The sequence below is a fragment of the Podarcis raffonei genome, chromosome 8, assembly GCF_027172205.1.
Source record: "Podarcis raffonei isolate rPodRaf1 chromosome 8, rPodRaf1.pri, whole genome shotgun sequence".
Taxonomy (NCBI): domain Eukaryota; kingdom Metazoa; phylum Chordata; class Lepidosauria; order Squamata; family Lacertidae; genus Podarcis; species Podarcis raffonei.
Window position 1 is genome coordinate 54,489,539 of NC_070609.1, and position 71,073 is coordinate 54,560,611.

Sequence of the window (71,073 nt, forward strand, 5' to 3'; positions counted from 1 at the left end):
GATATCAGCTTTTCAAAGTGTGATAGTCAGTTACACCTTCAGAGTCCACCTGCTGTCCCCTTGCCTCTCTGCACCTGCCTAGTTATCCCATTGCCCCCAGGGGGCAATACCGCCCAGCTGGGGAACCACTGTACTACAATAAGCATCTAAATGCAGCCCTCAGGTGGATAACGGTCTTCTGCCCGACATGAGCCCTGATTGGGCATTTAAGAACACGTTTACTGTAACTGGGTAAGGCAAGAAAGTGGGGTCACCCATATTTACACACAGGTGTGCGGTCCAACAGTGGGGTAGGTCACATGACTCCCCCACCCCCCAATGTCTCACATTACAGTCACACATTGCCAAATGACTCAACAGGACTGTTGCCAAAAACTGCACCACACGCTGATCCTATAAAAGCCGAAGGGGATGAAGGCCTTTGCTGACCAATTTGCTTTAAAAAATAAAAATACCCATTTACCTCCTATCTGAAATATAATCCTCCATTAAAAACTTTTGGGGCTTAGCGAGAAACAAGCAGAGACTTCAGCTGGCTTCAGATTCCGAAACGCAGAAGTAATTTAAGAGGCTGCAAGCCTGGGATTTAACGTTATCAATAGGGAGGCTCACTCCAAATGTAAAAATGGCAGCTCCCTAGATTATAAATTTAAAGTCTGCTTGATATTTCCGCTCGGTGCTATAACAGGCAGAAGACGGAAAACAGCAGCCTCGTAACTGCCGTTCCAACATCACTCATCTCCATGTTCGACCGAAGTCCCTTTTGGCTTACACGGTTTAAGTTAAGGCTTTTATTTATTTATTTTTCTGTTTCCAGAAAGAACATTGCAAGCAAGGGAACATGAAACAAGCATAAAAGGAGAAGTACTTACAACAAGGGCGCTAGGAAGAAACTTTGAAGCTGTGAGTTTGCTGGAAGAGCGATTAGAATACCCCCTGTAGGCATCAGCCAGCAAGCAGGTGTGTTTATAATTAAACATCAGCAACAAACCCGTAAACCTCAAGTTTTGCCAAGTGTGAGGCTCCGGCAGTTATTAGATATAACACCTTTTACAAGAACTCCAAGAGGCAAAATATTACAGACACAACAGAAAAAGGGGTTCCCAAATGATGGACAGCGAGCTTCATTCAGGTGGCCTGTGAATTTACAATCAAGGATGGGAGATAAAACAACCACTGCATTCCTACTGATGTTTAATTGTACTTTATCGTCTATTTCTGATACGGCATTTTATTTTGAGACAAGTTGCATTGTTTGGAATTCAAACCGTAATTCAATTAAATGTGATAGGTAAAAAAAATTACAATATCATACAGTGTCCTGCACAGCCCATTACAATTGCTACAAAAGGCCGGGGGGGGGGGAATCATGAAGTACTGCTCTAAAACCCACAGCAGTTTTCAGGTGGTCCATGGAGGAGAAAGGGTGGTGCAATGTGCTTAAATGTGGTTCGAGCCCACCCAGGGATGGCTTAAGGTCCCTTCCAACTCTACAATTCTATAATAAAACATAATGTAGGAACAGGGATCAGATCATTGGGCCATCTAGCTCAGCACTGTCTGCACCAGGCGTGGGGAATCTCAGGCCCAGGGTCTGAACGTGGCCCTCCAAACCTCTCTATTTGGCCCTCAAGACTTTCCTGGAGCTGTACTTCTGCTCCTGCTCTGCCTCCACTTCAAGTGGTTTTGCTTGGCTGGAATGCATATTTGCTTGCCTGGGTAGGGGGCAACAACCCCAAAGAATCCTGGGAACTGAAGTCTCCCTTCCACAGAACTACACTACTCAGAACCCTTAGCAAACTACAGTTCCCAGGATTCTTGGGGGGGGGGGAGTCATGTGCTTTAAATGTATGGTGTGGATCTGCCTTAAGATGTTCCCACATCCAGGTTAGCAAAGAAGGGTTGATTCCCAACACGTTATTTTACCAGGGTTAAAAGAAGTACAGTGGTACCTCGGGTTACATACGCTTCAGGTTACAGACTCCGCTAACCCAGAAATAGTGCTTCAGGTTAAGAACTTTGCTTCAGGATGAGAACAGAAATCGTGCTCCGGCGGCACGGCAGCAGCAGGAGGTCCCATTAGCTAAAGTGGTGCTTCAGGTTAAGAACAGTTTCAGGTTAAGTACAGACCTCCGGAACGAATTAAGTACTTAACCTGAGGTACCACTGTACAAAGAAGCTTGTCTCCTCGCTAGTATCCCCCCCCCCCCAGAAGAACAGAAATCGTGCTCCGGCAGCACGGCAGCAGCAGGAGGTCCCATTAGCTAAAGTGGTGCTTCAGGTTAAGAACAGTTTCAGGTTAAGTACAGACCTCCGGAACGAATTAAGTAATTTACCTGAGGTACCATTGTACAAAGAAGCTTGTCTCCTCGCTAATATCTCCCATCAGAAGACTCTGGGGAACCAGGAAAGGATCACCACTGCAAACAGGAGGACAAGTACCATGTCCCTAAATAAATGTTTTGCAGTGTACCTCCTGGACTTATGGACATAGCCATGAGATTTAAACCACTCGACTGATTCTTTAATGCTGTGTGGACATGGTGTGTACCCCAGCTCCCTCTTGGCCTTTTCCAGGCTGAAATAATTAGAGACACCACTTTTGTAAACTTCTGTGCGAGTGAGGAAGGGCTGGAAGTTATATAGGCGCCCAACCACGGAATGTACCATCTCAGTGAGAAATGCGAAGTAGTAAACAACAGACAGAGGGAGGCGGTAAGTCGGAAAGGGGTAGCCTAAGCCTTCTACGAAAGGCCGGAAAAAATCAAAGTTGTTGATTGGTCTGCCATCTGAAATGAAGTAAGCTTGACCAGCTGACCTGTGACCCTTACTAACTCCCAGAGCTTCGGAAGCTAAGATGTGAGCTTCCACCAAGTTGTCCACATGTACAAAGTCCATTAGGTCTCTGGGATCCCCAAACAGGAACTGAAACAAGCCCTGTTCAAGGTAGCCAAGGATCCTCGGCAGATGTCTCTGCTCTCCAGGCCCATAGATGGCGGCAGGTCTCAAGGCACAGGTCCTCAGCAACACTTGCCCTCCCTCAAGGGAGCTTCCATTTGCTTCCAGAACCTTCATCTCAGCTAAGGCTTTGGTCCTCGAGTAATGGTCAGGGTGGAGATGAAGAGGGAAATAAGGCAGAGACTCATCCCCGTTTTCGATCGCTTGGCCCCCAAACACCACATTGTAGGTGCTCGTGTAAACCAGCCTTGAGACGCCCACTTTCTTGCAAGCTTCAATTATGTTTTCTGTCCCCTTGAGGTTGACGTCTTCTATAAGTTTTCGGTTCAGCTGCTCCCGGCCAGACATCCCATAGGAAGCAATATGGAAGACGCAGGTTGCACCTCGGAGTGCCCTTTCCACTTCAGAGACCACACGGACATCACCCTGCACAAATTTCACTCCTTGTGGCATCGGTTGGATGGGCTCGGTGACATCAAAGAGGATGACATCTACTCCCTTCTTGGAAAGGGCACCACCTAGGCTGGAATGTGACAGGCAATCCAATCCAAATAATAAAATATATGACTTTGAAACAAACACCTTACATCAAATAAGGTAATATTCAATACCAGTTAGAATATATTATTGCGCAATCAAAGGAACTCTCAAAACATCAGCAAATAATAATAATTAAACAGAAATCTACCTAACACCCCCCTGTTTTCACTCTAAGGGGCTTTTCACGGTTTTACTGATAATAACTACGTGGTCTGCAGACTTTCATCAGTAGACCAACCCAACCTAAGCCTCCATTGATGGAACTGGTGGGAATCAAAATTATGAAATTACTAGGTAGCACATCTGCTTTACATGCAGAAGGTCCCAGAGTTCAAACCCTGGCATCTACAGGTAGGGCTGGGAGAGGCTCCTGCCTGAAGCCCTGGAGAGTTGCTGCCAGCCAGTGCAGACAATACAGAGCTAGATTTTGAAGATTGAAGTGGGACCTTCTTCATGCATCTATCACTGAGCTACGGCCTTTCCCCATAGCTGTATAGTGTATGTGTGTACAAAGAAATGTGTGTGTGTGTGTTGGTGAGGGGAGAAAGAAAATAATAAATTATTTAAAACAGACATATTGCTTCATTGCTAAATATGATTGCTCCATGTGTCCTAAAATAAAAGTATACTAACCGGAAACCAAAATAACCACCTCCTCCTGTAATAAGGACTGTTTCCTTGACGGGGTTTTCTACATCCATGCTGTGCTTTTTGCTGCTACTTCCAGTCATTCTCTATAAATAGATAAAGATAACACATCATAGCTGTTATTCTAATAATACAAAAAATAAAAAGATGCTGTGGCTCTTAATAGCTCATGAATTGCAAAACCTGCACATTACAGGATTTTGTTCCGAGCTCCCTCCAGATTTTCCCAATGCCATTTTAGATTTGTGCATATATATATTTGTGCCCCCCCACACCGACCATATTTTTCCGTGTATAAGATGCCCCCATGTATAAGACGACCCCTATTTTTTTGAACCTAAAATTAAGAAATTAAGTTGTTTAGCTTTTTTTTGGGGGGGGTGGAGGTCACTTTCGCCAATCACTCACCTGCCTGCCCGCCACTGCCAATCGCTTGCCACAGCCACTGCCAATCGCACACCTCGCCGTAGACAATTGTCTGCCCACTCGCCGCCACCAACAGCCCACCCGCCCACTTGCCGCAGCCACAGCCAATCACCAGCAGGCCTTGCCACAGCCACCAATCAACCGCCCAATCGCCGCTGCCAATCTCCTGCTTGCTGCTGCCATTAATCAAACGTTCCCCCTCTACATTCACTATCCATGTATAAGACGACACCCAATTTTTGCCTAATTCTTTTTAGCAAAAAGCATCGTCTTATACACGGAAAAATACGGTACATCACAACTGACCTGCTGCTTTGGTGCAAAGTGCACTTAGTCCATTTTGTAACCAGAGGAAGCTAGCCAGGTGCAAACAGAGTATGAGGGGAGGTTGCCAGCACCTGTGAGGCAATCGTAATTTTCTCGAACGTTCTGGAGCTGAGTGGCACTCTATAGGTTGCCAAAATGGAACCAGCCATGCAGAAGAGGTTGGAAGAAACATTCTTAAAATATAGGGAGGAAATAAGGACTTAGCATGCTCTGTGGGCACACGATGCTGAGCATCTACTGGGGTGAAAAATGGGGGAGGAGAAAATGAAATGGCATGTTTTGGAAAAGGGTGTTGCTCTGTTGCCTCAAATAGGAGCCTTCCACACTGAAAGATTATGTTGCATCACCAGTTAAAGATTATGTTGCATCACCAAAGTTATCTTTTCCCAGCAACTAGTGCTCAGGAGTATACTGCTTAGCCACACAGAAGTTGCCGCCCCTGCACAAAGGCTAAGTGATTTGAGCGAAGTGTCAAATAGGTCATTTGAGGTTCAGGTCTGCACTAGGTCTGCAATCCTCTGCATGCTTATTTGGCAGTGGCTCCCATTACTATCCATAAAAAATGCAGTCAAGTGAACATGAATAGAACTGGGTTGTGGGTAGCCTTAGACAAAACACTATTCTCTTGGCTTCAGTTTCCCCCCTCAACATCTGTAAAATGGGAACAATAGTACTTATTAGATATCCATCCATTAGATACCACATCTCATAAATAGCTAAAATTGTGTTTATTAGTTAGGTGTCCCTTTATAATATTTCCAGGGGAGTTCACAATAAAACAGTAACAACAATTTAATAATATAGGGTTGCCATATTTCAAAAAGTGAAAATCTGGACACAAAAGTTTTGCCCAGAAATCAGCAGTAAAGAGTACATATTGTGCTATCTCTCTCAATGTTTTAAAAAGACATCTTGCAAAAACAGATCAGTTGCTATCACTCAGCCTAGTGGACCTCACAAGATTGTTGTGAAGGTAAAATTAGGTGGGGGAGGGAATGCAATATTGGTCAAACTGGGTCTACCACTTCTCTGCTTAGCACAGAAAGCACCTCACAGGAAAAAAAAAATCCACACTAAACTGCTAAATCTCACAAGCCCTTTCACCCATCACTATCATACCAATTTGTCCATCATTATCAATCTGATATTTGAAGAATCCAGGATAAGCCATGAATTGCAATAGCACTCCAGCCATAAATGGAAAACTTTAGATATAGATGAGAATTGGTGGTTTATCAGGCATATCATGAGGTCCTTGAACATGAAGCAAGGTTGATTATTGGAGTCTACGGTCGCTGCTAGACTGTTGCTATCTTAGGGTGGACTACAATCAAATACCAGCAAGTTCAGATTGTTTTCTTTCTTTCTTTTTCTTTCTTTCTTTTATTTTTACATTTATATCCCACCTGCCCTCCAAGGAACTCAATGTGTATTACAAAGTTCTCCTCTCTATTTAGCCCCACAACAACCCTTTAAAGCAGTATCATAACACTCTGAAAGAGGAGGGAAGCAGAACTTCTTCTGTAGCGTGTAAGACCTCTGGGTGGGATCGTAGCAGATCAGTCCAATTAATACAATAGGATTACACTTGACTGCATCATCTGAATGGGACTGATGGAGATACATTTCTAAAGCCACACTTTTTCTACCCACCCACTGACCGTTTAGTATCAGGTGTTTATTAAGAGAACGGTTGCACTTAAGGCCATAATTGAGGTACTCTGCACAGTATCAATTCAACGGAGGGTTGAGCCCTGGCATCAAAAACAAATCCTAGGGCCAAATCCAAGCTCCCTTCACAATGATTATAGTTCATGGCTGGGTAGAGCCATGACATGAAAAAATTTTTTTAGCACTGGTGCCAAATTCAAGCTCTGTAGTAATTCCCAATCGTCTCTTCACCCCACCCCCTGCAGTGGAACCCTAACCTTTTGCAACACCACCCCCTTGGTTCCATGAACACATCTCCAGTGCTCCCCATCCTATGGAAAGTATTTGTTTAGGATACAGTGGTACCTCGGGTTACGGACGCTTCAGGTTACAGACGCTTCAGGTTACAGACTCCGCTAACCCAGAAATAGTACCTCGGGTTAAGAACGCTGCTTCAGGAGACCACAGATTCACTGAAGACTGGAGTAAATTTGTAGACTATTTGAAAAGTATTTGCGATGAACAATTAACATTTGTAGGTTTGCAAGAGGCTCTGTGAAAATAATATTAGAAATATTGTAAAAAAGGGAATAAGAGGGAGGAGGTTTTTAATAAAAGGCAATATTAGATTAAGAAATGCGGAAGAAGGATTAAAACGGAGGATTTGCAGAAGAGCTGAGGGAAGTCCAAAAAAATGTATCTGTGAAAAATTGTGTTATGTGTTTTTATATTTTTGTATTGCAAAATGAATAAAAATAATTTTTTTAAAAAAAAAGAAGAACGTTGCTTCAGGATGAGAACAGAAATTGTGAGGCGGCAGCGGGAAGCCCCATTAGTTAAAGTGGTGCTTCAGATTAAGAACAGTTTCAGGTTAAGAACGGACCTCCGGAACGAATTAAGTTCTTAATCCGAGGTACCACTGTACTGGTTTGCACAGCCCACTATAGAAGATGATTAACACAATAGAATTCAAAACAGTAACAGTTACCGGTAATTGCACATTAAGTCACTACCCAAGTAAAACTATTTTATTAATTCCACGGAATGGATGGACTTGATCTAGTGATGGCAGCTTTCCCTGCATCTCCCTTGCCTCTTGGCGCCCCCCATGCCCAAAGCCCCGCAGAAGGCGGAGCCGCCCACTTAGGAAACTACAGTACTATACAGTACTTCTCTACAGGCTTGCTCCAGATAGGCAAGAGGGAGCACCATAACGCCACCTTCTGCAAAGCAGCCACAGACAAGCCTGAACGAGGAACTTCCCAATGCAAGCCCACTCCCCAATTCCGAGGAGCCTGCATACCCCCTTCTCAGTAATTTAGCCCTCATTACAATCTGTGCAATACGAGCTTGGATTTGTGGGGAGGAGCTATGAACGAAACGGACCGCGCTGAAGACTGGGGCAATTAAAAGAGCCAGTTCACTGGATTCCTCCCCTCGCCCCGCTCTAGAGCAGCAGGGTTTTTTCCCCTCAGCCCCACACAGCGTCTGATCTCCCCTACTCCCTTACCAAACAAAGTTTCTGACTTTCTCCTCTTCGCAGTGTGCGATGAGCCGCCTTTCCCGCCCCATCACCCTATATGCCGACTCCTCCCTATAGGGAGGGCGCGTTACGAAACCACCCCCTGCAGAATTATGCACCTTCCCCTCGCATCGAGGCACGCAGGGGAAGGAAGATCTGCCTATCCCCACTCCGTGCCGACCGCACCCTTTAAAACAAAGCAGCCGCGCCAAAGCACGACACCAAAACTTCTCACGCTTTTATCTCTGCAGTCTGAAACCAGCCGGTACCTGGCTGGTTTCAGTAGCGCCAACATGGCGCCCTCCATAGCGGATATTTTCCGTACAGCAAGATGTCTGAACCCGAGGACCGGGCTTTCGTACAGCAAAACAGTGCTCTCTACTCGGGATAATGTCGTACAATAAGATGATAGCTGCTTTTGTTTATGCTATTATTATTATTTATGCTTTTGTTTATGCTATTATTATTATTATTTAATTTTCTGTTTTACAATTCAACACACTCATTTTTTACATCCTTAAGATATCAGTGACTTCCCTTATCTTTCCATGGTTCATTTTACATATCATAAATCCCTTTATATTTTACAAAAACTATACCATTCAGTATTCCATTATTACATCCATCAAAACTTATTTACACTGTTGAATTTATCTTAATGCTGCCAGCGTTTTCAGCTGTACACAGTTACCCATGCTGTATATTCAATAAACGTTTTCCAATTTTCTCTAAACATATGTTCTTGTTCTCTTATTCTTTATGTTAAGTCTGCAAGCTGCACATATTCTGTCAACTTAAGTTGCCGTTCTTTGGCTGGGACCTCATTTGTTTTCCATTTTTGGGCTAGTAAAACATGGGCCACAGTAAATAAATACATAAATAACGTTGTTTGACACCTGGGAATTTCAGTCTGAATTATCTGTTTTTTTGGGGGGAAATACTTTTAAACATTTTTTTTCAATTCATTATGGATCATTTCCCAATACTCTTTTATTAAACCAATTTTGTATGTTTTAACATCTGATTATAAGTCAGATTTAATTATTATTTTTGAAAGTTTAAAATAGGTTAAAATAATAAAATAAAATAATTCCTTCTAGACAAGAGTGGATACTAAAATTTACTGAATACAGTGGTACCTCAGGTTACATACTATTATATTATTATAACATGAAATTGCAATCACAAATTTTTGTCAGAAATTTTATCTTATTAACAGATTGTGTAAATTTTATTTTCTTTCCTTTTCCCTCCCCTCTTAAGTTGTACCCCTTTTCGTTGCTGCTTTTTTTGTATGTAATAAGCATGGAAATAAGCATGGGGAAAGATAAAATAATAAAAAGGGGGGGGACATCTGATTATAAGTCAGCTAAAGACTGCCAAGTGCTTAAGACCAACAAATTAAATAATATTCTGGTTTGTTTATTGTTATGAAAGCTGCTTTGGGGGTCCTGCAAAATAACAATAATGTAAATAACAAAAATAACATGCAGACTTTTAAGGCATTTTACCACCAGCCCCAGTGAGAATATCCAATGATCAGGAATGATGGGAGCTGGAGTCTATCAACATGTGGCCACAGGGTTCCACATCTGTGATCTAACTGATTAATCAACTAAGGTTGCAATCATGTACACACTGAAAGGGCAGCAATCCCTATTGAATTATTTGGGGGTTACTTCTGAGTAGACATGCCTTAGAATCATAGAGTTGGAAGGGACCCAAGAGTCATCTAGTCCAACCCCCTGCAATGCAGGAATCACAGCTGTATTGCAGCCCACATTTCTTAGCATTTACTATGCATTTTTAACAGTGCTTTTAGGGTGCTCACTAATAATAATAATAATAATAATAAATTATTTATACCCTGCCCATCTGGCTGGGCTTCCCCAGCCACTCTGGGTGGCTTCCATAGAAACCAAAAATACACTAAAATATCACACATTAAAAACTTCCCTGAACAGGGCTGCCTTAAGATGTCTTCTGAATGTCAGGTAGTTATTTATCGCTTTGACATCTGGTGGGAGGGCGTTCCACAGGGCGGGCGCCACTACCGAGAAGGCCCTCTGCCTGGTTCCCTGTAGCTTTGCTTCTCGCAATGAGGGAACCGCCAGAAGGCCCTCGGCCCTGGACCTCAGCATCCGGGCAGAACGATGGGGGTGGAGACGCTCCTTCAGGTATACTGGACCGAGGCCGTTTAGGGCTTTAAAGGTCAACACCAGCACTTTGAATTGTGCTCGGAAACATACTGAGAGCCAATGTAGGTCTTTCAAGGCCGGTGTTATGTGGTCTCGGCAGCCGCCCCCAGTCACTAGTCTAGCTGCCGCGTTCTGGATTAGTTGTAGTTTCCGAGTCACCTTCAAAGGTAGCCCCACGCAGAGCGCATTGCAGTAGCCCAAGCGGGAGATAACCAGAGCATGTACCACTCTGGGGAGGCAGTCCGCAGGCAGATAGGGTCTCAGCCTGCGTACCAGATGGAGCTGGTACACAGCTGTCCTGGACACGGATTTGACCTGTCCCTCCATGAACAGCTGTGAGTCCAAAATGACTCCCAGGCTGCGCACCTGGTCCTTCAGGGGCACAGTTACCCCATTCAGGACCAGGGAATCCTCCACACCTGCCCGCCTCCTGTCCCCTAAAAACAGTACTTCTGTCTTGTCAGGATTCAATCTCAATCTGTTAGCCGCCATCCATCCTCCAACCGCCTCCAGACACTCACACAGGACCGTCACCGCCTTCACTGGTTCTGATTTGAAAGAGAGGTAGAGCTGGGTATCATCCGCATACTGATGAACACCCAGCCCAAACCCCCTGATGATCTCTCCCAGCGGCTGCATGTAGATGTTGAAAAGCATGGGAGAGGGGACAGAACCCTGAGGCACCCCACAAGTAAGAGCCCAGGGGACTGAACACTCACCCCCCACCACCGCTTTCTGAACACGGCCCAGGAGGAAGGAGCGGAACCACTGTATGACAGTGCCCCCAGCTCCCAGCCCCTCAAGACAGTCCAGAAGGATGTTATGGTCGATGGTATCAAACGCCGCTGAGAGATCCAGCAGAACTAGGAAACAGCTCTCACCTTTGTCCCTAGCCCACCGGAGATCATCAACCAGTGTGACCAAGGCAGTTTCAGTCCCGTGATGAGGCCTGAATCCCGACTGGAAGGGATCCAAATGGTCCGCTTCTTCCAGGCGTGCCTGGAGGTGTTCAGCAACCACTCGCTCAATCACCTTGCCCAAGAATGGAAGATTTGAGACTGGGAGATAGTTGGCCATCGTGGCCGCATCTAAAGATGGTTTTTTAAGAAGCGGTTTAATAACCGCCTCTTTCAGCGGGTCTGGGAAGGCTCCCTCACGGAGGGAAGCATTCACCACCCCACGAAGCCCATCGCCCAGCCCTTCCCGGCTAGCTTTTATAAGCCAGGATGGGCAAGGATCCAGGAGACAGGTGGTTGGTTTCACTCATCCAAGCAGCCTGTCCACATCCTCGGAGGTAACAGATTGGAATTGATCCCACGCAATTTGACTAGACAGGACTCTAGCAGTCTCCTGCCCTGGCCCTGCTCCCACGGTGGCGTCTACCTCTTCCCGAATCTGAGCGACTTTATCTGCAAAAAAGTTTGCAAAATCATTGCAGGAGATCATGTGGCCCGTACTGGGCCCCGATGTAGCAGGTGGTTCCGCTAAATTGCGAACCACCTGAAAAAGTCTCCTGCTACTGTTTTCTGCAGATGCAATAGAGGCGGTGAAGAAAGTCTTCTTCGCCTTCGCTACCACCACTTGGTAGGCTCGACATTGAGCTCTAACCTGTGCAAAAAAAATATTTGCAAAATCGTTGCAGGAGATCTTGGGGTCTTTACAAGGCCCCGGTGGTAAAGGTGGCTCCGTTAAATTGCGAACCACCTGAAAGAGTCTCCTGCTACTGTTTTCTGCAGATGCAATAGAGGCGGTGAACAAAGTCTTCTTCGCCGTTGCTATCGCCACTTGGTAGGCTCGCCGTTGAGCTCTAACCTGTGTCCGGTCAGATTCGGAGTGAGTTTTCTGCCACCGACGCTCTAGCCGTCTCAGCGATTGTTTCATCACCCTCAGCTCCGAAGAAAACCACAGGGCTGTCCGGGCTCCATGCAATCGGAGAGGGTGCTTCAGAGCCAAACAGTCAATAGCCCTAGTTAACTCCACATTCCAGCGGGCCACCAGGGAATCAGCTGAAAGGCCATCAACATGGGATAAAGCATCCCCTACCACTCTCTGGAAACCATTTGGATCCATTAAGTGGCGGGGGTGGGCCATCCGAATTGGTCCCACCTCCCTGCAGAGGGGAAGGGTCGCGGAGAAGTCCAGTTGCACCAGGAAGTGATCTGACCATGGCACTTCTTTTGTTTCACTTTTACTTAGTGTCAGATCACCCACATCACTAGAGGTGAACACCAGGTCTAAGGCATGTCCATGACTATGAGTTGGGCCAAACGTATTCAGGGACAGCCCCATGGACGCCATGCTTTCCACGAAGTCCCGAGCAGCCCCTTGTAAGGTCGTGTCGGCATGGATGTTAAAATCCCCTAGGACAACCAAACTAGGTGTCTCCAGGAGAAAATCCGCCACGACCTGAAGCAGCTCAGACAGGGAATCCTTGGTGCAGCGGGGAGGTCGGTACACCAAAAGGAATCCTGTACTGCCCCTATTGCCCAACTTCCAGAACATACACTCAGAAAACTGGATCTTCCCAGTAGGACGCCTGGTGCAAGCTAGTGACTTCCTAAAAATCACTGCAACCCCCCCTCCCCGCCCACATGACCTGGGTTGCTGTGCGTAAGAGAAACCTGGTGGGCAAGCAGCGGCAAGGACAGGCCCATCTGCTTCCTCCAACCAGGTCTCTGTCGCACATGCCAGGTCAAATCCTCCATCCACAATCAGGTCGTGGATGGCAGTGGTTTTATTCATCATTGACCTGGCATTACACAGCAACACCTTCAGGTCATGTGGGTTTCCCCTGTTGATTCCAGTATCCATCCGGTCAAGGCCAAACCCGGAGGCAGGGATAGTCTTCAAACAACGACTAAACCTGCCTCCTCGGTAATGACATGGTCTGGTCTTAGCATAACTCTGCCTCCTGCCCATGATCACTGAGATTGGATGCCCCAGTACTCCCCCCCCCCCCCCGTGGAACTTGTCCCAGCCATCGTGTTGGCTGGGGCCCCACTCCCAGGCAGCCCTGATCCCGCCCCTTAAAAACAAAACACAAACTATACAGAACCAATAAAACAACAACAACAAAAAAGGAACAGAACAATTATACTAAAATTAATCCCCAACCAAATATCCATCCCACCTACCCACCCCCAACAAAGGAAAAAAGGAAAAAAAGAAATAAAAATTTAAATTGCCACTGACTGCTTGAGGATATTTTAAAGCACATTAACCACCTGGAACAGGGAAGCAATGGCAGAACACTTCCCACACTTCCCCCAAAGCTTACGGTAAATGCATCATGTCATCCTGGCAGGAATCCTTTGGTCAAAGATAATCTTCTTTGATCGCTTAAGGATGGATTATTATTATCATTTATCTTGATTGTTACCCTGCCAGGTTCCTGTATGCATAGTCTCTACTCCATATGGAAAGAATTTGTTAAGGCTGATAAATGTCTTTGATCTATACATTGAGCAATGTTTAACTCTTTGTGGGTCAGAACACAAGAAGAGCCTGGCTAGACTGGTCCAGACAGATATCCAGTGTCAGAGAAATTTAGACTCACAAATTATGTCCTTTTCTTTTCTCTTGCATAACACACGGGCTTCTGTCAAATTTGTATTGTAGGTTGGGGTGGTGGTGTTAATCTGGATGATGCCCTGAGTCCCTTCCAGTTCTTGGGATCCTGTATCTGCAGGGGTAGAATGTATGAGAGCAAGCTTGCCAAAAAAAGTCCCTTTATCTAAGCATCAGTTTTGGCTGCTTAGTTAAGCACCACCATCAGCATAACCAAAGAAGTTTCTCTGTACCATAGAACAAATGGGTGGGTCTTCCCCTTAACTGGCTGCTAGTTAGGAAAACAATAACCAGAGTGTGTGAGAACTGAGCTGGAAGCAGCTGGAAGCTGGAGACACATAGACATGTTTGTTCTATGCTGGATCTAAAGTTGTGACTAAAGGAAGAAGAAGAAGAAGAGTTTGGATTTGATATCCCGCCTTTCACTCCCTTTAAGGAGTCTCAAAGCGGCTAACATTCTCCTTTCCCTTCCTCCCCCACAACAAACACTCTGTGAGGTGAGTGGGGCTGAGAGACTTCAAAGAAGTGTGACTAGCCCAAGGTAACCCAGCAGCTGCTTGTGGAGGAGCGGAGATGCGAACCCGGTTCCCCTGATTACGAGACTACCGCTCTTAACCACTACACCACACTGGAGAAGCAAGATCTGTTGGGGTGTTAATGCTGTGAGCCCCTACATCCTATGCTTAGGTTGTATAACTGTACATAAAACCATATATCCTAAAGACACTATAGTCTCCACTGACCATTCCAAGGAAACTAAACCTGGGTAAGAGCCTGGAAACCCTGGATTCTCTCATCACTCAGAGATTAGGGCAGCAGCATTATACACTTAACAGTGAGATGCTGACTGTGCCAGAACAGAAAATTGTGGTTAGGCTTGCAGTAAGGCTGGAGTGGGAATATGGAAAGAGGAACTGATGGACAGTGGAACAAAGAGAGTAGCAATTAGAGACACTTTGCCTGTGTTTGTTTGTTTATTCAATAAAATTTATATACCACTGGATTGTAGAAAAACCCCCACAAAGCAGTTTACAAACAAAATCATTAAAAATGTTACAACCATAACTGAAAACCTATAGAATGTTAAAACCACAATAAAATAGTACTCCAATCTTGAAGCATCTAGTGCATGAACTACTGTGACCAAGCTCTCATGGTCCAGAAATGGCCATAACTATAGAAGCAGCCACAGCTGGCAAAAGGCACTTTTAGCCACTGAGGTTACCTGAGCCTCCAGGGCCAGAGCTGGATTTCAGAAGCCCCAAACTGTGGACCTGCTCCTTCACGGGGAGTGTAAACCCATCCAGGGGTTTGCGATCTAAATAGACACAGGGCACGGAGAGGTGAGGAAAACATCTAGAACTTTGGTTGGAACATCTGGTGGCTATTTTAAAGAATCTGAACTGGGAAGGGTCATAGTTTCAAAGCTCTCTTCAGCAAGATCAGGTGCATGCATAGCCTGGATGGTGAGACTATTGAATTCTGGGGTGTAGGTCAAGGGCCACATTCACATCGTGCATTTAAAGCGCTATGATACCACTTCAAACAGTCATGGCTTCTCCCAAGGAATTCTGGGAGCTGTGGTTTGTTAAGGGTGTTGAGAGTTGTTAGGAAACCCCTATTCTCCTCCCAGAACTACAGTTCTCAGAGTTTCCTGGGAAGAGATTGAAGCATTCTGGGAATTGTTGCTCTGAGAGGGGAATTTTATATATCTCTGTCACATCCCTTGTTTCTCTTCCTCCCTGCCCCCAAAACTAAAAAGCTCCAAATGTTGTAAACTTTACTCATAGGGGAAGTTGCTCTACCCCCCTTGTTAATTTATAATGTCCCTTTCTGAGCCTTTTCCAACTGAATAGATCATTTTGGATCTCTTCATAATCCATTTTTGTTTTAACCAGCTTGAATACCATATTTTTCGCTCTATAAGACACATCAGACCATAAGACGTGCCTAGTTTTTGGAGGAGGAAAACAAGAAAAAAAATATTCTGAATCCCAGAAGCCAGAACAGCAAGAGGGATCGCTGTGTAGCGATCCCTCTTGCTGTTCTGGCTTCTGGGATAGCCATGTGAAGCCTCTTCAGGGCAGCGAGATGAAGGCTCCTCCTGCCCTGAAGAGGCTTCACGCGGCTAGGCCAGAACAGCAAGAGGGATCGCTGCGCAGCACATTTCCTCTTACTTTTTAGGAGGGAAAAAGTGTGTCTTATAGAGCAAAAAATACAGTAATTTGGTTTCACCAGCAAGCTTGCCCGCTCACTCCTAATTCCAAGTCATTTGTGAAGAAGTTAAAAAGCACAGGTCCCAATGCCACTCCGGTGGGGTGGGGGGACTCTTCTACATCCCTCCATTGGGAGAACTGTCATTTAGACCTGCTCTCTGCTTTCTGTTCCTTAACCAGTTACTCATCCATAAGATGAGCTCCCCTATTTTTTGGTGACTGCAAAGCTTCCCCAGGAGTCTTTGGTGAGGTACTTTGTCAAAAGACTTTTGAAAGTATAAGTACACACCGAAAGTCTTTAAGTACACAATTTATAGTTTACTTTCTCCTCAATACTTCATTTTATTTCTGTGTGAGACTTGGACCTGACTATTTTTCTTTTTTTAAAAAATATATCCACAATTTGTTTGTGAACCAAGGTTATTACAAGGTGACCTGTTTATTGAGCATGCATCCTGTTCTGTTTTGCACAACTCTTGTTGGGAGGTTATATGACATTCACTGTTTACTGAGCATTCATTTGTTTGCAGGGAAGTTCAAACAATTGTTATCCCACACTTTATATTTTTTTTTTTTTTATAAATTTTTTTATTGCTTTTTTCCAGAATCTAAATCCATCATCAATAACACAACAAAAGCGGTTTTACAGAAAGAAAAAGAAATTAAACAAGAAAAAATTCATTTTTCGAAGTCTTTTTTTTTTTTTTTCATCATCCACTGGACTTCCCCATCTCCTCCATCCCTGCATTCTTTATAATAAATATAAACAGCAAATTAATACCTTGTTTCCTGTGTTTTTGTATTTTCATCTAATTATTCACTCTGAAATTAAAACTTTTCTCGATCATTAACTTTGTTTCTATCAACTCCGAATTTCAATACTGAAGCATATTTACCTCAAACCTTAGCAAATTTTTAACATTCATATATCTTATAATGTTTTTGTAAATAGCCCTTAAATTTTTTCCAATCCTCTTCCGCAGCCTCTTCTCCCAGGTCTCGGATTCTGCCAGTCATTTCGGCTAGTTGCATATAGTCCATCAGTTGTGTGTGCCATTCTTCCAGTGTGGGTAGCTCCTGTGCCTTCCAGTATTTAGCTATGAGAATTCTTGCTGCAGTCGTTGCATATAGAAAGAAGGTTCTGTCTTTCTTAGGTATCCTCTGGCCCACAATGCCCAAGAGGAAGGCCTCTGGTTTCTTCTGAAAGGTATACTTAAATACCTTTTTCAACTCGTTATAAATCATTTCCCAGAAGGCCTTCACCCTCGGGCATGTCCACCAGAGGTGGTAAAAAGTTCCTTCAGCCTCCTTACATTTCCAACATTTATTATCAGACAAATGGTATATCTTTGCAAGTTTGACTGGGGTCATGTACCACCTGTACATCATTTTCATAATATTTTCCTTTAAGGCACTACATGCCGTAAATTTCATACCGGTGGTCCATAACCTTTCCCAGTCCTCAAACATAATGTTGTATCCAATATCTTGTGCCCATTTTATCATGGCTGATTTGACTGTCTCATCTTGAGTATTCCATTTAAGCAGCAAGTTGTACATTCTTGAAAGCACTTTCGTCTTAGGTTCAAGTAATTCTAGTTCTAATTTTGATTTTTCCCCCTGGAAACCAATTTTTTTATCTTTTTTAAAGATCTCTAAAATTTGGGCATAGTGAAACCAGTCTCGCACCTTCCCTTTCAATTTTTCAAAGCTCTGCAACCTCCAAGTGTCACCCACTCTTTCTATTATTTCACAGTATTTTGCCCAGCCACCCCCCATATTAAGTATTTTTGTGGCTTTAGCCTCCATCGGTGATAACCACCTCGGAGTCTTGTTTTCAAATAAGTCCTTGTATTTAGTCCAGACAGAAAACAGAGATTTCCTTACAATATGGTTTTTAAACAACTTATGAGACTTTACCTTGTCGTACCACAAATATGCATGCCACCCAAAAGCATTGTTGAACCCTTCCAGATCTAGGACATCAGTGTTTTCTAGCAAAAACCAATCTTTCAGCCAGCAGAGGGATGCAGCTTCATAATACAACCTTAAGTCCGGCAGGGCAAAACCCCCTCTTTCCTTTGCATCTGTTAATATTTTAAATTTTATTCGGGGCTTTTTGCCCTGCCAGACAAACTTCATAATGTCCCTCTGCCACTTTCCAAAACATTCCACTCTGTCCACGATCTGTAGGGTCTGGAACAGAAACAGCATTTTTGGCAATACATTCATCTTTACTGCTACAATTCTTCCCAACAAGGAAAGTTTCAATCTTGACCAGATTTCTAGATCCTTTTTAATTTCAGACCAACATTTTTCATAATTATCTTTAAACAGATTCAAATTTTTCCCAGTCAAGTTGACCCCCAGGTATTTCACTTTATTAACAACGTTTAGTTCTGTTTCCTTCTGAAACCCATCTATTTCTAAAGGTGTCAAGTTTTTTGCCAAAACCTTAGTTTTTTGTTTGTTTAACTTGAATCCCGCCACCCGACCAAACTCAGAAATTAATTCCAATACTCTTTTTGTGCTGGACACCGGCTCCTGTAATGTCAAAACCAAGTCATCTGCAAAGGCCTTCAGTTTATATTGTTTTCCTCCGACCTGTATTCCTTCCACCTGCTGATCCTTCCTGATCAAATTTAGCAAAACCTCAAGGACAGAAATAAATAGCAAGGGTGATAGGGGGCACCCCTGTCGTGTTCCTTTTTCAATTTTAAACTCTTCTGTCACCACATTGTTTACTATCAATTTAGCCTTTTGTTCTGAATATATTGCATCTATGCCATTTTGGAACGCCCTTCCCACTCCCATCCCTTCCAAATTCTTCTTCATAAATTTCCAAGATATATTGTCAAAGGCCTTCTCCGCGTCTATAAATATCAAAACTGCTTTTGTATTCAAATTTGTCTGTAGAAGTTCCAGAACGTCAACAATGTTCCTAGTATTATCTGACAAATGCCTGCCAGGGAGAAAGCCTGCTTGGTCTTTATGAATAACTCCATTTAAGACTTTTTTCAATCTATTTGCCAAAATGTCAGCAAAAATCTTGTAATCCACGTTTAGGAGTGAGATGGGACGGTAGTTCTTAAGTTGAGTCTTTTCAGATTCCAATTTTGGTATCAAAGTGATGAATGCCTCTTTCCACGATTCTGGTGCCCCCTTCCCTTCCATAATTTGATTACATACCTCCATCAATGGCTGAGTCAGGTATTCCTTCAATATCTTATAGTATTTGGAGGTAAGTCCATCTGGGCCCGGGGATTTGCCTAGTTGCATGTTCTGAATGGCATTTTCGATTTCCTGTTGGGTTATTTTATAATTCAGGTCAGTTTGTTTGTCTTGTGTTAGTTTTTGTAGGCCATAGCTTTTTAAAAATTTATTTATTTCAGTCTCCACTTGGGGTCCTTGGGAAAACAATTTTTTAAAATATCTCTGGAAACACTTTCTAATTTCCTCTGGTTTCTGAATACATTCTCCTTCAACCTCTAGATTGGTAACAAAGTTCAGTTTTTGTCTCTTTTTCAGCTGCCATGATAGCAGCTTCCCACATTTATTTGCCGATTCAAATGATCTTTGTTTCATCTGTTTGATTTTCCATTCAACTTCTTGATTTATCAGTTTTGCATATTGTGCTTGATGGAATTTTATTTCTCTCAAAACTTCTTTTGATTTTGGATTTAGTCTCAACTTTTTCTCTCCGTCTTTTATCCTTTCCAAGATCTTGTCCTTTTTACCGTTCCAGAGTTTTTTCTTAATAGAATTCTGCTGTATCAGAAACCCTCTCATAACAGCTTTGCTTGCGTCCCAGATTGTTTTTTTTTCCACCGAAGTGTTCAAATTTAGTTCAAAGTAGTCTTTCATCGTCTTTTGGGCCTTCTTCACTATCTCCTGGTCTCTAAACAATGCATCATTCATTCTCCATCTGAAGGATCCAGCTGGTGTAAGTCTCAAGTCCATTTTCAAGGGGTTATGGTCGGAGCAAGTTTTAGGGCAGATCTCTACTTTTTTGGTCTTGGGTGCCAGTCCTCTAGATATCCAGATATGGTCGATTCTTGTCCAGGATAGGTGGGCCTCAGAAAAGAATGTTCCCTCTCTACCTAGGGGGTTCTTTGTCCTCCAGATATCAATCAAGTCCATATTGTCTGTGAGTTCAAAAAAAGTCTTTGGTAGTCTGCCATCTTTAGTCACATTTTGATTTTGTGACTTATCCATGTGTGTGGAGACAACCCCATTCATATCTCCCATCAGAATGATGTTATTATAGTCCATATGGTCCAGCATTGTCTCATGCAGCTTCCCATAAAATTCAGATTTCCCCTCATTTGGTGCATAAATTCCAATTATCAAAAATTTTTCTCCTTGTGATTGTATTTCGATCGCCAAAATTCTTCCTTGTTCATCTTTGAACACAAATTTTGGTGCTAGGCTCTCCTTTGCATATATCACGACTCCCCTTTTCTTTTCTTTAGCTGATGAAATAAATTCTTGGCCTAGTCGCTTGTTTATTAGCACTCTTCTGTGGAGCCTAGTCACATGGGTTTCCTGGAGACAAATGACGTCTAGTTGTTCTTTCCTCAAAATGTGAAAAATCCTTTTCCTTTTTTCAGGGGAATTTGCCCCATGGATATTCCAACTAAAAAGCTGCAGAGACATCCTGGATCAGCTTGTTAGCCGATGGGGTTGTCTCCCTTCTCGTCTATGTCTGGAGGTGGATCTTTTGTACCAGGCGTGGGGGGTGGCCAGGTACCTGCTGTCCCTTTTCGAAGGTCCTCCCCGTGATCGTTTAGGAATTTTTCTTGCTCTTCTGCTGTTCTGATTCTCACCTTCTTCCCTTTCAAATTAAAAGATAATCCTTGGGGGAATTCCCACCTGTAAGGGATTGTGTTGTTTCTTAATAATCTTGCCAGATCCTTGTATGTAGTTCTTAAGTCCAACAATTGTTTTGGTATGTCTCTGAAGATTTCTGCTGTCTTTCCCTGTATCACCAATGGGTTTTTAAAATGTAGGCCAAGTATGTTGTCTTTTTCTTGCTTGTATCTCAATATGATCAAGCAATCCCTTGGTTTATCTTTCTTGGCCACTCTTCCCAATCTAAAAGCGGTGACGATTTTGAAGTCTTTCTCTTCTGCCAAACCCCAGAACTTGGATATTTCTGCAGTCAAAAAGCCAGCCAGATCTTCCTTTTCTAGTTCTGGAATATTTCTAATCCTAAGATTACTTTCCCGGTTTTTCAGCTCCGCCATAGACAGATAGGCCTGTTGTTCAGTGACCTGTCTACTCAGTGGTCTTACTTCCCCTCTTAATTCCTCAATCCTTTTTTTGTTTTGGTCTGCTTTCGTGTTTGCGTCCTCAGCTAATTTTCGGTTCTCTGATATAGTCTTTTCAAAATTTCCTATCGCCTGTGTGTTTTGAGCAACTTGGTCTGTCAACTTATTAATCGTTGCTGTAACCTGGTCAAATTTAGCCGCTTGTTCATCAGCTTTCTTATTTAATGCTGCCAGTTGATCCAATATTTCTTTAGAAATAGGGTCTAATCCTCCTGCAGCCATATCCTCCAAAACTGGCTGTTTAAATTGTCCTTCTTGCAGACCTGTCACAATTGGAACAGATGATCTACGTGGCTGCACAGGCAAAGTTGATTGCAATAGTTCAGTTTGTTTTGCTTTCTTGGCAGCCCTTGTTTTTCCTGCCACACTCATTCCACAACTGTCTAGGTTTCAAGGTCAAATTGTAAATCCCATGGGAAAAGCAATCATCCAGGCAAAAAGATTTCCAAAACAACCAGCAGTTCTCAGAGGTTTATATTTCCACAATCCAGCAGGGGGAGCTCCCCAAAAGTTTCCACCATTTAATTCCCAAATATGGTAAAATCCAAAATAAGGGGGGGAAACCCTCTAAATTCACTTTAAACTGCAGATGATAAAGGTTCTTTGCGAAGGTGTGAACAACAGTTCCTTTTTTGTAACTGCAAAGTAGCCCAATGTAACTTTATGTCTCTATACACAGTTGCCACAGTCTGATGTTACTTTGTATCCAGGCAGCCCGTGAGCTGGGGCTTATAACTTTATAATCCACAAAATATAGAGAGGTATAGCACAGTCTCACAATCAAATCCAAACTTGCAGGGTAAGTTCCAACTTCTTTTAAACTCCTTTCAACGCTTCCGCTTTAAAAAAACTTTGCTCAGTACTTTAAACAGGGACGGAAGACTGACTTCCTTTTTAGCGTCTCCCGCTTTCAGCCGAAATTCACCAATTTGATGTCCAAATAAAGCCTCAAATTTCTTACTCACGAGTTTGTTGTTTCCAATCAAATGTTCAAAGAAGAAAGGTCAGCGCTCATCAGCAGCAGCCGCGCGGCTTCGCTTCCGCGGAAAGAGCGATGGATTCACAGCACCGCTACCCCCTCCACGTTCCGGAGCCCCTTACGGGGTCCCTTCTGCGTATCCGAGGTCGCTCCTGGTGCCCGCCGAATCCCACGGCCACGGGCTCACTCTACCCGTGGTTTTCCTAAACGGGTCGTCGCTGTGCCGCAGCGCACGACCCTTTTCCGCGGAGCCCCTCTTCAACAACTGAAGAGGACCGCCATTGCTGTTTCGCGCCGCCTCCGGAAGTTATCCCACACTTTATAGAGCACTTCATCATCGCCACAAATCATCCTGGGTTTTTGGGGAAGCAGGTGTGTTGCATAAAAGTGCTAAGTCCACTTTCAATCTGCATGCCTGAATTTGTCCATATGCAATGAATCCAGGCAGCAATCCAGAAGCCGCTTAATCTTCTGTTTGGATGTCCCTGTTTGGATCCTATTTCCTGGACAACATACGTATCTTTCCTAGATGCTAGGAGCCTGTACTTTGGAATTCCGCTGTAGATTGTGTCTACTGTGTTCTTCAACTAAACTATGGTGTTTTATAATTAGGACAGCTGGGAATGGAGAATCATAAAACTGTAGAATTGGAAGTTACCCAAAGGGTCATCAAGTCCAACCCCTGCAATGCAAGAATCACAACTAAGTGAACTTTAGTATACTTTAACCAGGGTGCTGGTAGTATTTTTGGTGGACTAATGTGTCACAAATGCAACCTGAGGTTGGAGATGTACAGCAAGGAAGGCATTGGTTCCAGTTTACAAATGTATTCATTAAATTGATTTATTCAAGAACTTTCAGTCACACGAGACTTTCAGACATGCTTTGCAAGGATACATAATAATAATAATAATAATAATAATAATAATAATAATAATAATAACAGCAACAACAATATAGTTATTAAAGATAATCTATTAGGCACAACACATATAGGTGGCTGGTAGAGCAGGAGGGTTGTGAAGCTTCACCCTGCTGCCTGGAGTGGTGCTGCAGAGGTTTGCCAAAAGATGGCTAGTCATAGAATTGTAAAGATGGAAGGTACCCGAAGGATCATCTAATCCACCCCCTGAAATGCAGGAATCTCAACTAGATCATACATGACAGATGGCCATCCAACCTCTGTTTAAAAACATCAAGCGAAGGAGAGTCTTCCATCTTCCAAGACAGTCCATTCCGCTGTCAAACAGCTCTTACCACAAGAAAGTTCTTCCTAATGTTTTCAGGATTGCATGATCCATGCATCATCTTTCAGACTACCATCTAAAATAGTTTATTGCTCTTTGGGCAATCAGACCTAGCACATGTACACACACGTACTAATACACATGCAACATAGCAAAAATTAAGAATCAAAGTAAGTACATACATTATACATGATCTGTTGTGAAATTAACCTAAACTTCATCCAAATAAGATTCATTCACTGGCTTTCTGCTGGTGTATTTTCCAAACGGTTTTCAGCCTCCAGCCATATCTGGTCACAACCCTCTTTCCTATAGAGGCAAATTAAGGACTTTGGTCTCACTAGTAACACGTATGAAGGTCCCTACACTTATTTTTGCATTGACTGTGGAAAACAGGAACAAAACGGAAGATGTTCTGGCCAGCCTCAGCTCCAATTATCAATATCGCACTCATCCTTACTTCCCCTTCTCCTCCCTTCGTCCATATTTCAGGCAGATAGCGATTGTTGCTAAATGAATCTTGCTAAATGAATCCAGAACACGTGCCCACGGTCATCTGAAGGAAATGCAATCTATTAATCTGTGGAGTAAAGATCCTCCCTTTGAAACATGAAAGAGTTTTCTTCATGTCTTTGGAGGCCTCTCTCGAAGAGGATTTTGGGAGAGATCAAAAAAGGAAAGAAATCACCTGGCTAACAAATGCAAGAGAAAGCTCCCCAGGGAAAGGATAAAAGCCTGATGGGAGCTGGGCATCCAACAACTTTCCACTGTAAACTGCCCTGTGATCTTTGTATGAAGGGCTGTATATAATCTTTTAATGAGAAAGAGGAGGAGGAGGAGGATTATGATGAGGAGGATGGAAAGGGAGCCCCATGGTTAGAATGTCAGAGCAGGAGTGGGGACAGACCCAAGTTCAAATTTCCTGTCTCACTAGGTTGGACCTTCAGCTGGTCCCTCTCTCCTCCTCTCAGCTTAACCCACCTCACAAAGTGGTTGTGAGGATACCTGATGGGATGGAGAGCCTTTTCTGCCACTCTGAGCTCCTTGAATGATGAACAGATTGAATGTCTTATCCTAAGTTGGAGCACTGGTCCATCTTACTCAGTTTTGTCAATCCTGGCTGGCAGGGACTCTCCAGGATTTCAGTCAGCGCTCTCTCCTAGATCTACCTGAAGATGCCAGGGATTGGACCTGGGATCTCCTGAATACAAAGCAGATGCAACCTTGCTTGCCCTGTGTGAATCTCAAACTCACAACCTTCAAAATATGGGGCTGATGTAACATGCCAGAGAACCTCAATGGGTGACCACCAATCTTCTTTAAAAAAAAAAAAAAAATTAACCTAGAAGACCTCTAGAGTGCCACTGCGGCCCCCACCATCCATGGAAAAATTAGCCTGGAAAGCTAATTCAAAGAGGTGGGGGACAGGGAGAGACTGGGGGGGGGGGTTGCCAAAGGGTGACAGTAGGTTACTTCTGAAGTCAAATAAGTGCGTGAAATTAGCCGAGCCATTTCCATAGCTCAGAAACAGCTTGTGCTATTTTCTGAGCCAGCCTGACGCAAGCCCAGGAGGAATTGCTAAACAACCCTTCATGCAGCGTTAGAATGGAGTAGAAAATGTTTCACTGTCAAATAACTCGGTATTGTAGGCCCCGAGGCTGCTTCTGCCCTAATTTTGGCAAAGAATAAGATCATACCTCCCAATAGTTGGCAGGTGGAATTAGATGCACTTGGTGTAAACTAGGAAAAAGATGTCATTTCTCACAGTATGGCAGGAAGAAAACTGAGCCAAGAGCCAGTTCTGCTATACGTTGTGTTCCAAGGAAAGGCCTCTGCCAAAATTTTGCTTCAGAACGTACAGGGGCCTTCAGGAACTCCAGTATGGCCTATTGTACCTATAATCCAGACTTATCATAGTTACAGAGCACTTTTAGGGTTCCCTGTAAGCACCAAGCTACAAAGCTCATCAGTTAAAAGCATGTTTTAGGCAGCGTATTATTTTATAGACAGTATAATTAAACTGCAAATGACAAGCAATAATCTTAAAAGAGACATTCTGTCTAGTGGATTTGCTGGAGAGCCAGTTCAACAATCTCAAAGTTAGTCAAGTTTGTTAGGGTGGAAAAGGAAGCTTTATATGCACTGGTGGTACAAAAGTTACAAGAAACTTTTTTGACCCCAAAACACTTCTGATTGGCATGTGGATTTTTTCATTTACATTATATGGGGATCTTTCCAACTTTACATTTTGTCAGTTTGCATGTCTTAAATCATTTGTGTTAACATTTGCCTGATTTCCATCCTTCTCTCTTCATTGGGGTGGGGTGGGGCAGGAGATCAGATATTATGGTCCTGTTATGCCAGCACTTTGCCAATACCAGTCCACTTCTAGCCTTGTGGACAAGATAATTTAAGGATGCCACACCATACTTTCCAATCGGTGTCAGATGCCTGCTGGTTCAAGTGCCCATACACAGACTGACTTTGTATTTGTGGTCAACCTCAGGTGGAAGACATCACTCATATCTGTTAGCCTGCCCCTTATATAGAGACCCAAGAGATGGCTTTCTGAAACCTATGTTCTCACAACCAAACAGGTACACAGAGGTGGTTTGGTTTCTTTGACAATAATAGCAATGCAACACACAGAGTGGTCCTCTACGCACTGGCTGCAAAAAGCACGGGATGGGGGGGGTCAGGAAAAAGGAGATAGGTAAATTCACAGTAAGTTGTGGTTATTTGGAGGTTTAATTTGAAATCAAGTTAGGTTTAAGCTTGTTGGTGTCTCTGGCATCTCCTCACTGTTACATCATGGGTGGTGGCTTAAATAATGGATGTATGTTCTGTATTGTTTTATTAATACTATTGCTACAAGTTTGCCATGGCCTTCAGATAGAACAATAAACCTATGAACTGAAACCAAAACTGAACTTACTGAAACAACCAACCTACAGTTATCCTTCAAAATAGACATTTCTCTAAATTCCACAATGGTTCTCTACAAGCAAAACAAAAACAAAAACAAAAACTTGTATCTTGTGGAAAGTGTATATAAAAGAGGCATTGTTGTTGTTGTTTAGTCGTTTAGTCGTGTCCGACTCTTCCTGACCCCATGGACCAGAGCACACCAGGCCCTCCTGTCTTCAAAAGAGGAATACATTTGTGAAAATAGCAAACAAAAATATTATATTAGGGTAAATTGCTTGCATAGATAAATAGATAGATAGATAGATAGATGATAGATAGATATGGGGAAATGTCCACTAAAATGCTGAGGAATGGAAGAAATTGAGAGATATTGAAATTGGCCAAGACTCATCCATTCTGTTCCTGAACTCACTAATACTCAACCTTGTGTAGCAATATGGCTCTGCATTTCCACCCCTATGCCATATTTTCAAATTATAGTTGATAATTAGAGCTATTGGTGATGCCTTTGAACTGATTCCAAGGCTACTAGTTTCTGCCTGAGCTTTTGGGGGAGTTTCTACCACAGCCCCAAAGTTTATTCTCTTTTTATAACCCCAGAAAAGCAGGAACTGTGCTCTGGAGGTATTAGTCCAGCTATTTCTCTGCTACAGTTACTTCCCATTTCAAAAGCTTGAGAAATGGAGACGTCAAGAGCTTTTGTCTTCATTGTTCCCCGAACGGACTGTTGCTTTCTTGTAAACTCGTCTGTGTCATTTAAATAGGTGAACCGAATGCTGACGCACAGAAACAGAACAAAGATGTTCACAGTCAAAGACCAAAGACATGGGAAAGTGCCCTTTGTCTCCTCTTCTCTGCCACCAGAACAAAGCTGTGAGAACTTTATTTGTTTCATCTGAAGTCTCTGCAACTGTGCTTACCTGGGGATCTGCTTTCCAGAAGGAGAGAAGCCTCTGGATCTTTAGGGCTGGAGGATGCAGACCATCCCAGGTTTCATCCTTGGCATCTTCAGGTAAGATTGGGAAATATATCTATAAGAAACCCCAGAGAACTGCAGCTGCAAGTGAACAAAATAGTGTCTTCAGTGTTGGCTGGTGGACACTGAGACTGGTAGGGCACAAGGCAGGCAGATGGCGCCAGAACCAATGCCAGGCAGCCCCACCACCTGACTGGTTGTAAATAAGAAGACAGACAACTGGTTCTCAGAGTGGTTTCAACAACCAATCCCCCTTCCCAGTGAACTCTGGGAACTGTAGTTCTGGGAGGGGAATAGAGGCCTCCTAATAACTCTCAGAACCCTTAAAAACTGCAGTTCCCAGAATTCTTTGTGGGGAGCCAAGACTGTTTAAATGTATGGTATAAGTATGGCCTCTGTGAAGAGATACTTCATTTTGTCTGTCTTGAATTTCCCCCCATTCAGCTTTATTGGATGGCTCCATTGGATTCCAGTAATATGATAGAACAGGAGAAGGCATCTCTCTGTCCTTTTTCTCCACTACTGCTCCATTGCAGGCGTTTCTTATAAGCCCATGATCAGTGTGTGGATGTCTGGGAGCAGAGCCAGACCTCCAGATCTCACTCCCAATTATCAGCAAACACCCACAGGTTTGAGTTTATTCCATAGGGCAGGCGTAGGGGAAGTCAGACCATCAGTGATCCTGATGGTCTTGGGATCACTGAGATCCAGTGTGGTGTAATGGCCAGAGTACTAGACTAGGACCTGGGAGACCCAGGTTCAAATCCTCACTCAGCCATGAAACTTACTGGCTGACACTGGGCTAGTCACTGTTTCTTGGCCTTAACCAAGAAGAGATGTTGGGAGTGGGAGAGAACAGCGTATGCCACTTTGAGCTCCTTAATGGAAAAGGTGGGATACAAATCTAATAATTAAAATTTAAATCCACAGGCGGGGAGCAAGGGCAGGTTTATCTTGCACACTAATTTTTGACTGCTATAATGTAATATTCATATATCCTATATTAATGCAGGGATAGCCAACGTGGTGCTCTCCAGATGTTTTGGACTGCAACTTGTATGAGCTCCAGCCGCCATGGTCCCAACATCTCCAGGTAGGACTGGGAAATAATCTTGTCTAAAACCTGAGAGCAGGTATGGGAAAATGTTGGCCCATCAGATGTTCCTGAACAAGAACTCCCATCACTCCTGATTGTTGGCCATGCTTACTACGGCTGATGGGAGTTATAGTTCAGCAGCACCTGGAAATGTCAAAGTTTCACAATTCCTTCCCCAGAGAGCCACTGCCAGTAAGTATAGCCTGGTATCAGGAACCTGAGGCCACTTACCTGTTGTATTACTACAATTCCCACCATCCCCTGACCATTGGCCAACAACTGGAAGACTGCAGGAACAACACTCTTGCTTTGAAAGATTTCAGTCCATGCTAATTAAGCTGCATTGTAGCAACTTAGAACCAATTGGTAGAGGAGCAGACACTGTAGGTTAGATACAGTTATAGTTTTCCTCAGACCCATTGCTATTAATGGGCATGCCTAATATAGTTCCATTGATTTCAGTGGGACTACTCTGCATAGAATTCAGTAGGATACAGCTCTGCATTAAGGATGGGGGATAAACCCAGGGTTGTTGTTTTTTGTATTTTAATGGGAAACCATCTGATTCACATTTTTTGAAGCAATATGCAAAATCTTTCTCCTTCAAAATTCACCCTACACCAAATTTTGCAGTACAGTTCTCCAGCCAGCCAGTGTGTACCAGAATGCCAACATTAAGGGGAAATGTACATAAGATTGCATACATTAAAGAAAAAAACAACTTACAGAAGTGTATTACGCTAGAGAAAATTCTTGCAAAAGTGTGGATAACATGCATTCAGAAATGTGCATGTTGGGGAGAAAGGCACACCAAACCAATGACACTTTTTCATGAGGATTAACAAAAAATAATAATTCAAAATTGCTACAAAAAAATGTGGAGACTGGAAAAATGAGAAACTGATATGGGCAGATCCATCCTTTCTTGCATTTGTGAAATAAGCAGAGTTGAGAGGTGAGCATCAAAGGACAGCACAGAAACTCTCCAAACTAATGATGCACATCCACCCATCACTCCCCACCCCCACTTTTCCTCTTAAGAGTGACACCTGTAAGCCTGCATATGATGTAAGAGCTGTCAAATGCCTTGGGGTGTGCTGCTTCATGTTCACTCTTATCCTCCTGCCTCTGTCAATCATTACCCAAGCTGTGTGTCCCTTAGAAGGTGGAGTCTTCTTGGAATAAGATTACAAAGAAAAAAGAAAGGTGAGAGGAAATGTCATAGGGTTTTGCCCTATTTGGCAAGCAGCTCAGATAAGCCACCCCACGCTTATCTGTATGTATGTATGTATGTATGTATGCACATACATACATTCAGGAGACAGTTGCTGTTGCAACTTCCTTGCTTGAAGTCCCTAAAGATCTTTCGCAACCCCATCTGCAGCTGACCCCTCCTCCCTTCATCCTCTTCGCACAGAAGATACAGCCCCTTATAGCAATGCATGCATTCTGAAGACTGCTAGGGGGACGTTTTCTTTTTGTCCTATTCTGCTGTGCCTGGATGTTGCAGTCCTGTCTGTCTTCTGCCTGCGACCGCTGCCATGCACCACTCTGAAGCTGACAGCTCCCTGTTGATCTACATGGGTGCAGTGGTGCTCTACGGAGGGACGATCCTTTACCGAGTCAAAAAGAACTGTGTGGAGAAGGCAACCCCCTTTTCCTGGGGTCTCCTCTTGCTCCTTGCTTCAGGAGTCCTGTGTTTTGCCACACTGAGAAGTTACCTGGGCTTGAGTTTGTTCTCGCTGATGTGCTTCCTCTTCTGCATTTACACATCCGATCAAGCCCTGCTCCCTGTGGACCACAAAGCAGTACTCATCACAGGTAAGGAGAAGGAAGAACTTTGGCTTTCATTAGCTCTTGAGAGAATCTTTTACATTACTCAGTCATCTCTGAATTAGCACAGTTTTGACTCTCTTTCATCCCCAAGGCTTGCACCCTTTTATTTATTAGCATCCATTTCTCTGCTCCATCCTTTTCCAGACAGGGGGCCTTTCAGGTGCAGAAATATCAGGCCGTTTGCTCCAATCAGGAGCCATATGAAATTTCTACCCTCTTAGCAGCGCAGACCTGTGTATGTTCTCACTCCTTAAGTAAGCATTCATCAAGACAGCATGAGAATTACTGGAGGTCTGAACTGTGAACTGAGTTACGATGGCAGAGTTGGGGAATTTCTACCTGGACTTTTTATCCAAAATGAGCTGGTGGCTCTGTAGCTAACAGAGAACCTAGGTTTACTTTTTGCAAATTTGGATAAAGCAAAGCCTTAGAGTGGGGGAAAACACAATTTCTTTTTTGACACAGATCTTTAAATGGTGTGTCAGACTTGATGGATTGTGGCAAAACTGCTTGCAATGACAAAACGCTATGCACCCAAATGCAGATTACTTATTTGCCTGTGGGGTGTCTTGTTAAGGAAAGGACACTGCTATTCATTGGTCCCAGTGAGGTGGGAGGGAGAGGAAAGTGAAGGAAAATCCATCAATGGTTTCTAAAATAAATAAATAAGGGTCATTCACAAGGAACACCAGCAGACAGAACACAATGTTCACTTACGAGCTCTTGCATGCCTGTTTTCTGCATTATGCTGGAAGGTTGAGGCACACTGTGTTTCAGCAACACCTGGCTCATCTTTGAGTGTTAGATGCAGGAAAAAACCTCTCTCTTTCTTCATTTAAAAGGTTGGCACTGAGTCACTAACAACTGTAAACCAGATTGTTGGAGAGGTCCAGAGAGACACACCTCAGTCTAAGTGTACGAAATAAGGCAAACAAGTGATAGAATCACATCTGCAGTCTGTGTTCCCATCGTAATTGTCCCAGCCAAGATCTGTGCTGTGTTGAAGCAGATGCAATACAAGAAGGGACAAGCAGGGAGAATGAGAACAAGTGGTTTATTCAGAAGACATAGGCTTAAAAACTGATCTAAGCCACCCTCTAGTTTACTCATGCTTTACAAGATGATATCTGCACATTTTTATTCATCTTAAGCCCCCCTATCATTATTAAAGTGCCTCATTTCATTTGTCCATTTACATTGAGTTCCTGATCCCTACCCCGCCCCCAAAATAACTTCAGGCCCACATCCTCCCCCCACCAACACCTCTTTGCGAATTTAAATTCTCCCACCTGAGAATAGAGGGTAGATTTAACCATTTTCTTCCCCTGTTGCAGCCTTCAGGAACATCTCTTTCTGAAGCTGGAGTTTGCATTTGGGAGGAAATCTCTCACTGAGACCAACAGGGAATTCCCCCCTAAAGCTAATTCTAAGTTCAGTGGAAGGATTTTACTCAAGACTGCATCAGGGGGAGGGAATGACTTCCTGTCCCTCCCATGTCCCCTCCTTCGTTCCCTTTCGCTGGTGCTACTCCTCAGCTGCCTCCCGCCGGTCTAGCATTGTGCAGGTCCACCGCCGCTTGGCCCCTTCCACCGCCCTGACCTGACAACTACTCCTCCCCCCTTCTCCTCTGGGCAAGGGGCTGGAGCTGTGGCTCGTCACTCATGGAAGCCAGCCATCTACCCCTGCCCCCTGCCTGTCTACATGGGTCAAGGGGAATAGCAGCACCAGAGGCTGAATGCAGGGAACCCCCCTCCACAAAAGGTGTGAGGATTTGGTGTCCTTGAAAGTATATGTCCCCACCCCACTCCTTTATTTTGACCAACCTGTCCCATATTTTGCTCAACTAAAGATGGCAATTCTAGTCTCCACTGTTCCTCATTCCAGGGCAACCAAATATTCGATAAGCACCTAGAACCCCTTAGAGTTTATGGCCCTTGCATGGCTGATTCAAGAATGGGTTCCTTGGTTAGATTTTAACCCTTGCTGGATCCAGGAATCAGAAGAGACTAACCAGTTTCCTGACTGAGCATTCACTTAAGTGCAGAACAACAGTATTACTATGTCAGAACAATATGGGTGTTCACCAGCACACAACTCCCTGTACCGCTCAAATCAACATTCCCATAATTTTAGAGATATCAGCTCTCAGCTACGCCTTATTGTTCCTTTTCTGTATGCAAAGAATGACTTCCAGATACCATCTGAGCACAGTGTACCTTCTTTGGTGGCCAGAGCAATCTGAAAACAAGTCACACGGGGATGCATAAGCAATGGTGAAGAAATGCAGAAAGTGCTGTGTTAAAAAAATGCTAAGCAATAGTAATGTTAGCATAGCATAGCCCTGAATGGGAAAAAGTCTGTATTTGAAGTGTAATGATGCCCTCAAGCAGGACATGAGTGTAAGAGCACTCTGCCCATCTGTGATCTCCTCATAGTGGAGGTAGAACGTAGCCATTGTGGCAATGAGTTTTTGATAGCCTTATCCTCCCTGAGTTTGTCTAATAGCCTTCTAGTGACATCCCAGTTGGCAGCTTTCACTGCCTCCTGCAGGAGTGAGTTCCATTGTTTAATCATGCACTGCATGAAGGTACTTTCTTTTCTGTGTCTTGAATGGATGAAGGATGGAGAAATGAGTGTGGAGTTGTGTGTGTAGAAACCATTGGCATTTGCATGGCTGGAATGCAGTCTTATTTTCCCCCTAGCCCCACCTACCTTTGGCATGCATCTCCTAGGGCATTCCCCATGACAGAAAACAGGTCTTGGCATGAAAAAGGTTTCTTATACCTCCACTGCGCTTGCTTGCTTGCTTGCTTGCTTGCTCTCTTACTCACTCACACACACAAATACAGCCTCGTTGTCTGCTGTGTTGGAAACATAAATGAGTGCTGTACTATTGCCAGCTCAAATATTTAGCTTGTGGCTTAGTTTGCAGTTTTGTTCCTTTATTGATTGTGTTTATTTTAATAATTGCATCCTGCTTTGAGAATTGTGATGGTTACAAGTCAAGGCCATGAGTAGCATAAATAAACAGAAGAAGTAATCTTTTACAGGAAGCGATAGTGGCATTGGACATGCATTGGCGAAGTACCTTGACAGTTTAGGATTCACCGTGTTTGCCACCGTTCTGAATGAGAGAGGGCCTGGTGCAGAAAAACTGAGGCAGTCCTGCTCAGATAGACTTTCTGTTCTGCAACTAGACATCACTAATTCGGTGCAGATTAAAGAAGCGTACCTTGAAGTAAGAAGGAAGTTGCAAGGTGCAGGTATGTGCTGTGAAGGGAGTGTACACAATCCTCGTGGGTGTTGCTTGTGATCTGAAATGATGTTTTGCAAAGTTTCAAATGTTTTCTTGGTTGATCTAGGCCTCAGGATTCCAACACTCCTATTTTAGAATCGAAATCTGACATGCCACTTGGTGCAGAAATTAGATGCTGCTTGCATTTGGAATCCATGAACATACAATGAAGCTGAATGTTGGAAGATTGATGGCAGATAAAAGAAAGTACTTTTTCAGCACAGGAGGCAGTGAGGGCCACCAACCTAGATGGCTTTAAAAGAGAATTCAACAAATTCATGGAGAAGAGTGCTCTTGATGGCTATCAGTGATGGCTATTTTCTGCAATGGTTCTGAATACCAATTGCTGGAAACGACAGGAGGGGAGAGGGCTGCTCTTGTGCTCAGATCCTGCTTTCTCCTTTCCCAGAGGCATCTGGTTGGCCACCGTGAGAAACGGATGCTGGACTATGTAGGCCATTGACTTGGTCCAGTAGGCTCTTATTATTATCTGAAAGCTGAGCCAACATAATTCACAATATGTAACCAAAGCACAGCCAGCCTTTGAAATTTACCTTTCTTCTGCACTTTGCAGTATACTGTATTTCTGCAGCACACAAAAAAAGCATGTGCTGGGCTAAAGTGTCCATAAAAATACATAGATTCATGAAAATCACACACACAAATGCATTGCGTATTATATAAAATACATAAAAGCCCCTTTCACAGACTTTAAAATACAAGCATCCATTATTAGAATGCACCATGAAACAGTCCCACTAAAACATAAAAAGTGTCCTCAATTAAAATTAACAATAAAAGAATCCTATAAAAGCAACACAGTAATTAGTAATACAGTGGTGCCTCGGGTTACAGACACTTCAGGTTACAGACTCCGCTAACCCAGAAATAGTAACTCAGGTTAAGAACTTTGCTTCAGGATGAGAACAGAAATCGTGCGGCGGCAGCGGGAGGCCCCATTAGCTAAAGCGGTATCTCAGGTTAAGAACAGTTTCAGGTTAAGAACGAACCTCCAGAATGAATTAAGCTCTTAACCCGAGGTACCACTGTACTTTAATAATGGATGCTTGTATTTTAAAGTCTGTGCAAAGGGTTGTTATACGTTGTAAACCGCACAGAAGTCTATTTCAGCATAAACCATGCAAAGACCTATTTTAGCATTGAGCAGCATAGAAATTAAATAATGATACCAGCTGCCTGTTGCTTCCTCTCGTCTGCAGTCAGATGTTGTCAAATCAACTATCAAATGGCTTGCTATATGTCAAGATGTTCTCAGATACTGACACTTCAACATCCTTGGGTCAAAGGCTGCTGTTAATTAGCACATATATCTGCTGCATATTTGGAGACAATTCAGCGTGAGGGATGGATTGATCAGTCCATTTTGGTTTCTCTGAGGGGTTTTTTTAAGTCTTCATGGAAATTTACAAGCATTTTAGTGCAAATTGTTCACTATATACACATCCTGGTATGCAATTCTGCCTGATATACACATTTTTGCAAAGCCATATCCCTGTATTCAGTGCTGTTTTTCTAGAAAAAAGAGGTGCCAGAGCTCACCATGAACTTTTCCCTTGTTCTCTTAGAATGGCAATGGCACCCACCTAAGAGTTGCCAGAGCTGAGCTCCAGCTGAAAAAAATATCCCTGGATTCTTGTATGGTATTCTCATTAATTTTTGTGTTTTATGGAGACTTTCCACTAATGTATTTTATAGACATTAGTTGCTTGGCACTTTCCAAACCAACATGCAAATGGTACCACAGCCATCTTTTGAAATTTGCATTTTTCCGTTTTTCAATGTAGGTCTCCAGCCATGTAAGCCAACTAATGTATATAATAATGCATACAGTAGGGTACAATAGGCATAAAAGTCATGTATTAGTTAAACCTCCTTGCAAAAAAATGCATTGCATTACTGGAAATTGTGTTGCAAAAAATGTATATATTAGGCAGAAATGTGTGCAAAAATTTGTATATTATGAGAAATTTGAATTAAAATCCTGATGAATTCTCATGATGACTTTTTTTTTTTTAGAAAAATCTCGAACAAAGGTGCTGAACCAAAGAATGGAAAAAATGAGAAAGTGAGAGCAGCTGAAATTGTCAGATTTGTATAGCCTTGTTTCCTTCTTCCTTGCCAGATCTCTGGGGTGTCATCAACAATGCTGGGGTCCTGGGTCTCCCGGGAGATGGCGAACTGCTCCCTATGCAATCTTACAAGCAGTGCATGGATGTCAATTTCTTCGGTCCCGTTGAACTGTCAAAAGCTTTCTTGCCATTGCTCCGCAAGTCCAAAGGAAGGCTTATTAACATTTCAAGCATGGCAGGTGAGTCAAACAAAATATGTTCATGCCATTCATATATTTACAGGCTTGCTATTCTAGGCTGGCTGTTCTCTGCTCACTATCCTGTTGTCTTTATTCCTGTCGCAGATGCCCAGTGTGGGAGGATTCCCAGTTGAAAACTCCTGCAAAAACAGTAACAACAATGTGCAAGTCAAGATTGAATGGATGGAAGTTAGGACAGAGCACACTAGGGCAGGCTTCCATATAACTGTCTAGTCTGGAAGTGGTGGTTGCTGGGATGGAGACCACAGCCTTCATGGTTAGACTCAAACACAGGGCTCAACTTCCTTTTTTTCCCCAAGAGGAGAAAGATGGGTTCCCCACTCCTCATAGAAAAACAACTGAGAAATCTGAGATTTTAGCATAGCTGTGATCGGGCAACATAATGTTCTACCACACAAAGGTAGCAGCAAAGGCCAATTCATCTAACTTACATCTTCTTTCATATGACTAGTGTGATGATGATGATTAATATTAATAGTGTGATTGTTTTACTGCTCGCAGATTTTGGCACTCCCTCTTGAGAGAAGCTCGACTGGCTCTCTTCTTGTTCCAGCTAATTTTTTTTTGTTCCAACAGGCTTTGGGGAACTGACTGCCTATCATGAAAGGGCTGATGCCAGGCTATTTTTATTGGAATTATTTGTGTGGTTTTAATAGAGTTTGTATATGTACAGTGGTACCTCAGGTTACATACGCTTCAGGTTACATATGCTTCAGGTTACAGACTTCACTAACCCAGAAATAGTGCTTCAGGTTAAGAACTTTGCTTCAGGATGAGAACAGAAATCATGCTCCGGCGGCGCAGTGGCAGCAGGAGGCCCCATTAGCTAAAGTGGTGCTTTAGGTTAAGAACAGTTTCAGGTTAAGTACGGACCTCCGGAACGAATTAAGTACTTAACCTGAGGTACCACTGTATATAGTTTTAGGTCTAACAACATTTTTTTAAAAAATGATAGTTTTTTCTATGTTTTCGGCAGTTCCTATTTTTATATGTAAGCCTCTCGCCTTCTGTTGGATGTCATAGTTCCTGCATCCCCTGCGGTGCCCCATAAGCTCTGCACCCGGTACAATTGCACCATTCGTGCTCCCCTAGATCTACCTTTGCACAGGTCAGAGCTTCCGTACCCCTGATACATACTGTTAAAGACATTTATTGTCCTTAGCTTTAATTTTTTGACAGTTCCAATAAAGACAATGTAGCAATTTTTCCAAACATATTACTTAAAAGTGGACCCTGTTTCAGAGCCATAAGAAGATAACATTATGAGATGTGTTCCTACAGAATAGGGAACAGCGCATTATGCATCTTTTAGAAATCTCACTTCTCTTTGGGGGCCTGTTAAACATTTGAAATAATGGAAACATGACTTGCTCGAGGCACTCTTGTCCGCGAGCCAAGGAAATTTGTGTTGGAATCTCTTCAGACTACAAGGTTTCCTTCCTGACAGTCGGGATTGATGAAGACAGGGTAAAGCGAGGCAATTGGAAACTTGTTAAAAATGTTCCTTCGCCTCCTGTCTGTTGCTTTAGGCTCCATCTCCAGCAATGGCAGGAGTCCAATTGCTGAGCCAAATGGCGTATGTATTCATCAATTTCAGCAGGTGAAAAAATCCGGTTTGTCAAAAGTGTCAGCATCACTTTCGGTTTTGCAAAATGAGAAAACAGCCAACTGAAGAGCATTTGGAACAACAAGCTGATAAATATGTAACCAAAATATCCACAAACTCACTGACTAACTTCCTGTTGTATGTGTGTACTTGCAGAGATCATGAAAAATGTAGTTGGGTTTGCATTATAATGGGAACCTAGAATCATAGAATCATAGAGTTGGAATAGACCACAAGGGCCATCGAGTCCAACCCCCTGCCAAGCAGGAAACACCATCAGAGCACTCCTGACATATGGTTGTCAAGCCTCTGCTTAAAGACCTCCAAAGAAGGAGACTCCACCACACTCCTTGGCAGCAAATTCCACTGTCGAACAGCTCTTACTGTCAGGAAGTTCTTCCTAATGTTTAGGTGGAATCTTCTTTCCTGCAGTTTGGATCCCTTGCTCCGTGTCCGCTTCTCTGGAGCAGCAGAAAACAACCTTTCTCCCTCCTCTATGTGACATCCTTTTATATATTTGAACATGGCTATCATATCACCCCTTAACCTCCTCTTCTCCAGGCTAAACATGCCCAGCTCCCTTAGCCGTTCCTCATAAGGCATCATTTCCAGGCCTTTGACCATTTTGGTTGCCCTCCTCTGGACACGTTCCAGTTTGTCAGTGTCCTTCTTGAAGTGTGGCGCCCAGAACTGGACACAGTACTCCAGGTGAGGTCTGACCAGAGCAGAATACAGTGGCACTATTACTTCCCTTGATCTAGATGCTATACTCCTATTGATGCAGCCCAGAATTGCATTGGCTTTTTTAGCTGCCGCATCACACTGTTGGCTCATGTCAAGTTTGTGGTCAACCAAGACTCCTAGATCCTTTTCACATGTACTGCTCTCAAGCCAGGTGTCACCCATCTTGTATTTGTGCCTCTCATTTTTTTTGCCCAAGTGCAATACTTTACATTTCTCCCTGTTAAAATTCATCTTGTTTGTTTTGGCCCAGTTCTCTAATCTGTCAAGGTCGTTTTGAAGTGTGATCCTGTCCTCTGGGGTGTTAGCCACCCCTCCCAGTTTGGTGTCATCTGCAAATTTGATCAGGATGCCCTTGAGTCCATCATCCAAGTCGTTGATAAAGATGTTGAATAAGACCGGGCCCAAGACAGAACCCTGTGGCACCCCACTAGTCACTCTTCTCCAGGATGAAGAGGAACCATTGATGAGCACCCTTTGGGTTCGGTCAGTCAGCCAGTTACAAATCCACTGAGTGGTAGCAATTTTACCAGCTTCTTTACAAGAATATCATGGGGCACCTTGTCAAATGCCTTGCTGAAATCAAGGTAGGCTACATCCACTGTGTTCCCTTCATCTACCAGGCTTGTAATTCTGTCAAAAAAACGAGATCAGGTTAGTCTGACATGACTTATTTTTCAGAAATCCATGCTGACTATTGGTGATCACAGCATTCCTTTCTAGGTGCTCACAGACTGTTTGCTTAATGATCTGCTCCAGAATCTTTCCTGGTATTGATGCCAGACTGACTGGGCGGTAATTATTTGGGTCCTCTCTTTTCCCCTTTTTGAAAATAGGGACAACATTTGCCCTCCTCCAGTCTGCCGGGACTTCGCCTGTTCTCCAGGAATTCTCAAAGATGACTGCCAGTGGTTCTGAGACCACATCTGCCAGTTCTTTTAATACTCTTGGATGCAGTTCATCTAGCCCTGGAGACTTGAATACATCTAAACTAGCCAAGTATTCTTGTACTATCTCCTTAGTTATTCTGGGCTGTGTTTCCTCTGCTGAATCATTTGCTCCAAATTCTTCAGGTCGGGCATTGTTTTCTTTATCGGAGAAGACTGAGGCAAAGAAGGCATTGAGGAGTTCAGCCCTTTCTGTGTCCCCTGTTTGCATTTCACCATCTTCTCCTCTGAGTGACCCCACTGTTTCTTTGTTCTTCCTTTTGCTACGAACATACCCATAAAAGCCTTTTTTGTTGCTTTTAACCTCTCTAGCAAGCCTGAGTTCATTCTGTGCTTTAGCTTTTCTGACTTTGTGCTGGCTATTTGTTTGAATTCCTCTTGGGTGGTTTCCCCCCTTTTCCATTTTTTGTACACATCCTTTTTTAATCTTAACTCAGTTAAAAGTTCTTTAGAACCTGCCTCATTTTTCCAGAAGATGTATTTCCAGAAGAATACATCAACAGAAATACAGCTATCCTTGAAAATTGTGCTTCTCCAAATTTTGCCATCAAGTGCATATTAGAGAAAATGGGGGGGGGATGCATAATTTAGTGGAAATAACATACAAAGATGTGTTTATATTTGGAGAAACGGCTTGCAAAAAAATGTGAATATCAGGCAAAATTGAATACAAAAGTTATGTGTATTAATTGTTATTGCTGCAGCAACAAGCAAACTGTTTGTACAGATGCATCCAGATCAGTGTTATATTTCTAGAAAAATTGGTGCCGGAACTTACCATGCATGCCTCCCTTGCTCTCTTATAATGGCAATGGCGCCCACCTGAGAGGAGCTGGAACAGAGTTCTGGTGAGTGCCGGCTGGAAAAAAAACAAAACCCTTATCAAGATTGGTGATCTATCAGTGCACAAGGGCTATAACCTTAAAACACAAAGAAAAAAGAATGCTGATTGAGCCACACTGAGATTGGCCTTTTTGCAGTGTTTTATTAGTGTAAGTTTTCATTAGACATGAATGAATATCCCACTGTAGGTCTCTTTCAGCTTCTGATTTTTCCAGCCTTAAAATCAGTTCTCCACATTTCCATAACAGATCACATCATTTTAGAAAGCCCCCATGAAAATTCATCAATATGTTAGGGCAAATTTCTCATAATACACATACGTTTGTATGCAATTTTGCAAAATGTACACATTTTTGTGATTTCCCATAACATAATGCATCTTAATCTTATTTTCATTAATATGAGCATCTGCAGATGTGTGACAGATTGCCTGTTCTGGTCTAGGAATTAGTGTTAAGACTTTCTCCCAGTTAAACCAGAATTTGGGTGGAGTGTGATGCAGAACAGAGTGAACACTAGAACAATAAATTGAAGGGAACAGAGCAAACCCATCCCTAGGGAAAATCTTAATGCAATGGTTTCATGCCAACTACCTATTGCTGGGGACACGTGGATTGGATTGGCAGCGACCATGCATCTCCCCATACCATAGATTGGGTCATAGCCATTGTGCAACACCAATTCCATCTGTGTCAATTGCAACAACAGTCACTGTTGCAGGAGAAACAGGGCTTTACTTTACCCTTCTGTGCATTCTTGTCACTGCCCTTTTGTTCCATTATATGCAGTCCCTGCTCACCGGAGTACATAGCAATGAGGCTTAACGAAGTCAATCTGACCTCAGTATTGGAATTACCGTAGCTAAGCAAGTTAAAGGGAGATAACTTGGATTTAGCACGTATCTCCTGAGAACAAAAACCGAGATAGGCTGCTAATAAAGCAGAAACGCTTATCGTTCCATCTATCTTGCTTCTTTGGAAAATTTTCAATCAGGTAATTAGAGAAGAGTTATTGCCTTCCTGCTGGTGTGCATTCAAACAAGTACATTCAGAGCTTCAACAATCAAAGGTACAGCTTTCTGAATTAAAATTTGGAGACGTTCTCCATTCCAAAAAAATAACTGCTGGAGCCGACCAAAGGCTTATCAAGTTCACCATCCTCTTTTCACACCTCCCAAACCAAGAGACAAAGTGAAGACTATCTAGCCTTTACAACCCCTAAATTTTGCCCTGCAGCTCTCCAACCAAAGGGTGTGTATTTAAAAATGTGTAGCAACATATTATTTTGTGTGAAATTGCTTGTAAATAATGCATATGTTGGGCAAAACTGGGTACAGAAATGTGTATATTAGGAGCAACGTACACGAAAATGAATATGAATTTCCATGCAGGCTATAACTAACGTTCAGCTATGCGATAATCCTTCAGTCTCAGGAGACTGTTTTTATTGCTCCCATAGGAGGTATCCCCATGCCAGGCTTTGCTGCCTACGGTGCATCCAAAGCAGCCCTATCCATGTTTTCTGGAGTCATGAGGCAAGAGCTCTCCAAATGGGGCATCAAAGTATCTGTGCTTCATCCATCAGCCTTCAAGACATGTAAGTTGCTGGTACTTCACCTGGTTATCTAGCTCACGATGCGGGGGAGGGGGGACCTCCTTGGAGTCAGCCAAAACCATGAATGGCACAGAAACACCAGTGTCACCCACAGGAATGTGCAAAGCCTGTACTTTGCTATTTAGGGTCCCAGGTGGAGTCTTAGTGATAGGTTGCATAGGGCAACACTTCTAGGAGTTCATCAATCATCCTCAAAAGGGGCAGACTTTTATTTCCCCTTCCACAGAGGTGGCTGGCCTCAAAGGGTTGTCTTCTTGTATAAATGCCAGTTTCCTAGAGGTCAAGGGAAGACACCCCAAAACAACTTGGGCTTATTAGATTCTAACCAGGCAGCTACCGTATTTTTCGCTCCATAAAACACACCTAGTTTTTAGAGGGGGAATGCAAGAAAAAAAAATTCTTTAAAGGGAGTGCTGAGCAGAGCCTGTATGCATCCCACGCTCTGGTCAGCTGTCCCATTCACGAACCGCGAGGAGCGTGTGTGCGGTGCTTGCAGGCTTTTCCTCAAGGAGGGAGAAAGGCAGCCCGTCACTGATGCGCTGCCTTTCTCCCTCGTGGAAAAGCCCCCACGCTCCACGTGGCTCTTTAAAAGGAGAGCTGACCAGAGCCTGGGATGCATACATGAAGGGCCCCGTGCCCTGCGGAGGCTTCACGCGGCTAAGCCAGAAGCTAGAACAGCTAGAGGGAGTGCTAGAGATTTCACCCCTCCCATATCCAAGAATCTGCTGATGAGTCTGGTGATTTTCCAGAGAGGAGGGGCGGTGTTCTGCTCTCTACTTATTCCGCTCCAGCCTAACATCAGTCAGTCAGTCAGTGTGTTGGAGAGAGAGAGACTGAGTGTTAGAGATTGTGTGTATAGATAAGGTTGCTGCTAAGAGCAGCTGCAGACACTCAGTGCAGTTCAGTTTTTTAGTTTAGACCTCATTTAGCTCTGTATATAGTTGTATATTATAGTTGTAGATAGAATAAAGAAGATATTCTACAGAGCTGCTCTCCGAGTCGTTTATGCTCTGCTATACTCTGCTATACTCTGCTGTGCAACGACTGTCTTCTTGTGGGAGTGAATCCGGTGCTCACAACACTAAGCTGTGAGTCCAGAGCACTTTGACCTGTTCCTGTGCAGAAGGTGGTGCAGAAGGTGGTCTCTGGAAGTGCTACCCAGCTCACCTAGCCCAGTCGGGGTTGAAGTGGATGAGTCCAGTTAGTGGCACTGGCTCAACTCCACGTGGCTCTTTAAAAGGAGAGCTCACCAGAGCCTGGGAATCATACATGAAGGGCCCCGTGCCCTGCGGAGGCTTTGCGCGGCTAAGCCAGAAGCTAGAACAGCTAGAGGGAGCGCTCCCTCTAGCTGTTCCAGCTTCTGGGATAGCCGTGCAGTCTGCATTCGCTCCATAAGACGCACACACTTTCCCCCTTACTTTTTAGGAGGGAAAAAGTCCGTCTTATAGAGCGAAAAATACGGTAATTTGTTTGAGAAGGTTTATTGCCAAGGTATGATGTCTTTGAATAGCCTGTGAACTAAAATGTGCAAAAGGAAATGTGGTTAGCCGGATGATCTATCATGGTTGCGTCCTGCCTGAAATAGATCTTTTCATTCCACATTATGTTTTTGAAGCATTTGTCTTGAGGTGGCAAATTGGAACCTGTGTGCATGACTCAGAGGATAATTAAACCAGCACACATCAAGTCCAAGCATGCCATCACTTTCCCAGACAAATTTTTTATAATAGCATTTATAAATAAGTGAACTAGTCTTCAACTATCCAGGGAACTCCTGAGACCACACACACACACACACACACACACACACACACACAGAGAGAGAGAGAGAGAATAATATGGATTGAAAAGATGTTCATTCATTTCTGAAGCACAGTCCCCATGGATTTGTTTGTCATTGTGGCCTTTTTCAGTTGGTTCATTTGTTCCTTGGTGGCTCTTGTGAATGGCTGAATATCTGTCCATATCACAAATAAGTCTTGCCCTGTATCAGCTGACTTTCCTAATCTCAAGGGGGAGATTGGACAGTATCTCTTTTGCTCAGAGATTAGAACTAGAATAGGGAAAGTGGTGGAATTCACTCTAGGCAGACAGAACATCAAACTGGCCCATAGCACACTTGTCTTCTCTCTTTGCAAAGCAGCAGCAGTAGTAGTAGTAGTAGTAGCAGCAGTAGTATACTGCCCTTTATCCACAGATGGGGTGGTTCACAACATACAAGTACAATATATAGAAATCATTATATAGATATACTCATTTATAATAAAAATAAGGACAAAAGAAAACCAATACTCCTTCCCCTCCCACAACACATTTAAAAGGGCATTCCACGAAGAACCTTAATCGCAGTGACTTTCTGCAGATTTCACCAATACTGGTGTTTGTGTTTCTTAAGAATTTTTAGAATAGGACATTTGTTCCTATATGCTTTAGTCAGCTACTCTCATCATCTTCACTGTCTGCTGAAATGTGTATTTGCTTCAGTTTGGGCCTCATTGATTTACTGTTGAGGCAATTAGCTTAGCCATTAACCACCATTAACATCCATTGTTTTATCGTTAACATTTCTCTCACCTTTCTGTCCACCATGACTTTGCCAAACACACACAAAAAGGGCTGTCATTGTCCTACATCTTAATGTGGAATTTATTACTGTAACCAAAAAATGAGCTTTATTTGTATATTGTGTGCATCAAAATGTGAGATGTATGCAGATATTTTTTATAAGAACATTGATCATTATGACATTATAATAAATGGTCATTTTCCCTACCATCCAGTTTATGCTTATTAATACATGCAAAAATATAATATGCATTCAAAAATGACGAAAGGGCGGTAACTCCATTTTTTATGTGTGTGTCCGTCACCTCCTCATTGTCACTTGAACAGACAGTAACCCTGAGGCAAGATATATACTTCAGTGGGCAGCTGCCAGCTCATTGAGTTGTCATCATAAAAAAATGTAAGCAATAATATTATTTTCAAAAGGCTAAAGGACCAGCTTGGGAATGATTAAAAATAGCAAAATGAGAACTGAAGCAAAATGGTATGGGCACGGAGTCCATGGAACAAACTGGTACCAGGATTCGGATTACATCCCTAATCTAGCATGCCTATGTTCCAATCTGTCACCTGGGGTAGTTCCTTTAGGAACCCCATATTCCTCTTTTTCTAGTTATTTTATTTTCATCAGAACACCTGATGTCCTATTATGAAGCCCAGATGTTCAGCAGTGTTTTGTTCTGTCTTCCAGGTATCCAGGGAACTCCGAAGATCTGGAATAAGGAAGAACGCACCCTTCTTGAGAATCTCATGCCTGATGTGAAGCAAGATTATGGCGAAGAATACATCCTCAAGCTGAAGATGGCTCTCAATGCCATGCAATTTCTTTCCGTGTCAGATCTCTCTCCCGTGCTTTGTGATGTTTTACACGCATTATTGGCAGAGCGCCCATGTGGTTTATACACTCCAGGCAAGAATGCTTACAAATACCTTCTCATCTTCTGCTATTCTCCTCTCTGGTTTTATGACTTTTGCATAAGGAAAATGTTCAGCACCTCAGACATGCCCAGCGCTCTCAGAGCAGCAGAGAAAGCAAACAAGAACTTGTAGGCAGATACTGCCTGACTTAGTCATTTGTGTGTCAGGCTATTTAGCTGCCTTGTGAATGTTGGGAATCTTGCATTTCATGTGTTAAAAACACATTGGATGGATAAAAGAGGGGAATGTTTAGATTTAAGGCAGAAACCCTCTCTATTCTGTACATTGCACCTCTTATTTTAAACATCTTCTTCAATTCATTATAAATCATTTTCCAATATTTCTTTATGATCTTTATGATTTTGCAAACCCACCACACATGGAAAAATGTCCCTTCTATTGTTTTACATTTCCAACACTCTCTTTCCTTAGTTTTGTACATTTTTGCTATTTTTTTTTATGCTTTTGCTAATTTAACTGGCGTTAGATACCATCTAGGGACGTGGGTGGCGCTGTGGGTTAAACCACAGAGCCTAGGACGTGCTGATCAGAAGGTCAGGGGTTCGAATCCCCCCGACCATTGCTCGGTCCCTGCACCTGCCAACCTAGCAGTTCGAAAGCACGTCAAAGTGCAAGTAGATAAATAGGTACCACTCCGGAGGGAAGGTAAAGGGCGTTTCCATGCGCTGCTCTGGTTCGCCAGAAGCGGCTTAGTCATGCTGGCCACATGACCCGGAAGCTGTACACCGGCTCCCTCGGCCAACAAAGCGAGATGAGTGCCGCAACCCCAGTCGGTCACGACTGGACCTAACGTTCAGGGGTCCCTTTACCTTTACCTTTAGATACCATCTATACATCATTTTCATATAGTTTTCTTTAATCGCCACACATGCTGCAAATTTTATCTCATTTTTTCCATAGTTTTCCCCAATCCTCCATCTGGATATTGTATCCCACATCTTGTGCCCATTTAATCATAACTGATTTAACCTCTTCATCTTTCGTTTCCCATTCTAACAACAGATTGTACATTTTTGATATTAATTTTGTATCATTTTCTATTATTTCTCTCTGCAAAGTTGAAATTTCATATGGTAATCCTATCTTTTTATCCTTCTTAAATACTTCATTTAACTGAAAATATTGTAACCAATTTGTTACATTCTCTCTAACTTCATTAAATTCTTTCAGTTTTAATTGGTTTTCTGATTCAATTAACAACTTTCTATACGTATGAGTATGCAAAGCGAGGCCAGCAAACACTATACCAGTTCCCCTCCACTCGTTCAGTGAATGCAGCTGTGTCATTTGAGCAGTACGTAATAGATGGTTTCTGATCGGGTGAGATCACCCATAAACCAATCCAAGCAAGAGGCAGAAGCAGCAGCCTCGGTGAGGATCTTTTGGTCTACGTATTTTGAGCAGAAATAGTCACAAGCCCGAAATCACTAACCCTCAAATTGATTGCCACACTGGAATGTGTGGAAACGCAGAAACTGACAAATGACAATTTAATGGAAAGCTTGTACAATTAAAAGCAGCTTTGTCATTGGCTAGAATGCTTGGAATTCTGCCACACCCACTGGAAAGCACCAATGGCATTATAACATATAAAAACCTTGTTCACCCTAGGTTGGGCTGACCCAGGTCATCCTGGCAACAGTGCGGTCAGGTCATGCTGGTTTCTATAAAACTCGCAATAGGTTTTCATCAACCCATCCTGACTGAGAATGGCATCCTGAGAAGCTACAGTTGTTTACTGACTCCTGTACTCAAAATAATTCTTAATGGTGCCACCTAACCTGGGTTACCTTGACATGGATTGCACAAGCTGTACCTCAAGGCAACCCCATCCACTTCTGCAACTCCCAAGCTAATAGATTCCTCCATGGAACACTGAGACCAAAGTGGAAGATTATTTAAAAGGACCACAAGTGTGTCATTAACACTACAAACAATAATTTGTGTTATGTCTGGGCAAGCTCCAAGATATGCATGCCAGGTAGGCAGATAAAAAAAGGGTGTGTTCTAAATGTTCAGCAGGCAGCTGCCAGCTTACCGTAAATCAAATCTGTCATTTTTTATTGAGGAAAAAGCACAGCATTATTTCTTCAAAAACATTGTTGGTGGTTTCCTTTTTGATTTCCATGAGTCAAGCTATCAGTGTAAGTTGTCCTGCGGCACCAGTTGGCCAGCCTCTTCTCAGAGCTGATGAAAGGGTGTTGCTAGCCCATAATATTCTGGTGACTTGTCTCTCTCTTGAAGCGAAGATGGCCAGAGCGCTCACTGATGGTTGGAGGAGATGTGGAAGAGATCTCACAGCCGCTGCCATCCCCATTATCAGGAAGGAGCAAACTAGACTGTATGAAAGAAAGGGCAAAGCTGCCATTCTAGGGAGAGATGTGAGGATTGCAGCCTGAGTCGTCTAGATGTCATTGCCATGTCTGAGTGCTGCACCTCAGCTTGTAGACAGAGTAAGAAAAACTTTTAACATGCTAATTTCTAGATGCTATAAAGATAAAGGAGCTTTTGGGTGAAAGAGATAGGCAAAGGGGGAAGATAATAATCAGTGACAAAACACAGTGCCAAAAAACACACCATCAAATACATTTCAGTTATACAACATGTTTTAATTTGTTCACCTGTGTTTACACCTTTGCTTCTTAAAAACAAACAAATGTCATCCAGACATGTAAGACTATTAGAATACCTTCCTAGATGAGGACCTTTCGGCTCATGCTACTTGATAATTCTTTGCCAACAGCCATAATCACTCCCATAACAGCAAACTCAGGTGGTGAGTGCCAAGAGGATTTAAATTAGAAGGGGATCACTGGGGAAGAAGAAGAAGGGATGTGTTTGGGAGAACTTCAAGATTTGCAGAAATATGACGACAATAAAAATGCCTAATGGGGCAAAACAAAAACCGCATGAGAACTGAGCATGCTCAGTAGTCACCGAGTTACAGGAGGGAATGATGGTAACCAACTTGGATGGCTTTAGAGGAGAAATGGACAAATTTGTGGACGAGAAGGCCTATCAATGGCTACTATCCACAATGGCTGTTCTCTGCCTCCATGGTTGGAGGCACTAATGCTTCAGAATGCCAGGTGCTCTTGTGCTCAGGTTCTGCCTGCAGGTTTCCCAGAGCCACCTGGGTGGCACCTGTAATAACAGGATGCTGGAATTGATGGGAACTTGGCCTCATCCACCCGGCTCTTCCCATGTTCTTAATGTTGAGCATCAACTGGAAGAGGAAAGGCGGGAAGGAGAAGGAAAGTCTGCTTGAGCACCTTTCATATTATAGCTGAGGTGAAGAACCTGTGAGCTTCCAGGGGCTATTGGACTGTAACTCCCATCCTTCTTGGTTTTGGTCATGCTGGCTTCAGCTGATGAGGGCTGGAGCCTAGCCATCTTAGACAAAAGGCCTATTTAGCCCAGCATTCTGTTCTCACAGTAGGTAACTAGATGCTTCTGAAAAGCCCACGAGCAGGAACTGAAAGCCACAGACCTCTCCCCACCTGCAATCCCTAGCAAGTAGTATTCACAAACATACAGCCTCACATAGTGGAGGTAGAACATAGTGATCACAGCTACTAGCTATTGATAATCTTATCCACCATGAATTTTTTGAATACGTCTAAAAGCTCTTCACATTAGCAACAATCACCACGTCTTATGGTAGTCAGTTCCATAGTTTAGTTCTGCAACTATGTGAAAAAGTACTTCCTTTTGCTGGTCCAACATTCAGCTTCATTGGATGATCTGAGTGCCAGCTATTTCAGTGGGTGGCAAGCATGACTATGGTTCCATCTCTGAAGGTGCATTCATATGCAGGGAATATGGAGTTAGTTTTCCTGTTTAGACTAAACGTGATCCACCTGGAGAAGGAACTGGCAACCCACTCCAGTATTTTTGCCAAGAAAACTCCATGGACATTAAAAAGGAGAAGCTTTGAGAAGAAAGTGAGAGTTTCCAGGGCATTCTCTGGTTCATGGGGTCATGGAGAGTCAGACATGACTAAGACGACTAAGCAACAAGCTGGTATGGATCGATATACAGCCATGCCATGCAAAATGTCATTCACACTAGTGGGCATGGTGTGACACAACAGCAGATGTCACCCAACATGTCACCACATGACACCCCTTTATGTGCATGTGCGACCCGTGAAAACAGATGGAAGAAACCCTGTGCCCCCAACTTCATTATGCAATTTTCCTGGTTAATGGGGTTGCAAGTACCTGGGAAGCAGATGAGTACGTCTGGTAGGCAGGTAATGCAATCCATTGCAAAATGGGGATTATATTTATGTACTCTAATCTCTGCTGCGTGGTGCACAAGATTCCAGTGGGTTCTTACAGAGTTGAGAAAACAATTTCATAACTTCAGTTAAAGCATGCTGCTATCATGAGAAACATGTCTCATATTATAATTTAATAAAAGAAGACCAAAGGGAGAATAAATGAAACAAAGCAAATATAATCTAATTGCTGTGACTTATTTTGTGTATAGAAACATGCAATGCTATCACCTACCTAACTTGTGTGGCTGGCAGAAGTGAATGAAAGGAGGGGTGGGGGAAGGGCATAATAGGCTTAAATAAAAACCCAGGAGTTTCCTAGACATTTCTTAATAAAATAATAATAATAAATGAACGAATGACGCTAGACGACAGTTGATCTTGTCAAGGTTTCATCAAGAGACTTAGTGGAACTTCAAGTAAACATAACTGTAGAGATGGGCTTCTGGCAGCTTCTAAAGATGATTCATTTGAGAGAGATCAGTGGGCATGTGATTAAGGGATCATGGTGATGAAAGAAACCCCAAAAGGTGACTCACCTGAACCCTGCCCACAATGTGAGACAGGGAAGCTTGTGAAAACACAGATCCTGGGAGCTAAGAAAAATAATATTGTGTGATGAAATGGCTAAAGGTGACCAGGGTTTTGCTTTAAAAAATAAAGTTAATTGTATGTGTGTTTGTGTGTGTGTGTGTGTGTGTGAGAGAGAGAGAGAGAGAGAGGTTGAATTCAGGGATAAATATAAGTTGTTTGGAAAACCCCAGTAGTTTTAACAATTCCCACAGTAGTTTAACAATCCCTCTTCACAAGGAACTCTAGGAATTGTAGCTCTAGGAGAGGAAAAGTGTCTCCTAACAACCCTCTTCACCTTCAACAAACTTCAGCTCCCAGGATTCTTAGGGGGAAGCCATGACTGTTTGAAGTGGTATCACAGGGCTTCAAATTATGGGAGGACCAAAGTCCACCTCCTCCCATAATTCTCTCCAGCAATCACACAAAGTTAACTGGAAACAAGGTTGGGGGGGAAGGAAAAGAAAAAAGGATGAATGTGGCCAGGCCACACATTTCACATAAATTGCAAAATGGCAAATGGGACTTTATGACAGCTCTCCGTGTTGTATAATGAATGGCCTATAGTATTCCGCAGTGGCAGCGGACCTTAAGCAATGTCACTGAAAGCACAATGTCACACTTTAATGGTGCATATTCTAAAGAGGCAGTGCTGTGGGGAAAGGTCTGCCTCTCCAAAAAGGCTGCGACATTCAGCAATCTTTCCAAAGACACCCCAAAGGTAGCTCACACATCACCTCCCACATAAGTGACATCTTAACTTGTTTCTCAGACTACAAGGACAAATGACAAGGATCGAAATGTACCCAGGTGAGAACGTAGTTTGTTCTCACCTTTCTCAATGTGGGCAGACATCATTTGAAAACACTGATAGAAATCTGAGTTTCTGAAAACAGGATAGCTTTGTGAGAAGACAGCGAGAGCCCATCTAATCCAGCATGTGGTTACACCTGGGGAAGGTCACACACAGCTGTGTTTGATGTGTGATTCAGCTCTTATTATTACACAGCAGCCCAGTCTCTGAGCAGTGAGAAAGTCCAGGGGTTCCAGGCTTTTAACCCAGATTCTCTTTCCTTGGAGTGAAAGTCAGTGGAGATTGTGGTATCCATACGGTTTTATTTACACAAATATACAGCCTGAGCATAGGATGGTGGGGTTCACAGCATTAACACGCCAACAGATCTTACTTATCCATTAGCCACAGCTTTGGGTCCAGGAAATAAACTTATTTGACTGGTTCTGCAAGCTTGTCTGTTAGATTCCAACCCACACTAGATTCAGACCCCCAAGAACTGGAAAGCACTCGGTGCATCATCCAGTCTGGCTCCCCCAAACCTACATTACTACTACTACTACTACTACCACTACATCATAATTCAATATGTTTTCTGCCCTTTGCTATCATGTCCCAGGGTGGGTTACAACAATTTAAAATGGAAAATGGTTGAAACAGATTGCAATTGCTGGAATGGCTGGGCATGTCTCAGGAGTCAAAGGCCAGGTACCCTAGATTGATGTGGAACATTTGGAATCCACTCACTGATATGCTGCATCAGGGCTGGGGGATCTGTTTCAGTCTGGGGACCACATTCTTTTGTAACCAGCTTTCCAGTGCGGCATGCCAGGAGTGGGAAAAGCGAGATGCTCTAAAGCAGGCAGGACCAGGTGCAAATGTGGGCTGAGCAATATATACAGCTCTTACCTTTGTATATTCCAGCCACACAAAAGTCACTTTCCTCACTTGTTCTCTCCAGAAACAGGCACTCAGAGCCTTTCCATCTCTGATACTGGAAGTAGATACTGGAGGTAGATACTGGAAGTAGCAGGAAGATCATGAGTTGTAGTTGCTGCTAGACTTCTCCTCCATGAATTGAGAACCATTATTACATGTTGTGGGAATGAAAGGTGTGTGAAAAAGTATTGGCCCTCTGCCAGCAGCCTAACAAATCAGAGCAAATCAGAGCACAGTCACCCATTGAATAATTCTGTTCAGCGGTGTAGTGGCAAATACAGAAGTGCAGGGGCCCTTCAGGAGACTCACAGCCATGCCCCCTGCTAAGATTATACAACCTTCTAAGACTGTGCAAAGATCTTATAATGATACAATAATAATAATTGGATAAAGGTAAAGGTAAAGGGACCCCTGACCATTAGGTCCAGTCGTGACCGACTCTGGGGTTGCGGCGCTCATCTCGCTTTATTGGCCAAGGGAGCCAGCGTACAGCTTCTGGGTCATGTGGCCAGCATGACTAAGCCGCTTCTGGCGAACCAGAGCAGTGCACGGAAACGCCGTTTACCTTCCCGCCGGAGCGGTACCTATTTATCTACTTGCACTTTGATGTGCTTTTGAACTGCTAGGTTGGCAGGAGCAGGGACTGAGCAACGGGAGCTCACCCCGTCGCGGGGATTCGAACCACCGACCTTCTGATCGTCAAGTTCTAGGCTTTGTGGTTTAACCCACAGCGCCACCCGCATCCCAATAATTGGATAGGGTTGCCTTATTTCAGAAAGTGAGAATCCAGACACAAAAGTTGTTGAGGTGGGTTTTTTTGTTTTTGTTTTTTGCAAAATTGCAAAAAACGAGGTTTCTGAGCTTCTTTTAAGGTAAATTGGCAAAAATTACACTGTCAACATGGGTTGCCATAATTCCAGATTTTCCTGGACTTTTTTTGCCGATTTCCACCCAGACACTGCTTCTGACTGCTGTATTCTGGGTATGTCCGGGAAATTCTGGACGTATGGCAACCCTATAAGTGGGGATAAATTGCAATGATCAGTGTGTTGTTTTTCAAGAAGATCTACTATTTTCTGTGCATATACATGTGCAAATGATTTTGAATGCTGCAGTCTTCCCCCCCCCCCTGTTGACTTTGATTGTGTTTGCCTTGAAGAACATGCGCACCATTATCTTGCAACTGAAGCACTTTGTGTGCTCAGCGTTTCTAAATGTTTGGAGCATATGAAACAATTAATCTGTGCTCTTCTGATGAGCCTGATCTAGTGTGACCCTAGAAGCCATTCCCCAGTGCCCGATTCACTCTGATTTGTCTCGAATCAGCAGAAAGGGTAAGAAGATTAAACAGTTCCACTTTCTTGCTGATTGGGCAACTATAGGACACTGGAGACAGGGACTCTGCTGGGAATATTTCTGCAGAAATAGAAATGTGCCTTTGACTCATCATGACACTAGACCATAACACCTCTGCTTCTGTTAGCTGAGAAGTAAACTGAAGGCATGTGGCATTGGACGGGAGCTACATGCAAGGTTTTTGTTGCTTTGTTCCCACAACAGCTTCAACCAGGAGCCATCAATCTGAGTGGTAATAATTTGAGATGACTGACCGAACCCAAAGGATGCTCATCAATGGTTCCTCTTCATCCTGGAGAAGAGTGACTAGTGGGGTGCCACAGGGTTCTGTCTTGGGCCCGGTCTTATTCAACATCTTTATCAACGACTTGGATGACGGACTCAAGGGCATCCTGATCAAATTTGCAGATGACACCAAACTGGGAGGGGTGGCTAACACCCCAGAGGACAGGATCACACTTCAAAACGACCTTGACAGATTAGAGAACTGGGCCAAAACAAACAAGATGAATTTTAACAGGGAGAAATGTAAAGTATTGCACTTGGGCAAAAAAAATGAGAGGCACAAATACAAGATGGGTGACACCTGGCTTGAGAGCAGTACATGTGAAAAGGATCTAGGAGTCTTGGTTGACCACAAACTTGACAAGAGCCAACAGTGTGACGCGGCAGCTAAAAAAGCCAATGCAATTCTGGGCTGCATCAATAGGAGTATAGCATCTAGATCAAGGGAAGTAATAGTGCCACTGTATTCTGCTCTGGTCAGACCTCACCTGGAGTACTGTGTCCAGTTCTGGGCGCCACAGTTCAAGAAGGACACTGACAAACTGGAATGTGTCCAGAGGAGGGCAACCAAAATGGTCAAAGGCCTGGAAACAATGCCTTATGAGGAACGGTTAAAGGAGCTGGGCATGTTTAGCCTGGAGAAGAGGAGGTTAAGGGGTGATATGATAGCCATGTTCAAATATATAAAAGGATGTCACATAGAGGAGGGAGAAAGGTTGTTTTCTGCTGCTCCAGAGAAGCGGACACGGAGCAAGGGATCCAAACTGCAGGAAAGAAGATTCCACCTAAACATTAGGAAGAACTTCCTGACAGTAAGAGCTGTTCGACAGTGGAATTTGCTGCCAAGGAGTGTGGTGGAGTCTCCTTCTTTGGAGGTCTTTAAGCAGAGGCTTGACAACCATATGTCAGGAGTGCGCTGATGGTGTTTCCTGCTTGGCAGGGGGTTGGACTCGATGGCCCTTGTGGTCTCTTCCAACTCTATGATTCTATGAGATTCCTGCAGCACAACCTGTAAAGTCCATGATTGTTTTTTAACTTAGCACTATGCTGGCTCCCCAGGAGTTTTTTCCCCCATCCCCACTTTTCTTTTCTTTTTTCCAGGGGGCAGTGAAGGAAGGATCACAGAATTTAACGCCTAGTAATTAGGGATAGAAAATGTCTTGTTTCCCCCCCATAAGTCTTATTTCATCCATGGAGTCTGCCATAACATGTGACCTGGGAAAGTGTGTAGCAAAGTACATGCTGTCCTGCTGTTGCATTATTTAAAAAGATGAAGATGTTCTTTTTTGTTTGGAGAACGCTGGTTGTTGCCCAAGGCTTATCCTCAGCCAAGGAAGGTATTAGTTCATTGTTCCACTTTGTTGGAAATCCAGGCCTAGTCCCAGGGACTCAGTTTCTGAGAATCACCTGGGACAACTTCCCAGTGATTATTCTGCAAGACAGCGAAACAAAGCCGGGGGGGGGGGGGGAGAGGGGGAGGGAAGGAAGAATGAGATCTGCTTCAGAATGGGATTAGGGGAAAATAACTGGTAAAATCTTCCATGTGGGATTGTTCCTCACCTTTGGTCTTGGCACAGCTGTCAAATCTTCCTGGGTTCTTGGCTCACTCTTTGTCATAGCTGGGACTGTGTGTTTTCTGTGGTTCTTTTACTAACCAGAAAGGGTGACCAAAATGATCAGTGGGATGGAGCAACACCTCTGTGAAGAAAGCTTGCAGCGTTTAGGACTTTTTAGTTTAGAGACAAGGTGAGTAACAAGCGACATGACTGACATTTATAAGATTATTATGCATGACCTGGAGAAAGCTAGAGAAAAGTTTTACTCCCTCTCCAATGAAGCTGAATGTTGGAAGATTCAGAAGAGAGAGAAAAAGTACTTTTTTCAGACAGTGCATAGTTCAGTTATGGAACTTGCTCCCACAGGAGGCAGCAATGGCCACTAGCTTAGATGGCTTTATAAAAAGGATTGGACAGTGTCAGGGAACTGCCATCGGAGCCTAGAGTGGAGGTAAGGCTCCCTAACGCTGCAGGAGAAGGGACCAGCAGGGAGAGAGAGCAAACTTCCTTTGAGGAAGGAAATAGGAGGGACACCAGGAAGCAAGGGGGGACTGCGGAGAGAGGGCTCCAAGACTCTTCCACAGAGAGCAGCGGGGAGAGCCCAGGACCTCCGTTGGGCACGCCCACTCTGCTCAGGAGACTTCCGCGCAGAGAGGCTAGGAGGAGACTTGGGGTCAAAGAGTTTTTATGTTGGAAGAAGTTCAGAAAACGCCCACTGACGGATTCTGCCAGCGACTGACACAGCCATGGAGAAAGGGCTGTCCAGCCAGGGAAAGGTTTAGCCAGGCAACGTTGCCTAGAGCTGCAGCACCCTTTACGCACAAGCAACCCCCAATTCCCTTTACAGACAGATTCATGGAGAAGACCGTGCGAGCTTGTCTACTGGCAACGCTGATTTTTCACCCCCTCTCATATTGTGTGGGCTATACAGTATGTCAGCATTCTTGCATTCAACTTTGGCCTCTCAGCTATTTGCTATCATTCAATGTGACAGCACAGAATGTTCCCCTTGTGGGCAGAGTATATAGATCAGAGGCAGAGCACATGTGATGTTTGCAGAAGGTCAAAGGCTTGATCCCTGGTATCTCCAGTTAAAATATGGGTGGCCTCAAAGGGGGAGAAGGTTCCCTCAGACTACCCTGCCTTACCCTCCTTCATGGTCAGCCAATAGTGTTGAGGTACAGGAACATGAGGGGACCATCCATACAGGAGTGATGATGCAACCAGCAGGAATGCCAGGGAAACTGATATTGATGCATCCTCCTTGTTCTGACAAGTGAACAAAGGCTTTCAAGTTTGTGACAGATGTGCAATCAAGCAGAGGCTGGGTAAATGTTTCATTTTTCTTTGACGGGGCTCCTATTTCATGCTAGAAGTTTAAATGGTAATAATTACTTACAAGCATGCATGCACCTCTAATTAAGCACTAAAGGTTGAATTTCAGTGGGATGAATGCCTTTTATTAAAGTTCTCTGTGTTTTACAAATTGGATCCCTGCAGCCAGAAACCAGAAATACTGAGTTTCACAGTTTCACTGCAGCTTACTAACTATGTAGAGGATTGTAGTTAGGCCACAGGGTTGGGGGTCAAGGTCTACCCAGCCAAATTACAGCCACTCTTTGCCAGCTCACTATTCTGATCCTAATAAACAAGACACTGTGTTATTTACCATTGCTATTTTGATACATACAGTTAAATATCTAGGATCAACACAGCTGCCTGCATTTTTGGATTCACCTTTGGAATGGGGCTCTTGGAAGGTTGGGGGCAATCACAAGGATCTCTTTAATTTCAAATTTATCACTACACTACTGCAGCCACTTTTGAGGTCCTGCTGGCATTTGCCATTCCCAGTGCCACAGTCAGTGTCACAGCGGTCTGGGGTCACTGTGGTGGGAGGTGGGGTTAAAGATCCATTACTATTTCTGCAGCAGCGTCCCAGCAGAATCTCTGTCCCCAGCATCCTAGAGCCACCAAAACAACACTGTGTGCTCCAAAGCTAAGCATTAAGGAACGCTGAAAACATCAGGTGCTTCAACTTCAAGAGTATAGTGTGTAAGTTGTGTTACGTACAGTGGAACTTCAAGGGAAACACAAAATTATTATTATTGTATAATTGTAAGATTATTGTATCATCTTAGAAGGGTGTATTCTCTTAGAAGGGGTGTGAGGTGGCATGGCTGTGACTACCTTGAAGGGACTCTGAACTTCTGCATTTGACACTAAGTAAAGGTAAAGGGACCCCTGACAGTTAAGTCCATTTGCAAACGACTCGGGGGTTTCTGCGCTCATCTCGCTTTACAGGCCGAGGGAGCTGGTGTTTGTCCGCAGTTTTTCCATCCCATGTGGCCAGCATGACTAAGCCTCTTCTGGCGAGCCAGAGCAGCACACGGAAACGCCGTTTACCTTCCTGCCAGAGTGGTACCTATTTATCTACTTGCACTGCATGCTTTCAAACTGCAAGGTTGGCAGGAGCAGGGACCGAATAATGGGAGCTCACCCCATTGCAGGGCTTCGAACCGCCAACTTTCTGATCGGCAAGTCCAAGCGGCACAGTGGTTTAAACCACAGCACCACCTGCGTCCCATTTGTCACTACTAGTGCTTTTTCCTAAAAATATATTATTATTATTATTATTTAGGGGTGCTCTCATTTTGACTCAAGAAAACCACCATTTTATAGTTCAAATCGGGGGAAATAAATACAGTAAATGGACAAAAGTACAAAGATTCATAAAATGTTTAGGGGTATGCATACCCCTGCGTACCCCCAGAACAAAAGCACTGGCCACTACTGGTCACAGTGGCCAGCAGCTAGAGGATGTGTTGTTTTATCAGAGAAACAGGGTAGCACTAGATCAGTGCTGGAGAACTTCTGGCTTGCAGGCTATGTTGGGCTTGCCAGCCCTCCCCATTTGACTCACCAGGCCATTTAAGAAGCACATAAAAAGAGCCCTTCTGCATCAGCCCAGCGGTCCATCTACTCCAGCATCCTGTTTTCGCATGCCTGTGGGATGCGGACCTGAAGCACAAGAGGGCTCTCCCCTCCTGCAGAAGCATTACTTCATCCGACAGTGGAGGCAGAGCAGAGCCATCATGGCTAGTAGCCATCGCTAGCCCTCTCCTCTGTGAATTTGCCTAATCGTCTTTAATGCTATGTAGGTTGATAGCTATCACTGCCTCCTCCTTTAACCATACCCTACAGTATGTGAAAAAGTCCTTTCTTTTAGCTCTCATAAATCATCCAACATTCAGCTTCCTCAGACGTCCACAAGTTCGAACGTTATGAGAGAGGATAGAGAAAGAAAATGCAAGGATCAAGGGGCCTGTGCTGGCAAGGTGTATATTCTTTACTTAAGGGCTGTGAAAACGAATAGCAATGTGTGGTTTTTTAATTTTTTTTATTTTTTACAGAGATAGCCAGAAAATAGAGTTAAGAAACTTTGGCAGCAGTTCATTTTACACTGTACAGACCAATTAAGGCCGCTGTCAGGCAGAATGGAATTTACCACCCTGGGAAGGCGTGAACAGTTTAAAGGTGTTCTTGCAAATCACAGAGCAAGCCACATGAAAATGAGATCTAATCTCCACCCGCTTCACCCAGCTCTGAGAAACTATCTCTCAAGATTTGGTAAGCTGGGTGGGGTTTTTGTGTTTTTTTCTTAAGGGCTGAAGACAGCACTGCAAAGAAGCTATAAATACAAGGCACTTGAAGGCCTGGCTGTTTTATAAGGACATAAAAAGAGCCTGCTGTATCAGCATCCTGTTCTCATGGTGGCTAACCAGAAGCCCTAAAGCAGGTCCACAGCACAGCAACAAAGGTTTCCAGAAACTGTGGTTTCCAGAAACTGGTATTCAGAAACATGGCTGTCTCTGACCATGGAGGCAAAAATAGCCAGCATGGCTAGCCTTCTTCTTGATAGCCTTCTTGATAGCCTTCTCTACCTCCATGAATTTGTCCAATCCTCTTTCAAAGCCCTCCAGTTTGGTGGCCATCACAGCCTCTTGTGGGAGTGGGTTCCGTAATTTAACTATGCTGTGTGAAGAAGGACTTCCTTTTGTCTGTTCCAAATCTTCCAACATTCAAGGGAAATAGGGTTAATTGTCACCATGGCCAATTTGGTTGGTAACATGTGCTCTTGTTTTTCCTCTAAGAAATTAGACACAGAGGCACTGAGAGAGAGAGAGAGCACACATATGCTATCAATGGGGGAATGTATCTTAGCTGAGTAAGTCAGGGCTCAGCAGAATGGAACAGCCATCTCATGTGGCATATGCAACGGTTGGGGTGGGGATGGGAGCAGCGTGGAAGGGCAGGCTTGTGTCTGTCCTGTGCCCTTAGCTAACCTGCTTTCCTCAGGTGCATTGGAGGAGAGCACCAGTGTTAAACCATAGAAACGGAAAGACCTGCCTCATACTGGGTCAATCCATTGGTCTATCTAACTCAGTTTTTTTTTACTTGCACTGGCAGTGGCTCTGCAAGGTTTCAGGCAGGAATCTTTTCCAGCCCTACCTGGAGACACCAGGGCTGGAACCTGGGACCTTCCGCATGCAAAACAAGAGCTTTACAACTGAGCTATTGCTCTTCCCATCAGTTGCTCTTCCCCTCAGTCCAGTCTGATCTCCTCCTGTGTGTGAAATGGGGAGAGCCAACTTTTCCCAAGGCCGCCAAATGCATTGAAGTGGCCCTCCAGGTAATAAAAGACCAAGACGTTTCTGGGGAGGGAGGAGAAGGAATAAGCTTCAAAACGCAAATTTGTGCTAATGAATCCTGTGTGCCTTTAGTACAGTTAACACAGACTTCCTGAGAAAAACCTCAACAGGCAGTTTCTTTCCATTAGGCACCCCCCCCCCCGCACACTTTTTTCTTTCTTTCTGCAGACCTGTTCTGGCTGTGCTGTGATTTACAGGGGCCATTGGAACATATATTGCATTCCTCTGATGGAATTGCAGGACTGAGAAGGACATCCTCTGGGAGACACTACGGAAGAGTAGTTTTGCAAAAGCAGGGCACGTGGAAGGTCAGGCACAGATTAGAATCCTCTTCCTGGCTGGACTTAACTAACTGGGATTTATACAAGGGATCATGCCTCAGCTTCAGCCTGCAACAGAAGTGGGGAGGGGGTGAGTGTTAAATCCTCTACTCCCCACACTGCTTCTCTGCTGGGAATACCTCACTCCCCAGAGCTCTTTTTCCAAGGAAGTGTCCATAGGGATTTTAAACACATATTTACATGTTCAGTAATATCTTGCTTAATCGAGAAGAGCGGACTGCTAAGCTTCCTTCAGGTATCTGAGCCAACCCCTTACCACTGTTACATAGTGCGGCCTTTGGAGGGTTGCCCATGAAGCTGACAGGGTAACACCTTTCTGTTAGAGATGTGCATAAAATCCTTTTGTCAGGCACACCGTTTCCTCGTATTCCTTGGATCCAATGCTGATTCTACCAGAAACACACACAAACTCACACAGGCTTGGGTTTGCTGACACGATGGAAATGTGGAGGTGTACCATGAAATATCTAAACTAATATATGCTCTCTGCTAACTGCCTCTGCATTTGTGCGAGCTCAGCTCACAGGCCAAGAAATTGATAAAATATGGCATTAATAGCCACCCTTGACAAATGGCAAATGATTAAACTTTAACTCGGTGTGTGAATTGAGCTAAAGTTCAACCAGACACAATTTAATCAGTAAACCGCTAATTAACTAGCAGTTTACTTCAGCTAGTTAACATCTGTACACTTCTGGCAATGGACACCCTGTTTGACTGATTCTGGGGCCATCTCTTAGATTAGGCACAATGAGGCAGCTGCCTTGGGTGATAGCTACTGAGAAGGAGGGAGGCAGGTCAGCAGCAGCCCCCCCATTCTTCTAAACCCTAAGCCAGTCTGTTCTGCACCCCCTAAGCTAGCCCATAGCGGAGCAAGCCATTCGGGTGCCTGGGGAGGTGTGCATGCCCTGTGTCCAGGGGCGGGGCCAGCTGCCCGCGGGAGCGGGGTGAGCCAGGGCAGGACGCTCTGTGGGCCTCTGAGGAGTCTGCCTGCCTCCTTCCACTCAGCCGCCCTACAGCTGAGGGGGAGGCGGTGGGCATTTGGGGCAGCATGGAGCCTGTGGATGCCCAAGCCACTGCGTCACTCCCAGGAGAAACACGTGGCTTGGGCACGCTGCAGGCCCCACGGCGAGTGCCGCCCGGCATTTTGTCAACCCCCCCTCAGTGGTGACACCCGGGGCAGCCCAGCCCCACCGCACCCCTTCCTCCACCCCTGCCCATAGCAAGTGGGCAGCCCTAATGTGACTTACTTCAGTGTAAATCAGTACAGCAGAGGTGAGGCACTGCATCTGGCCAGTGTGTCCAATCCTTAACCCTCCATCCCCATCCTGGACCAACTTTGACATATACATTTAACTGTACAAGAACAACTTCATTCTTTCATCTTCAGACACAGTTGGCATATATCCCTATTCCTTGGCACTGTTTTTCTGTGAACTGGCACCCATCCCGAGATGAGTGAGAAATCCATCCTCAGTTACTATGATATTAATCGTAAAACAAGAGGATTATTGTTTTTTATTTCATTTGGCAGCTATTAAAATAAATACATGACGGAATAGGGGAGACTTGTTTCCATCAAGCCATCATCAAAGGAACTAGAGAATGACTTGACACCCATTTCTTAAAGGATTAGGGATGTTTATGGTTTAAACACATTTTCCAGTGTCAATACATGAGGAAGTCCTTTATGTACAAAGGCTTGAGAAGAATATTGTTGTAAGTGTTGGAAAGCTTAGAGAAATTCAAAGAATTTCGTGCAGGATTTTTTAGGAGCAGGATTTGTGGCTTTTGAACTTTTATAGATGCGGAAGTCAATTAATCATGAAGACCAATGATAAGATTAAGCATTGGGTCAGTTAAAGATTGAGTGACCATTATAAAATGAAAGCTGGGGGTGTGACCCAGGTTATTTTCTTTTCCACTACACCTATTAACATATTGTAACCTGTGCAATGGTGTCTCTTCTTGAGAAGTAACTCTGTGCTTTGTGTAAATATTATACACCATTCTCTAAAACGGTTGGCTCGGAGGGGTTAGCATACCATATAACAGGATGAACAGGTCATGGAACCAGGCCAAAGGGTGATCTGGGGAGACTGAAGATATGAATCATTCAGGCAAGGAGAAAAGGCATCACCAGGAGCACAAACAAGGAAGCAAACTCTCAAAAGCCCCTTTCAGAAGTTACCTCCGCATACTCCAAGGTGCATGGATGGTTAGTGTGTGTGTGTGTGTGTGTGTGTGTGTGTGTGTGCATACTTGGTTGGTTGCATGAAGGAGCCAATGAGCATCCAGGCTGGACGCTGGAGACACAGAAGCATGCTTGCTCTGTGCTGGATCCAAAGCCATGACTAGTGGAGAAGCAAGATATGTTGGGGTGTTGATGCTGTGAGCTCCTCCATCTTATGCTCAGGTTGTATATATGTGCAAATAAAACCATATATCCTAAAGGCACCACAGTCTTTGTTGATCCTCATTCCAAGGAAACTGAACCTGAGTGAGCCCCTGGAACCCCTGAATTCTTTCACTGCTCAGAGATTGGGGTGGAATGTAGCAGTGCTTTAACAACCTGGGCTAAGTGGTTTAAAAAACAAATTGCCATCAACCTCCTCATATTTCCCCCTACCCTATCACCCAGCATGTAAATCAGAGGATAAGGTAGCTTTTAGTACAAGCCTTAATGAATCTGGTTTCTTTTGTCTGAGAGATTTTTATAACCAGACTGGTGCTCTTTCACATCATCAATTCTCCACGATTAGTAGATGCCAGACATTACCGGTTAAGCATTCAGCAGCTATTTCATTTCCTTTCTTCCTTGATATATCTGAACCTTGTTAGTATTTGAGTGTATAGCAGTGCTGCCAACACCTTGTATTAAGGGACCGGTTTGTAAAATATACGCAGCCCTATTTTGAATATGAGCCATTTGCACCAGTGTTAGGAACCATCTATGAATAATTTTCACATTGTTTTCTCCAACAGAGGCCAAGAATGAGAGAAAAAAAAGGTTTTGTGGACCAGAGTTTATTCCATATCAGTTTCTTCCCTCCAGGTCTTTTTCACAATTAGAAGATGGTATGTGAAAAAAACCTGGAAGGAGGAAACTGATATGGAATAAACTCTGGTCCACAAAACCATTTTCTTTCATTCTTAGCCTCTGTTGGAGAAAACAATGTGGAAATTATTCATAGATGGTTCCTAACACTGGTGCAAATGGCTCATATTCAAAACTCAGCCCTGTTGGTGACACAGTGGAGCCACAGAGACTTATAGGCATGTATGGTGGACCTGCTCTTTGGTCCAGACCTTCTGGGCTGCAGCTTTTGGGAAAATTAGCACCACTGTTGGTCACTTAGTCCAGCCAGATCTAGCCCCGTGTCTCCTTTCCATATCTAAAGCCAAAAACTCTTCAGTTACATCAGAAACACTTCTCTTTTATATTTGGGTGGCTGCTTGCCTTGTTATAGCTCAGGGATGGTAAGGTGGTTTAAATTTTACAGTCGATAATTGGCTCAAAAAGGCTGTGTCTAGCGCAGTCATTGAAAGACTTACTCATCCTGTGCTACGGGGAACTTCAGAGCTTGAGGATTGTGCGGGTAATTGGTGGATCTTTATTATGTATCTTAATAATTGCCCTGTCTCAATATAAGCCCCACAAAGTATGATATCATTTGGAAGTAACTTTAACAAGCACTTGGCCAATGTGGGTTTCCCCCCATTTATGACTTACTTTGCCCACTTATTTTTCCCCCTTTATAATGAGATGTTAGTGCTCTTTCACTGGTTTTTCTATTGTAAAAATCTATATTTATTCTACTTTTTTCTTGTATATTTCCCATGTCCTCTATCTATCTATGGAAAGACAAGAAACTGAGATCCTGGGAACCTGACCAAGTCCCAGGGGCCAAATGGAGATGTATGGAGAGCAGCATACTCCACACTGAACACAGAACACATATTCTCACAAATGTAGGAAGCTGCTTTATACTGAGTGTTGGCCCATTGGTCATGTAGCTCAATACTGTCTACACTGACTGGCAGCAGCTCTTCTAGGTTTCAGTCAGGGTTCTCTCCTGTTCCTACCTGGAGATGCCAGGGATCGAATCTGGGACCTTCTGCTTGCAAAGTAGAGTGACTGAGTGACAGTCCTTCCTACTGGCCAAGGAGCAACCGTAGCATCACTGAGAATGGAAAGTCAAAGAGAATGTTCATGTTAACATACACCCAGGCATTATCTGTAGCAAGACTGGTGAAGGAAGTGTGTAAATAAGAAGCTGGAAATAGCAACAAGGATAGAATAGAAATGGAAGCACATCCTATAAGACCATAAGAAGAGACCCTCCTGGATCAGATCAAAGGCCCAGGTAAGGCTGGGAGAGAACATTCACAGCAACAATTACAAGGCTTGCTTACAAGATTTCTTGGTCCCCATTAAAGCATGTTTTCATTGTTGCTGTTGAACAATATGAGTTCTCTGTTCTTTCTATGAAAATTGCCTGTCATTCCACCCGCTGATTTTCTTCTCCAAGGGACACTGTGGGACACAATACAGCAAAGTCCGCTGCCTAATATTTATGGGCAGAGAATTCCAAATAGTAGGAACATAAGAATATAAGAGGCTGCTGTATTAGGCCATTGGTCTATCTAGTCTAGCATCCTATTCTCACAGTGACCAACCCTACCAAGATGACACTGGAAGTCCCTCCCTAATCAATGATTCTATGACCTGGTCCAATGTCACTCAGTGAATATGCCCCCCGTAACAGTTTTGGTGGTAGTGTACAAAACAAAAATGCTATTGAGCCATCATCCCTCTTGTATGTTTCAATCATAACATAGTTTGACATGCTGTTGATTTCTGCCTGCCAAGTGTGGGGCACTTTAATGTATATAAAAAAGGTGAGGTAGACTTGATAGAGGCATATGAAACAATGCACTAGAATACAGGGACCTTCAGCGAAGCTGGATGTTGGCCACTGTGAGAACAGAAGACCACAAGGGCCTTTGGACTAGAAGGGCCTTATGTTCTTAAGTAGTTATGAAAGGTAAAGATCTGCTTTGCAACAAAAAATGTATTGCTTTTATTGCAGTTTATTAGTTTCATGTTATCTTGCAAGCTGCTGCAGCGCCTTGTGAACTGCTCAGAATGTGCCCTGTAAATCTCAAGTGAGCCAATAAAAGAAAACTACAACTATAAAATTACTTTGCACAGAGAACAAAGAGCAATAGATGCACACAGTCATTTGTCTTAAGGGTGGTTCCTGTGAGGTAACGTGACAAATCTTTCCAACATGTTCATTGACAAGTAGGTTCTACAAAGACACACATTCTACCTTCTGCTTGTGCTGTTTACCTCAAAAAAAGGCTGACTAAAAGTTGTTCTACATGGACCTCACTTTTTTTTATTGTCTCCGGTCTATCATTCCTCTAACTTGGCCACATATTGTACCCAGATGAAACTATACATCTTTGTCAGCTATGCTGGTTCTCTGCAATTCATTTATGAATTCACCAGAGTTAATGGTAAATCCAACTTTATTTTTAATGAGCCCTGGAAGCCTGCACAGAGTTCATAATTGACTCCTTCAGCCAGGACACCCCACTGAGTCACTCTCCAGGACCCGGCCTCCTACGTCGTATGGCAGCTGTTTCTCCAAAAGGGATGTGTGCCAGATACTTACCTATTTATTTATTATATTTAAGCCCCACCAGCTCTCCAAGGCACTCAAGGTGGCATACATAGTTCTCCTGCCCACACAATTTATCCCCACAGCAACCTTATGAGATAGGTTAGGCTGAGAGACAGTGACTGGCCCAAGGTCACCCTATGAGCTTCTTGTTGAGTTGATAATGCATACATTACGCCAGACAGAGCTTTATGGCATACCTGTCAACTGCCCTGGAAAAAAGGGGACATGTTTTTTTCTTGCGAGAGGACAGTGGCCGAAATGGCTGCTGTGATCTCATGCAATTTCCCACTGGCTGATGCAAATATCTAACTATGTAGAATTCTAACATTTGATCCTGATGTTGAAAGGTTTGGTATGTATTTCCCTCCAGCACAAAAATCTAGCCTTTTAAGAAAATCAAGGGGCTGGCTGCTTTCATGCTACCATTAAAAGGTATGCACTTGTGGAATAAAGTTCTGTTCAAGCAAAGTCTTCCATAACCGGAGCAGAAGGTCTGTTTCTGCTGGAGAATTGAAGGCAAGCAGCTTCCTAAACAGCACACATGAAATGATGGTGACATCTGGTGGTCATTAATGTTTTACTTGTAGCATCCGAGAGAAATCTCAATGCTGTTGAGCTAGAGTCAAAACTGCAGTCTGAGGCAGGCTCGTGGAAAGCTAGTCTGAAACATGGGGCAAAAGTCTTGTTAGAATCAAGTTATAGACTCAAAGAAGCAGCCAGTCCCTGGCTGGGACCCCAACCAGCTTAGGCCACCGAGGCCTGGGCAGGTATACCCATGTGCTCCCGCCCCTTGCACGGACCTGATCTGAGGCACATAACCATAACTTAATTTTAAAGCCTATGTCCTGGGAATCTTCCCCTGCCTGAATGGTGGAGAAAGTGTGTCGAGAAAAGATTTCCTCCTACCGTCATAACACTAGAACTTGTGGACATCCAAAGAAGATGAATGTCAGAAATTCAGGGCAGATAAAAGACTTCTTAATGCAGCTCATATTTAAACTGTGGAACTTGCTTCCACAGGAGGCAGTGATGGTCACTAACTTGAATGGCTTTAAAAGAGAACTGGACAAATTCACAGAGGAGAAGCCTATCAATTTCTATTAGTCAGGCTTCTTGGAAGATGAATACACAGCCCTGGTTTCCCAAAACATCTTGGAAGGGCAGAAGTTACTTAAAGGCAGAGGCCAACGCAGCCAACCCTGTCTGAATAAAGTCTTGCCAAAATCTCCAGAGAAGGTCTTTCCTCGACCCACTACCAGAGATCCAGGAATAGGAGTGCCAGTGTTTTGTAGCTCCTCTACAAAATACATTCTATCACCACGGAGCTTGCTGGCCTTCCCCAAGTCCCTGTTTGTTTATGGGCCTTGTGTTCATCAGACTCAGTCAAAGGCTCCTTGGATCATGGATTCATCAAACTGAGAAGGAATCAAAGGCCATCTGTTCCAACCCCCCTGCCCCTCTGTTGTACTACAGAATCATTTGCACATTAACCAACATTGATAAGCTCTGTTGCTACTTGTAATGTTATCAAAGAATAAGGAAATAACATAGGAGGCACATATTATAGCGTTGGAAAGATATATGCACCAAATATGTGTCAGAGGATTGCCAAAGCATGTGCCATCAGGACGCAACATCATCAAAGCAAGAAGTCAGGTGATTCGTTATTCATATCTAGAAATCCCCCACATTACTTTCTCATGCTCTCTTGGGTTGGGGCAACTGGCTAAAATGTTTTTAAATGTTTTAAATGGTTTTACATTTGGTTCCTCTGTTTTGTTTTTGTCAGGTTGATGTTGGTTAAATGTTTAGTTGGGGTTGGCAGTTATTTTAATTTGGGTATAACTGTAAACTGTTTAGTATTGTTATTATTGGTTTCTATTGATTTATTCAATAGAAGTGTGGCTCGGGAAACCCAGCAAGATGGGTGGGATATATATATATATATATATATATATATATATATATATATATATATATAATTTAGTTTTATGGAGTTTTATTAGGTATTGTTATTTATTTCACGACAAGGTATGAGAAAGGTTTGGTTCTCCAGATTTCACTGAACTACAACTCCCATCTGCGCCAGTGGGCATAGCCAATTGACAGAGATGATGGCAGCTGTAGTTCAGCAACATCCAGTGGTGTAAATTGTTCCAAACATCAGATCTATGGGATTGCAGTGACATTAAAAACTGGGCAAATGTCAGTTTCTGTTCCTGTTTCTCACTTTCTCAAAGTTAAATTCAGTTCTCCACATTTCCACATCATTTTGCAAACTTCTTTTGTAAAAGAATCCTCATGAAAATTAGTGCAAATTTCTCCTGAAATATATATTTGAAAGTAATTTTTGCATTTTCCCAAATATAATGCATTTTGGTATGTTATTTTCATCTATCCATCTATCTACACTTTTATCCTAGTGCAGGGTTTCCCAAACTTGGTTCTCAAGTTGTTTTGGGGGCAACAATTCACATCATCCCTGACCACTGGTCCTGCTAGCTAGGTAAGGCTCCCTCAGCCTGGAAAGCGAGTGCTGCATAGTCCCTTTGACTGGACTTGCCTGTCCAGGGGTCTTTTACTTTTATCTGCTAGCTAGGGATGATGGGAGTTGTAGTCCAACAACAGCTGGAGCCCCTGCCCTAGTGTATACATTTTTGTGTGCACATTCAATGGCTAGAGAATTCAGAGCTGCAAAATTCAGAGAAGTAATGTTGCCTCCGTGTGGTAAGCTGTTGAACCGCAAGCAGTATAGCAGGTATACAAAATCTGTGGCCCTCTAGTTGTTGCTGAACTACAACTCCCATCAGCTCCAGCATAGAATCAGATCAGAGGATTGAAATGATGGAAGGGACCCAAAGGGTCATCAAATCCAACCTGCTGCAGGCATGGCCAAAGGTGAGGGATAATGGAAGTCGTAAGATAACAAAGGAAGAGTTTGTGGTGATATCTGACACATCTTTTTCTAGAAAAATAGCACTGACCACATGTGTGTGTGTGTGTGTGTGTGTGTATGGACGCGGGTGGCGCTGTCGGTTAAACCACAGAGCCTAGGGCTTGCCAATCAGAAGGTCGGCGGTTCAAATTCCCGCAATGGGGTGAGCTCCCGTTGCTCGATCCCAGCTCCTGCCAACCTAGCAGTTCGAAAGCACATCAAAGTGCAAGTAGATAAATAGGTACTGCTCCAGTGGGAAGGTAAACGGCATTTGCGTGCGCTGCTCTGGTTTTGCCAGAAGTGGCTTAGTCATGCTGGCCACATGACCCGGAAGCTGTACGCCGGCTCCCTCGGCCAATAAAGCGAGATGAGCGCCGCAACCCCAGAGCCAGAGTCGGTCACGACTGGACCTAATGGTCAGGGGTCCCTTTACACACACACACACACACACACACACACACACACATATATATATATATATATATATATATATATATATATATATATATATATCCCATCACCCACAAACAGGCAATATCCCAATCCAACAGGTCTACCCCCCCAAAAAAAAATCACATTTCACAACATAGGAGTAGTGTGAGTGGGGGATGGGAGAACCACATTGAAGAACTCAGGCATGGAGGAGGGGCAATCTCATCCTTTCTTTCCACAGTCCAAATCATCTGTCAGGAGAGTTGGCCAGGGTGCAGGCCACCACCAGTGGGACCCTCACCACCACTGTGCCACATGCTGGTGGCACCGTAGCTGTACCAACAGCTGTGTCACCTCCGCCACTTGTGGAGAAGCACTCTGGAGGACCACCGAATCACCACACTCGTTTTCTGGGTTGTTTTCATTTTGTGTTCTGTATTCCACCCGCCCCACATACCGTCTAAACTAATGAAGAGCAGGTTAAAAGTATTTGAAATAAACGTATAAAATGCATTGATAAAAAGGTCTTTGCTGACCGCCCCACATATGACCACCTCATTTCTTCCATTGTTTGTACAATTTTCTCATTTGAGAGGATAACTTAAATGACCTTCTCACACCAATAGGTGGTGCTGGTGATCAGAAATCACTTTCAACACAGAAAATGAAAAGTTTGTATTAAACAGTGAGAAATCCCTCCCAAATGGACACAATGGTATTGTGGAGAGGTGGAGGGGGGAATGGTAGAGTGTGGACCAAAAATACACTTCAGTTGGAATTGGTTCAAAAGAAGAAGAAAAGAAGGAACACGGGCTGCCCACCTGTGACTCCCGACCCTCCCCCGATCTCCTTCCCCCTTCCCCCTTCATTTTGGGGAGGCTCAGGAGGCAGGTGGCTGTTGCCCAGGAGGGGTGCAAGGTGTGTGGTTTCTCTGCTGGGCAAGGTGCAAACCCCTTCTTCCCACCCTTCACGTTTTTCTAGGGACTGGTGGCAACCCTGGGCACAATGCACTCTACTGAAACATAGGGTTCTCTGCCTCCCCCAATTTGTCAAAATGAAGGGGGAAGGGGGCAGGAGATTGAGGGAGGCTCATTAGTTGTGGGTAGGCGGCACGGTTGCCCAGGAGGGGCGCAAGATGTGCGGTTTCTCTGTTGGGCAAGGCGCAGGGGGTGAGATGACTTAAATCCCCTCGGCCAACTGGAGTGGCGGCGGAGCTGGCGTAGAGATGGGCAGCTGAGCGTGAGAGAGAGCGTGTCCCCAATGGCCAGGAACTGCAGAATTCAAATGGACTTTTTCTGCTCCACTCTCAAACATCCAGGGGAGCAAACTGCACACTGCCCCTTGGGCATGCGCAGGCACTACGTTGCCTCTCCCCCAGCTGTAGGGCGACTGAGTGGGAGAGGGCAGGCAGATTCTGGAGGCCCCGCGGTGTGCCCCGCCCCTCCCCTGCAAGGAGCTCAGTGATGGCACCCAGGGTGGGCTGAAAGAAGCATCCACCATTACACAGCTTGCCTCAGTGTTTGATGTTTAAAATATTTATTTCTTAATTTTGGGCTCAAAAATTAGGGGTCTTCTTATACACGGGCACGTCTTATCGATGGGAAAATACAGTAATTCCTCCTTCAAGAGCCATGGCATACCCTCCAACATTTCTCTGATGAAAATAAGAACATTCTAAAGAAAAGGGGGACATTCTGGGATCAAATCAGAAACTGGGGCAGCCTCTGGAAAATAGGGGCACTTGGAGGGTCTGCCATGGGCAGATGATACCTCCTTCAATGAGAGCCATGAGTGAAAGGTACTTCCCCCATCAGAAGCTATGGGAAGACAGCACT

The 71,073-nt window shown here is 43.8% G+C and overlaps 2 protein-coding genes and 1 long non-coding RNA gene across 9 annotated transcripts; 1 reads left to right on the plus strand and 2 right to left on the minus strand.

The window, feature by feature from the left end:
- Positions 1–2,219: 2,219 nt before the first annotated feature.
- Positions 2,220–8,470, minus strand: SDR42E1 (short chain dehydrogenase/reductase family 42E, member 1). 6 transcript variants are annotated; one of them, XM_053400122.1, is made up of 4 exons: positions 8,307–8,364; positions 6,916–7,102; positions 4,132–4,232; positions 2,220–3,481 (listed from the first exon to the last, which is right to left on the minus strand). In XM_053400122.1, the coding sequence occupies exons 3-4, from the start codon at positions 4,227–4,229 to the stop codon at positions 2,386–2,388; spliced, it is 1,194 nt and encodes a 397-aa protein (XP_053256097.1). In that variant the 5' UTR covers positions 4,230–4,232; positions 6,916–7,102; positions 8,307–8,364; the 3' UTR covers positions 2,220–2,385. The 6 variants fall into 6 exon arrangements, with proteins under 6 accessions (XP_053256097.1, XP_053256098.1, XP_053256100.1 ...); XM_053400123.1 differs by lacking the exon at positions 8,307–8,364 and adding an exon at positions 8,191–8,300; XM_053400125.1 differs by lacking the exon at positions 8,307–8,364 and adding an exon at positions 8,060–8,184 and having other exon boundaries at positions 6,984–7,102.
- A 21,316-nt stretch (positions 8,471–29,786) lies between these two features.
- Positions 29,787–45,615, plus strand: HSD17B2 (hydroxysteroid 17-beta dehydrogenase 2). Of its 2 annotated transcripts, XM_053400127.1 has the most exons (5): positions 29,789–30,429; positions 33,495–33,707; positions 35,883–36,068; positions 41,685–41,822; positions 45,097–45,615. In XM_053400127.1, exons 1-5 carry the CDS (start codon positions 30,150–30,152, stop codon positions 45,453–45,455), a joined length of 1,176 nt encoding a protein of 391 aa, XP_053256102.1. In that variant the 5' UTR covers positions 29,789–30,149; the 3' UTR covers positions 45,456–45,615. The 2 variants fall into 2 exon arrangements, with proteins under 2 accessions (XP_053256103.1, XP_053256102.1); XM_053400128.1 differs by lacking the exon at positions 33,495–33,707 and having other exon boundaries at positions 29,787–30,429.
- Positions 37,289–40,000, minus strand: LOC128419445 (uncharacterized). The gene is made up of 2 exons (XR_008331850.1): positions 39,839–40,000; positions 37,289–37,893 (listed from the first exon to the last, which is right to left on the minus strand). It is a non-coding gene; the product is annotated as an uncharacterized LOC128419445 (long non-coding RNA).
- Positions 45,616–71,073: the final 25,458 nt, after the last annotated feature.

What these genes read in the sequence shown, in the direction of transcription:
- SDR42E1 (XM_053400120.1), bottom strand. Translation starts at nt 8,378, where the DNA reads ATGGAGGGCGCCATGTTGGCGCTACTGAAACCAGCCAGGTACCGGCTG. An exon ending in CAGACTGCAGAGATAAAAGC is followed by an intron (nt 4,233 to 8,306) that starts GTGAGAAGTTTT and finishes ATCTATTTATAG; the next exon opens with AGAATGACTGGAAGTAGCAG. An exon ending in GGTGGTTATTTTGGTTTCCG is followed by an intron (nt 3,482 to 4,131) that starts GTTAGTATACTT and finishes GTCACATTCCAG; the next exon opens with CCTAGGTGGTGCCCTTTCCA.
- HSD17B2 (XM_053400127.1), top strand. Translation starts at nt 30,150, where the DNA reads ATGCACCACTCTGAAGCTGACAGCTCCCTGTTGATCTACATGGGTGCA. An exon ending in AAGGAAGTTGCAAGGTGCAG is followed by an intron (nt 33,708 to 35,882) that starts GTATGTGCTGTG and finishes CTTCCTTGCCAG; the next exon opens with ATCTCTGGGGTGTCATCAAC. An exon ending in TAACATTTCAAGCATGGCAG is followed by an intron (nt 36,069 to 41,684) that starts GTGAGTCAAACA and finishes TTGCTCCCATAG; the next exon opens with GAGGTATCCCCATGCCAGGC.